Source organism: Periplaneta americana, chromosome 16, assembly GCF_040183065.1.
Source record: "Periplaneta americana isolate PAMFEO1 chromosome 16, P.americana_PAMFEO1_priV1, whole genome shotgun sequence".
Lineage (NCBI taxonomy): Eukaryota > Metazoa > Arthropoda > Insecta > Blattodea > Blattidae > Periplaneta > Periplaneta americana.
The window spans coordinates 4,309,627-4,380,000 of NC_091132.1; the positions used below are offsets into that span (position 1 = coordinate 4,309,627).

The 70,374-nt window shown below is 36.7% G+C and overlaps 2 protein-coding genes across 10 annotated transcripts in view; both read right to left on the bottom strand.

Annotated features, from left to right (window-relative positions):
* Positions 1 to 2,057: 2,057 nt before the first annotated feature.
* LOC138716412 (caspase-1-like) lies at positions 2,058 to 44,069 on the bottom strand. Of its 4 annotated transcripts, none has more exons than XM_069849480.1 (6): positions 43,760 to 44,069; positions 26,331 to 26,436; positions 25,329 to 25,561; positions 18,383 to 18,564; positions 13,795 to 13,939; positions 2,058 to 2,651 (listed from the first exon to the last, which is right to left on the bottom strand). In XM_069849480.1, the coding sequence occupies exons 2-6, from the start codon at positions 26,432 to 26,434 to the stop codon at positions 2,401 to 2,403; spliced, it is 915 nt and encodes a 304-aa protein (XP_069705581.1). In that variant the 5' UTR covers positions 26,435 to 26,436; positions 43,760 to 44,069; the 3' UTR covers positions 2,058 to 2,400. The 4 variants fall into 4 exon arrangements, with proteins under 4 accessions (XP_069705581.1, XP_069705580.1, XP_069705582.1 ...); XM_069849479.1 differs by lacking the exon at positions 43,760 to 44,069 and adding an exon at positions 38,142 to 38,163; XM_069849481.1 differs by lacking the exon at positions 43,760 to 44,069 and adding an exon at positions 28,956 to 29,082.
* A 17,641-nt stretch (positions 44,070 to 61,710) lies between these two features.
* Positions 61,711 to 70,374, bottom strand: part of CngB (Cyclic nucleotide-gated ion channel subunit B) — a 65,900-nt gene continuing 57,236 nt past the window's right edge. For 5 of the 6 annotated variants that reach the window (XM_069812936.1, XM_069812934.1, XM_069812935.1 and 2 more), the window contains exons 14-17: positions 70,313 to 70,374; positions 69,438 to 69,539; positions 66,518 to 66,699; positions 61,711 to 62,944 (exon numbers count right to left, since the gene is read on the bottom strand). The exon at positions 70,313 to 70,374 is cut by the window's right edge and continues 65 nt beyond it. In XM_069812936.1, coding sequence (XP_069669037.1) covers positions 66,526 to 66,699; positions 69,438 to 69,539; positions 70,313 to 70,374 — 338 coding nt within the window. In that variant the 3' untranslated portion in view covers positions 61,711 to 62,944; positions 66,518 to 66,525. Of the gene's footprint in view, positions 62,945 to 66,472; positions 66,700 to 69,437; positions 69,540 to 70,312 lie in introns of all 6 variants that reach the window. The other variant, XR_011329758.1, reaches the window with a different exon arrangement.

Here is a 70,374-nt window from a genome sequence, read left to right on the forward strand (position 1 = left end):
ATACTATTATTATTATTATTATTATTATTATTATTATGTATAATTTTAGATTAGTTCACTGTAATCTCTGCTATTCTCAATTTTTATAAATAATTTCTATCTATGAGTAGTTTACAGACGGTAGTTTTTGTTGTTTACAATTTCATTTATAATTTCAATCTATGTGGAATTCATTACAGGTATTTGTTATTCTTAATTATTTTGTATAATTTCAATCTTTCTTTCTTTCTTCCTTTCTCTCAGTTTAACCTCTCCCTTCTAGGTGCATTTACACGACCCACGCCACCCGGGCCTTACAGGGCTGCAACCTGTCGGGAGAGGAATTAAGCTATTGGATCACATACATACTTTTTTGACCACACAAGAACATGGAGGGCCTCCCCGGATGAGGGATCAGCTCAATGCCAGGGCCGCCTCCGATACAACACAAACATTTAAGACATTACACAGCATTCACTCACACATATGAAAGGATTAAGGGAAGGATCGCCGTCCATGGCCGGACTTTCAAGAGGTACAATCCCGGGATTTGCCTGGAAATAACTGAGGAAACCATGGAAAACCTCAGGATTGCCGACCCCTGAGATCGAACCCCGGACCTCCCGAATGCGAGGCCAGCCCTCTACCACGCCGCTAGCCCACTCGGTTAATTTCAATCTAATAATATTTAATTTAATTTTAAGATTTTGACAATGTCAGAAACTTGTACTATATACAAGCCTAGATCATATATATATATATATATGATCTAGGATACAAGTCTACTATTCTCCAACCAGGAGATCAACCGTGAAAGGAATGTGCTTACTATTGCGTCATCTATTGGAACGAAGTAGATAAATAATATTACCGTTATAACGTCAGTTTAAAAACCATGCGCTCTCCTGCATATGTTATTTCCTATATAGAGAGATTAAAAGACCAGGAGATTAACAGTGATCTAATTTTGTAACTAGGGTAGTATCAATATGTGTGTATCAATGTTATTGTTTGTGCTGTGAGAGCTAGCCAATAGAGATAAGAGTAGCCACGTGTGTGACCTTATGACATCTTATGACATCAACATTCATTCACAGCATTATCTCCCTTCGTCTCAGTCCCCAAAGACTTTCTCGTGGTTGGAGTACAGTACTGACTGCTAATAAATATCATCATTGTTGTTATTATGTTTTTCTATTTATGGTAGAAAGCAAACTATTACAAATGGGTCAACATACGATCATTGAAAACACAAGTTGGAAAGGATAAAATAAGAAGTGGGAAAGGCTAAAAAAATTAAACAAATTGAAAAAAAAAAGTGATGCAGTTATTCTGCACCGAAATCATGCAAACATCAACGTACGACATTGAACTCATATGGACTACATCACACAACGAATCTACATACACTAGAAAAAGTAAAAGGAAAGAACACTGGGAATATCAAAAACGACATCACCTTGACTGGCATATACATTAGCACAGGAAGACTTTCTTGTACAGGAACTGAGATACAGACTACTACTGCCATCTACACATCAAGCAGCAGAATTACTGAAGAGGAGAGTGGAGAAAAGAGAAGAAATATGGTCGGAGTTTTACAGGACTTTCATCATAAACTTTGCATGGAAGCATTTTATCACGATCCGAATGAAAAGTGAGTGTGCAAACTATGTAACAAGAAATGCAAAAGATACTGCAACTCTGTATGAGCATAGAGAACAAAGATGTAAATGAATACAGCAAGGATGATAGCACAAAACTTCATGCACGTTTGTGCGCATTTCTCCTATTATTATTATTAAAAATGGAGAAGAGAAGAAGCAGTAAGGAATGGTATGGCCACGTCATGCAACTGCAATATAGGAAGATTGTTAAGCAGGTTTAAAAATAGGCTTCAGCACAGGAGAAAACAAAGCACGATAGAATGGTCAACACATGGATAGGTGCAATAACAAAAGACAGTAACGATGTAGACTGAGTAAAAACCAAGAATACAAGGACAAATTCTAACCATAAATAAAATGAACCTCACACCTGAGCTGGAGTTAGAGATCTCTGGAATAATAATAATGTAATTTAATATCAATTGAATGCAAATATTTAATCTTACAAAAGCTTGACTGTCATTACATATTTCACATTGTGACTTTTCAAACAAAATCATTCAGAATACAAAGGCACTTGAAGAAAATCCAAATGTAAAACAATACATTTTTCCTGCAGTCAGTAACCAGTAATAATAAATTAGTCTGAACACAAATAAATTTAAATTTCCTCCGTTACTGACTGTATTGTTATCAAAAGAAAGCAAAATCTCGAAAGATAACACAGCATTACTCTCCAAGAAATGCCCATACCATCAACACTGACTTACCAAAAGTCTTCAGATCGCTTTTGAGATAGACACAGCAGCCTACATCACTGAGTTTGAGATTTGAACAAAGTGGGTGTGTCAAAACGAACAAATCTATTCAAGTAACACAGGAAGCTGGGCTGAACCTTGACCAACGTGTTCTTTTCTTGCAGTACGTAGGTAGATGTGGCAAGCCTGTGATGGACTCTGATCAGGATCTGGAGCAGGTCCAGGGTTGTACCGTTGTTATTCAGCTCATCACAAAGAGCCATAATGAACGGAGTTCCCCATGTCGGATCCCGCAGTGCTATGTACCCTGTAAACGTACACCAGTTAGGTAGCATCACATTGCAACAGCTGATGACTATCATTCAATGGAACAACCTGCTCAACAGCAATTTCTGATAGAATTTTCTTCCCCCATAATCAGTAGCGGCCTGTGATCAAAATCCTCGGTGAGGCCAGATGCAACTAGTTTAAGTGCCTCCGATAGGAAATGTTTGTTTATGATATTAATTATTACTGTTATTATATTATTAATATCATTATTACTGTATTATTATTACTGTATTATTATTATTATTATTATTATTATTACTATTATTAGTCTATTCTTATTACTATCAATGAAAAATAATAATTTCACTCACCAAATAAGCTGTATGCTGTGAGTTTCAGTGTGATGAAGCAACCCATATTATGTGTTGAAATTCCCCTTTCTTTCTTTCCTTTTTATTTTTTTCCTTTGACAGCAACAAACAAGGCCAAGAGAAGTTTATTTTGCACCACATTACTACTTAACCATTTATGTTGTCCATACCAGGATGCAATAGAAACTCGCGTTTTAAGATTATCTGTCAGAAAAATTATCAGCGATGTCGTAGGTATCTCGGTAGTCTCTCTCTTTATTTAAAACTTCCTTTCTTTCAGTATTATTTCTTCTCGAAAAAGGACACTCTAACAATGAATTAACTGCACCAGCATTATTTCTCTCATTTGTTTCTGTTTATATTTTCCCGAAATACATAACAACATTGGCCCAGATTCACTACTGTACTACGAAGTACAATAGTAGAACACCCTCGCTTATGTCATAAACTAAGACATAAGGGGAGAGAATCGAGTGGGTTTCTGCCTGCCAAAGAGCTGGAATTTTGTTATTTATGGCCTAGTTAGGAAGACAAGTCACCACTGCTATTACCACCCCACTCTACCCTTGAGGCCGGCCCATGGATGGGAGGAGTGAAACCTGACCAGGCCAGACGAATTGTGCCTCAGCTATAACGTTTTAAGCGTAAACGCAAAGCCCGCGAAAGGACATGTAATGCATTAAGCCAAACACGGCATGAACGATTCTGGCCTCAGGAACAAATTTTACTGCAAAACAGGTCTATATACATCACAAGCCAGACCCGGCACGAACGATTCTGGCCTCAGGAACAAATTTTACTGCAAAACAGGTCTATATACATCACAAGCCAGACCCGGCACGAGCGATCCCGGCCTCAGGAGCAAATTTTACTGCAAAACAGGTCTATATACATCACAAGCCAGACCCGGCACGAGCGATCCCGGCCTCAGGAGCAAATTTTACTGCAAAACAGGTCTATATACATCACAAGCCAGACGCGGCACGAACGATTCTGGCCTCAGGAACAAATTTTACTGCAAAACAGGTCTATATACTTCACAAGCCAGACCCGGCACGAACGATTCTGGCCTCAGGAACAAATTTTACTGCAAAACAGGTCTATATACTTCACAAGCCAGACCCGGCACGAACGATTCTGGCCTCAGGAACAAATTTTACTGCAAAACAGGTCTATATACATCACAAGCCAGACCCGGCACGAACGATTCTGGCCTCAGGAACAAATTTTACTGCAAAACAGGTCTATATACATCACAAGCCAGACCCGGCACGAACGATTCTGGCCTCAGGAACAAATTTTACTGCAAAACAGGTCTATATACTTCACAAGCCAGACCCGGCACGAACGATTCTGGCCTCAGGAACAAATTTTACTGCAAAACAGGTCTATATACATCACAAGCCAGACCCGGCACGAACGATTCTGGCCTCAGGAACAAATTTTACTGCAAAACAGGTCTATATACATCACAAGCCAGGCCCGGCACGAACGATTCTGGCCTCAGGAACAAATTTTACTGCAAAACAGGTCTATATACTTCACAAGCCAGACCCGGCACGAACGATTCTGGCCTCAGGAACAAATTTTACTGCAAAACAGGTCTATATACATCACAAGCCAGACCCGGCACGAACGATTCTGGCCTCAGGAACAAATTTTACTGCAAAACAGGTCTATATACATTACAAGCCAGACCCGGCACGAGCGATCCCGGCCTCAGGAGCAAATTTTACTGCAAAACAGGTCTATATACATCACAAGCCAGACCCGGCACGAGCGATCCCGGCCTCAGGAGCAAATTTTACTGCAAAACAGGTCTATATACATCACAAGCCAGACCCGGCACGAGCGATCCCGGCCTCAGGAGCAAATTTTACTGCAAAACAGGTCTATATAAATCACAAGCCAGACCCGGCACGAGCGATCCCGACCTCAGGAGCAAATTTTACTGCAAAACAGGTCTATATACATCACAAGCCAGACCCGGCACGAGCGATCCCGCCCTCAGGAGCAAATTTTACTGCAAAACAGGTCTATATACATCACAAGCCAGACCCGGCACGAGCGATCCCGGCCTCAGGAGCAAATTTTACTGCAAAACAGGTCTATATACATCACAAGCCAGACCCGGCACGAGCGATCCCGGCCTCAGGAGCAAATTTTACTGCAAAACAGGTCTATATACATCACAAGCCAGACCCGGCACGAGCGATCCCGGCCTCAGGAGCAAATTTTACTGCAAAACAGGTCTATATACATCACAAGCCAGACCCGGCACGAGCGATCCCGGCCTCAGGAGCAAATTTTACTGCAAAACAGGTCTATATACATCACAAGCCAGACCCGGCACGAGCGATCCCGGCCTCAGGAGCAAATTTTACTGCAAAACAGGTCTATATACATCACAAGCCAGACCCGGCACGAGTGATCCCGGCCTCAGGAGCAAATTTTACTGCAAAACAGGTCTATATACATCACAAGCCAGACCCGGCACGAGCGATCCCGGCCTCAGGAGCAAATTTTACTGCAAAACAGGTCTATATACATCACAAGCCAGACCCGGCACGAGCGATCCCGGCCTCAGGAGCAAATTTTACTGCAAAACAGGTCTATATAAATCACAAGCCAGACCCGGCACGAGCGATCCCGGCCTCAGGAGCAAATTTTACTGCAAAACAGGTCTATATACATCACAAGCCAGACCCGGCACGAGCGATCCCGGCCTCAGGAGCAAATTTTACTGCAAAACAGGTCTATATACATCACAAGCCAGACCCGGCACGAGCGATCCCGGCCTCAGGAGCAAATTTTACTGCAAAACAGGTCTATATACATCACAAGCCAGACCCGGCACGAGCGATCCCGGCCTCAGGAGCAAATTTTACTGCAAAACAGGTCTATATACATCACAAGCCAGACCCGGCACGAGCGATCCCGGCCTCAGGAGCAAATTTTACTGCAAAACAGGTCTATATAAATCACAAGCCAGACCCGGCACGAGCGATCCCGGCCTCAGGAGCAAATTTTACTGCAAAACAGGTCTATATACATCACAAGCCAGACCCGGCACGAGCGATCCCGGCCTCAGGAGCAAATTTTACTGCAAAACAGGTCTATATACATCACAAGCCAGACCCGGCACGAGCGATCCCGGCCTCAGGAGCAAATTTTACTGCAAAACAGGTCTATATAAATCACAAGCCAGACCCGGCACGAGCGATCCCGGCCTCAGGAGCAAATTTTACTGCAAAACAGGTCTATATACATCACAAGCCAGACCCGGCACGAGCGATCCCGGCCTCAGGAGCAAATTTTACTGCAAAACAGGTCTATATACATCACAAGCCAGACCCGGCACGAGCGATCCCGGCCTCAGGAGCAAATTTTACTGCAAAACAGGTCTATATACATCACAAGCCAGACCCGGCATGAGCGATCCCGGCCTCAGGAGCAAATTTTACTGCAAAACAGGTCTGTATACATCACAAGCCAGACCCGGCACGAGCGATCCCGGCCTCAGGAGCAAATTTTACTGCAAAACAGGTCTGTATACATCACAAGCCAGACGCGGCACGAACGATTCTGGCCTCAGGAACAAATTTTACTGCAAAACAGGTCTATATACATCACAAGCCAGACCCGGCATGAGCGATCCCGGCCTCAGGAGCAAATTTTACTGCAAAACAGGTCTGTATACATCACAAGCCAGACCCGGCACGAACGATTCTGGCCTCAGGAACAAATTTTACTGCAAAACAGGTCTATATACATCACAAGCCAGACCCGGCATGAGCGATCCCGGCCTCAGGAGCAAATTTTACTGCAAAACAGGTCTGTATACATCACAAGCCAGACCCGGCACGAACGATTCTGGCCTCAGGAACAAATTTTACTGCAAAACAGGTCTATATACTTCACAAGCCAGACCTGGCACGAACGATTCTGGCCTCAGGAACAAATTTTACTGCAAAACAGGTCTATATACATCACAAGCCAGACCCGGCACGAACGATTCTGGCCTCAGGAACAAATTTTACTGCAAAACAGGTCTATATACATCACAAGCCAGACCCGGCACGAGCGATCCCGGCCTCAGGAACAAATTTTACTGCAAAACAGGTCTATATACATAAAAGTTTTCAAATTCTTCTACAGCGATATATGCTTCATTCAAATAACTAATACATTATATAAAAACAGAAAATTTGATTTCAGTTAAGCCAAGTGACTGAGGCCCAGCCTCACTTCCCCCAGTCAATCAGCCACCACTGCCCATAATATGAAATAGGTCTACATCGAAGAAAATTTATGGGCTGGCAGACTAGAATGGTGGAAAAGAATGAAGTGAATAATTTGTAAACATAGGCTTCGGAAAAATGTGTAAACAACGATAATAGAAAATATAGAGGGTGTTGTGAAGAGGACACAAACTTTCTCATAATTTTTACATATTTAGCAACTATTCATGTTCTTTTATCATCCTCTAGTGCTATTCTCTTTAAGTTAATTTTCTTCACCTACTATAATATAGGCATTATGCCCGAAGAAACACACTGTACCGGTACTCTAGAATTTCTATTTTTGTCATCAATTCGTTAAAAAAAAAAAAAAACAGAAACAGATGTTTGTAGAAAGGCAACAATCGAACTATTTAAAGCCATATTACAGTTACAATTCGTTACGAAAAAAAACCTAGCGACCTATAAACATTATTTTGTCTCCTTAGATTATGAATTCTTCTTCTTTCTGTTAGGGACAGACTTGTTCAGACTTCACATCCATCTCTTTATTAGAAGTAATTATGACAGAAGCAATGGCAGTTAACGAAATGTTTCGTCTTCTAAATGTTCTCTTTCCTTTTCACTTTATTTTAATTTAATTCACATACCAGTGAGTACACTGGGCGTTCAGTTCAAAGTGTGTCATGGCTCGCTGCATGCAGTCATGTGGCTAGCCGATGAGCCTAGAGAATTCAATCTTCCTACACTTCCGCAGAGGCGTATTACCTAAATGCGAGAGAAGTTGCCTAGCAAGTACGGCGTTCATTCTGAAGTATGCAGAGTCCGTGGATACCCACGGACTCTGGAAGTACGTACCGATACGTGCGGTAACGCCGGTAGTGACAAGAATGTGAACTGTTTGGAAACATGTACTGAGGTGAGTTTTTTTCTTACTGTCGGGATATGGGGAGAGGGTTAAGACGATTACTTACGTATTTGTTGACATTAACTTCGACGGTCAACATGGACATGGAGCATTTGATTTGGGTTGTAGAATGTTGCGGTATGCAACAGATGATAACAAATACCCTGTGTACGACTTGCCCACGCAAAACACAGTTAGAAAGAGGTTATGGTAGCACACAGACTTTACAGACCGCCATCTGTTGCTACTACGTTCAAGTTATACCGTACACGTTCTCAAGTTCAGATTGAACGCCTTGATTAATAGGCAACTTCTCGGACATAAAAGCTGAAACTCGCTTCAAATCGCTGACTCACAACAGTGACGTCATGACACATTTTGAAATGAACACCCAGTACAGTGTTTAGTTTTTTTCTGTAACTGTTTAGATTACTGCTTTGAACAAAACTATTTATTAAAAGAAATGTCATCTCTGAACTCAATAGCACTGATTTAATTTAATGACGAACTATTAAATCTGTTACATTTCTTACAGAACTTCCAACAGAAAAGCTTGACAGATGCTGTAAAACTCAATAAATATTGAATATCGTGTTTGAATGGGACACCATGTTTACTTAACGACTGTGATATTGAAATTACCAGCAGATACATTCTTTCTTAGAGGCCCATGACAAGAACAATGGACTTACAGAATGCTGCGATTTGTACAGCAGCCGTGGCAAATTATACTGATATGAGAAGCAAGCTAGAAACCCATAAAGCTTCTATTGATTTTGTGAAAGCTTTTGATAAAGTCCGAAGAGACGTTTTATTCGACATATTACAAGATAAAAATATTCCAAATTTGCTATTACAAAATATAATAGAAATCTACACAGACAGCAAAATAAGTGTAAAAATAAATAACTGTATATCCGAAAGAAAAAAAAGTTAATAATGGAGTTCGACAAGGTTGTCCACTATCACCAACTTTATTTAATATTTATATAAATGAAATTATTTTAAAATGGAACAAAATCTACACAGAAGGAATCAAAATAATCAGTGCTCTAACATTAAATACCTTACTCCGACCAGCCTCATGGTCTAGTGGTCAGAGCTTCTGGCTATAGTTCATGAGGTCCCGGGTTCGATTCCCGGTTAGAGCACAGGAATTTTTCTTTAAAGGGGATTATTCCTGTGTTCGTCCATGGTCTGGAATTTAGGTCAAGTTTAGATTTAAGACTTCTCCTGGCACTACATCATCATAATCATCCTATCACATCATCAGGGTAATGTAACTCCTCCTTCCAGGCGCCCCAACCTCAGAAGTGGGTTACAATTAAGCCACGGCCAGGAGAGAAGACCAGAAATGTCGAAAAGACACCTGGTGGCATTGGGGAAAAAAAAAAAAATACCTTACTCTATGCCAATGATCAAGTCATAATTTCCAATTCAGAGGATAATTTACAAAGAGGATTATATACATTAAATAATTTCATCCTATCACATCATCGGGGTAATGTAACTCCGCCTTCCAGGTGCCCCAACCTCAGAAGTGGGTTACAACTAAGCCACAGCCAGGAGAGAAGACCAGAAATGTCGAAAAGACAACCTGGTGGCATTGGATTAAAAAAAAAATACATTAAATAAAATATTAAAAGATTTAGGGATGGAAATTTTAGCACAAAAATCAAAAGTAATGGCATTTTTAGGACAAGACCAAGTCAGAAGTAAGATAATACACAATAACCAATGCCTCGAACAAGTACAAAATTTCAATTATCTGGGTTGTGAAATATCTTATCAAAATGAAAAAGATGTGAACAAGAAAATTACGAAATTTACACAAAATTCTAGAAATAATAAACATACATTGAAAGCTAAATTAGTACAAAAATCTACAAGAATAAAAATAAACAATACACTAGAATTACCCTCCCTTTTATACGGAAGCGAGATTTGGACATTAAAGAAAAAAAGACATGAACAGAATCAAAGCAACGGAAATAAAATTTTTCAGGAGGACAGCAGGATATACTCTTTTAGACCCAAAAAGGAATGAAGAAATTTTAGAACAATTAGAAGTAGAGTCAGTAGAAGAAAAAATCAGCAGATACAAATTCAATTGGATAGATCATGTAAGAAGAATGGAAAATTCAAGAATCCCAAAAATTATGATGCAGTATAAACCTAGAGGACATCGTCGACCAGGAAGACCTTTTAGAAGACTGCTAGATGAGGCCTAATTCGTGAAGGATGATGATGATGATGATGATGACGATGATAACGATGATGATGATGATAACGATGATGGTGATGATGACGATGATGATGACGAGGATGATGATGATGATGACGATGAGGATGATGATGACGATGATGATGATGATGACGATGATGATGATGATGAAGATGATGATGAGGATGAGAAGCAAGCACATTGTGCGTTGCATTACGTGGAACTCTGGCAATAGCTGCTAGTCAGTGGAGAAGTAAAACGCAACGTAGTCAGCAGTAGGCAAGCACTGTGTGCATTCAGTGTAGTAACCAGGGGCGGCCCGTCCCTATGTGCTACAGCACTATGATAATTTTTGCTCAAGTACTGTATTTGTAATACCATAGTATTTGATCTGACATTTGGCATTTTCCCGTGGTTATGTTAATCACGCGTTATAGAGTGTTTAGTCTTCGCTCTTCGTTCTTTGGTGCCTCAGGGGGTTCGTTGTGCTACTCAAAACTCTACATGATAACAAAAATCACAGAGGACACCACAGCATCGATGATTATGTACGCAGACGACATGGCGATAGGCTCGTCCAACATAGAAGAACTACAACAGGTCCTAAATAAACTCGTGAGATGGGCCGAGGAAAACAGCCTACAGATAAACCACCAGAAAACAAAACAAATGAACTTCAGAAACGGCGGCAAACAAAGAAAAAAAGACACCCTGACACTGCAGAACGAGCCACTTGAGGTAGTGCAAAAATTTAAATATTTAGGAGTAACACTTCAAACAACACTAAAATCATACAGAATCCACATTCAAGAAAGAGCAGCCGCTGCAATTAAAGCTAAGTACAATATTAAGAATCTGCAACAACTAGAAACAAAAACGGCAACGATCTTATTTAGGTCAGCTATAGCACCAATAGCAACCTACGGACTAAATATCATATGGGGAAACTTAACAGTCAGCGACATGGGAAAAATTGAACGAGTCAAATCATCCTTCATGAAAAGAGTACTAGGAGTAGGAAGAACAACTCTCTCGAGACTAACATACGAACTAATGAAGGAACGCTTCTTCATCGAAGATATTAGAACACAACTCTGCATGCCGAACACCCCAGCATACGAGAAAGCCCTGGAAGTGCTCAGAGGAAAGAAGAACGCCATCTGGAGCGAGTTCTACAGCTCGACCAAGTTAAGTCTGCGAGCCGAGAGGGGAAGTTGTAGGCAGGTTTGTAGTGAAAGGAGGTGGTAACGAAATGAGACCCGTACAGTCACATACGACAGTAAAGTTTTCCTACTGCGCTTCAGTTCATAGAGCGGTAATGAAAACGTAACAACACTCCGAGAACAAGACATTTTGAAATAGACTGTACTTCTATATCTCCTTGACACACTTTCGACAGTGAGGTTTGGCGTTCCGATTGGCAAGCGTGGAAAGTTGCATGAGGAGGGGAGGTTAGGAGACAGCGTAACGGTTGTCAGAGCTTGCCTTTTTCTGAAGACAAGGACAACAACTGCGTAGTGTATTTCAAACGATGTACACACTTTGAAATCTGAGCCTCAAATGACCTATGTGGCAACTGTGTTTTGCCTCTACATTCCTCTACATTCCATCCCGGTATCCCCGCTCGCAGACTTGACTTGGGCAAGCTGTACATAACAGACGCCATGACAACCAGAGACTGGGCAAACACAAACTACGAACTGAGACACATAGTGACCCGTTATGCAGTACATGGTTTTCACCATAAGATCTGTACCACCAAGAGATACCACGAACCCAACGACGAATGTGTGTGTGAACTGTGTCAGAAGCCGTGTGGACGATATCACGTTGAAAACTGCTGAGAAAGGAAAACCTCGCTCACAAACTTCTGCAAAGACTAACCTACAAATCCTATGCACATTGTGCGCATTTCATTTCATTCAAACTCTACATGAGAATGTAGACAATTAATGCGCATGTGCGAAGCTGAAATCACTGCTCTGATTGGCTATTTTTACGCGGGAAAGTGCTGTAGTCAGCTTCAGCACGACACAACTTGGAGATTGTAAAAGTAAAGCGTAACGAAAGAATGCTTGTTTGTGGAAGAACTCTGAACTATTTACAATGTATTTGGTAATTCAAGTGTCCGACTACTGCTGCCATCTACCTGTTGAAGTTGCTGTCAACAGCCAGTCTATACTACACTGAACAAAAGTGTGTTACAGACGCAAGTTGGAGTTCTATACGGAAGACCCGACTTCCAAAATATAGATGGAGCTGTTCAATTTTTACAATACATAGTCTCCAACAATTTACAAGATCCATTCTGTGAAGTAACGAAGTTGTTAAATATTTTGATTACAACGCCAATGACCACTGCTGAGCCAGAAAGATGTTTTTCTTGTTTGAAACGCATAAAAATGTTTTTAAGGAACACTATGTCCCAGGATCGTCTCACTGCTCTTGCAGTACTGTCAATTGAAAAGAGCAGGGGCGTATTTTGCGGGCTACCGGGGCTACCGGCAGTAGCCCAAGGAAATTACAAACGAAAAAGTTTATAATATAACATAATGTAATAATTTTGTATTATTAGTTTTACCATAGTAATTAAAATTAAAGTAATTGTTAGATATATTTTGTGTAATAATAGGGTTAGCGGTAGCCCAAACCCTTTAACCAGTATACACCACTGGAAAAGAGTATGATGACCAAGATGGAGGAGTTTAACACCAGGGTTCTGCAGTACGAAGGACTCCATATTTCGTCATAAGGTGAGTCTCAAATTAAGATAAATACATATAAGTATATACAGTAGACCGATGCAGAGATTGTAGCACACTCATTATTTTGACCACCAGCCGCTACTGGTAGTAACACTACTTTTGTACAATTTCTGGCTCCAGGGACGGTAAATCTACGAATCTGATGTCAAATGGTCGACACAATTTTCTGCATGAGGGGAGGAACAATATATTGTGTCGTAAAAACACAGCATATGAAAAAAAATGGCAGGGGATAGGGTCACTTTGCATCAGACATCTATGTTCTCGGTTGAATGTTGCGAAATTTCCGTTTTTAACGAATTGGTTCTTATTTGTAAAGATTGCGAATATTAATATTTTATTGTATTAGAGTAGGAATGCTACTTTGTTACTTCTAATCTTTATATACTTTCTTCTAATCGTGTCATAATCAATTAAATCCCACTCGAATTTTGATTTTCTCCAGATAAATCAAAACCTCTAGTGAGATTACTGTTGATAAAAGAATTTAATGATGATAAATACAGAACGATGAGTAGTAAAACTGACAGTCAAAGACCACAAATAATCGAAGATCAACTGTATAAAAAATAATCTATTATAATTCTGCACGTAGACAAATATTTACGAAGTTCAACAGTAGTACCTACTGTAGCTACATTTAATTTCAACAGTAGCAAGCCGTGAACTTACCTTCAAGGGTAGCATATGATATCAGTATATCAGAGTCTGCAGGAATGCTGTACACGGTCTTTGAATTCCCTGCACCATTCATCTTTCCACTGTCTGCCATAGTCCTGAAGTTAATCTTACTTTGCAGCCTTATGCCTTTGCACGCCTGTAACGAAAAGAAGAATTTAAATAAGGACAGTATTAAAATTGTTACAATCTTTCCAGCCTCAATTTCTGAAAAGTAATGCATATCGATGGTGTTCAAGTAAAACGGCTTATCCCACAAAAGAAACATTTTTCAGAAACAGTTATAGTTAAATTTTAACACATTATTAGTTATTTTATATGAAGGAATGTAAACATAGTTGTCAAAAATCATATCTTCACATTTTACAATACACTCAGGGACAAAAAAAACCGGACACTTTAATATTTGCTGGTATTTTGCAAAACATTATCTTCTCATACAATATTATGGTAGCCATCTGTTGTTATGGAGACGTGTATACATTGTAGATCGTTTTTTGTTTTATAAAAAGCCATTACAGTATTCCAATTTTGCTTTCGGAGTCTCAGCTATAACAATTTTGTCTCAACCATTTTGTGCTTCATTATCGTTATCATTCGTTATTTCTTTATTTTTACATTTTCTGAGTTTAAGTGGGGTTGTAACATTTGTCTTAAAACAAGATGCGACCTGAAGATGTGGCTCGAGCTGTAGCCCTTTACGATGATGGACGCAGTGTACGTTACATTGCAAATGTTATGAATATGGCTAGAAGCACAACCCATGATGCCATAAAACGGTATAGAGAGACCCTAGAATATACCAGAAGACCAGGTTCGGGTCGTCCAAGAGCTACAAATCCAAATGAAGACAGGTATATGGTGTTGAGAGTTCTTAGGGAGCGCAACCTGCCAGCTACTAGTGTAGCCCAGCAATTTGTTAACATGCATGGACGCCCAGTTTCGGCCAAAACATTTAGAATGGGGTTGAAAGCAAGTGGACTGATATCAAGTAGACCTGCAACTGGTCCCAGACTTCTCAGGATGCATCGAGTTGAATGACTGCGTTTTGCAAATGATCACGGGGATTGGAGAAATGGACAGTGGAGCTGTGTTCTGTTCACCGATGAGTCCCGTTTCAATCTGTGCTCACCTGATGGACGTGAAAGAGTTTGGAGAAGGAGGGGAGAACGATTTTCACAGTGTTGCATTTCCGAAAATGTGCCGTATGGAGGTGGTGGAGTGATGGTTTGGGCAGGAGTGTGTACGGATGCTCGTACAGAGTTGGTTTTTGTTGAAAATGGAAGACTAACAGCTGATAGGTATATAAATGAATGTTTGGCTGATCATGTTGCGCCATTTGGCCAATTTGTAGGCGATAATTTTGTTTTAATGCATGATAATGCATGGCCACATATTGCCCATGTAGTCGGAGATTATCTCCAAGAAGTGGGAATCCATGTTCTTCCATGGCCAGCAAGGAGTCCAGACATGAACCCAATTGAACACGTGTGGAACATGCTGGGACAGCGTGTTAAGAATAGACGACCGAGACCAGAATCGCTACAAGAGTTGAGGCGAGCACTTGGTGAAGAATGGGAACTTATTCCTCAAGAAGACATTGCTAACCAAATTGAGAGCATGCCAAGACGTATGGATGCAGTTATTCAAGCCAGAGGGGGTAATACCCGTTACTAAAAAGAGTTTTTAATGTTTAAGGCACCATAAAATGAAAAAACAGACCAAACGATGCCATAGTTATACGCCCTTTGTAATTTTTTGTGAATTTTCTCATCACAGATTTTTTTTTTTTTCACATGTTGTCGTATAAGGTGCTAAATGAAACATTATTTTGTTTAAATGGGTTTTGTTTCATTTTGAAATAATTGGCAACAAAATACAAGCAAATATAGAAGTGTCCGGTTTTTTTTGTCCCTGAGTGTATTAAATTTTAACTCATTCCAGCAAAAAAAGTCACATTAAGAAAATTAGGGTTAACCCCTTCTACTTAAACACCATCGATATATTGTGAAAGAGATAAATCACATAGGATTACTCGGCTATTTCTGCCTGAGAAATGAATATGATAGGCCTACGGTACATGACTACCATATAGCAATGATACACATACTTTTAACCTTTAAAGCCAGTCTCCTAATTTGAATACGGTAATATTTATTTATTACTAATACTTTTCAGTGCATATAAAAACTGGACCCCTAAAAGAATTTCTTGAAGAAAAATATTGTTTATATAGCCTGCTGGAAAAAAATTAAAAAGTCGTCTCTTTCTGTAAACTGAAGTAAGTATTGGCATTTCTAAATTATAATATTGCTTATACATTGTGAACCGTAAGTAATGTCATCGACTTCAAAGGGGTTTTCTTTGAGATATTTCAAACAAAAAAGTTTAATATCATAATTTTGCTCGTTTTTGCATCCTTTTCAAGAGAAAAATTATTTTATATGAAACACTCCACAGCGTGTTTTGGGAAAGCTACTGAATTAATTCCCAATATGGTCAGTTAATTTAAGAGAGAATGTACTATAATAACAAATGATTGATAGAATTTCGGTTTTGTCCTTTAAATATGTAAAACATTTTATCCACACAAATGTAACTCTTCATTCTGAAAATAAATTTTACAATGTTATATTCGTTTGGATCAAATTTCTGCACATTTTAAGGACAAAACTGAAATTCCTTCAGTCATTTATTATCATAATACAGTGTAATATTATCATAATGAAATTGGCTGTCCATATTGGGAATTAAATTAACAACTTTTTCAAAATAAGCTGTATAATATTTATCTTCATCTTACGATGTTGGATGACGTATATACGTCCGTTGATGTGACATATTAATGAAATTAATTACTATTATAGTCACAATCATGCCATGGTATGAAAGAAAAATTTCACAACCTCGAGCAGGTTCGAATCCCACTCGAGGTTGTGAAATTTTTCTTTCATACCATGGCATTATTGTGACTATAATAGTATTTAATTTCATGTATAATATTTCACATTAGCAATTTTTTTCTCGAAAAGGAAGCAAAAATGAGCAAAATTGTATTAAACGTTTTTGTTTGAAATATCTCATTCGTTCATTTCGTTTAGTATTCTGCTCAAGGGCAGGTCTTTCACTGCAAACCCAGCTTTCTCCAATCTTTCCTATTTTCTGCTTTCCTCTTTGTCTCCTCATATGATCCACATATCTTAATCTCGTCTATCATCTGATATCTTCTTCTGCCACGAACTCTTCTCCCGTTCACCATTCCTTCCAGTGCATCCTTCAGTAGGCAGTTTCTTCTCAGCCAGTGACCCAACCAATTCCTTTTCCTCTTCCTGATCAGTTTCAGCATCATTCTTTCTTCACCCACTCTTTTCAACACAGCTTCATTAATTCTTATTCTGTCTGTCCACTTCACATGTTCCATTCTTCTCCATATCCACATCTCAAAGAATAACTCCTTGATATTCATGACATTACTTATGGTTGACTCCGTATATTATTAAATTGCATTTATTTCTCTTCCAAATTACACATAAATTGTGTAGTGCAGTATGTACCTTCATTTGTCTAAAATTACATTATTAGAATACCAGCAATTACATTCTCAGGTGCTTTTATATTCAATATGTTCCCTTTTAGACTCATCCATTATTACTCTTACTATTATGTTCGGCATTAAGGGAGTTTGGATTTCTTTTGACACTTCAATGTTTGAGATACACTCTCAATTTGTTGAATTCAATTTATAATTTTTTTTTTAAATTGATTTTAGCACAGTAGTAGTAGTAGTGGTAGTGGTAGTGGTATTGGAAGTGGTCGTGGTCGTGGTGATGATGATGATGATGATAAAAAACAGTCAAGGACTGACCTATCTGTCATGGCTTGTTCTCATTTTTGGGAGAACTTTAAACCAATCTTAAGACAATCACAAATAGTGGGACTCCTGGTCATGGAGTCAGCATGATACAAGGCCATACAAGTTAACAGATCAGGAACACTCGATTTCCATGAAATAGAAGATACTGATAAGTCGTCACTTTCATAAAGGAAGTAATACCACAGAATATTATTCAAGTGATTGATTTTAGCTGCTGGCTAAGATGCAAGGACTTCGTTGATGCTAGTGATTCATTTAAAGCTGTCGTTAAGACTTTTATCTCATCCTACGATCCACCTAACGACACAGTATCATCAGCACATGCTAAATTGTTTTACTTTCAAGTTTCATCCCACAATTTATTCCTCTAATTTGTGTCATTCTTTTGTACAAGTTTCTCTGGAATACCAGTACCAAAGTCCTTCGTGCAGTAAAATCCATGCAACAGATTCAGAGAAATCACTGCACAGAGAGAGAGAGAGAGAGACAGCATGTACAAACCTACATTTTAGACATCAGTGATGTTCCAATCATTATTTCCAAAAATAAAAAATGGACCCTTTGCACGAAAAAAAAAATGTTCCCTTTGTACTTTTGTAATGAGAAAATAAAAGGGCACCAATATATATATATATATATATATATATGAGCACAAAAAAAATGTATGTATGTAAATTCCATCACAGAAAAGAGAGGAGCAAAATTTACCTGAATGAAAAATAACTTGGGCTTATTTGCTAGCTGCAGGCAGTTCTTTCCTATAAATGGCTCTGTCAACAGCTTGATATAGTACGCTCTGTCCCTAGCGTACACAAACTCCTGTTCGTCTCCATGTGACAAGACAAAGACTGCAAAACAGTCGTGGTCCCTCAGTTCGTCTCTTTTGGATACTGTAAAACAATTTTCTCATTATACTATCAGTAGACCATGAAAATCATAATATTAACTATACATTAACTAAATATAAATCCAGCCAATTAATAGACTATGGCAGGTACATCGATATTAATCACTGACCATACACATATACACACAGAGCAAGTCAAATCTAAAGTCCTAAAGGACTGAAGCTCATGCCGTCTCTATTTCCTTAAATAAATAATTCACTAATTTCACTTGCCAGGCCATACAATCGGTCTCATTCCATTTGTAAAACGAGTGATAAAAGTGTCTGGGAAAATAAAAGAAAAAAAGAAACCCATAGTCTTTCAATGTTACTTTACGGTTTTAGAACGATTCCTAGAATGTAATTAACCAAAGTATGCAATATTTTAAAACCTGACCCAATCTAACCACATCCTGAGAAATAATAAAATATGCATTTATATGTCCAACTCTGGCTACTAGCAACAGGCATCTATAATGAACACCGATCAAAATACCTCTCATTTCTCGTGAAAAACAACAACTGAATAGACTACAGTGGACTATAGTGGACTTTATGTTGTCAGCAAACAGCTGGATACATTAAGAAGATTGATTATTGATTATTTCCAACTGCAACTGTCAATCTTCATTCTAAAAACATAGAGTGAGGAAAAGTATGGTATGGTATGGTATGGAATGTCATAAAAATTTAAGCCATACTTAAAATTTCGATGAAATGGGGTTAGTGGACAGAGATTCGAAAGTGTTGCTTCAGGTTGAGATAGAATATTGTAATCAGTTGTGAAATATTGCATACTTTTAACTACAAGATTGCAAGTTTTGTTATACTGAAAGTTGATAAAGCAATGAATTGTTCATTATCAAAAGATTGTATTTTAGATACATTTTGGAGTACGGTATAATGGAAATATAGTGCATACTTTCATCTACACTACTGAAAGTTTTGTTATATTGAAAGTTGATAAAGCAATGAATTGTTCATTATCAAAAGATTGTATTTTAGATACATTTTGGAGTACGGTATAATGGAAATATAGTGCATACTTTCATCTACACTACTGAAAGTTTTGTTATATTGAAAGTTGATAAAGCAATGAATTGTTCATTATCAAAAGATTGTATTTTAGATACATTTTGGAGTATAGTGGAAATACAGTGCATACTTTCATCTACACTACTGAAAGTTTTATTATATTGAAAGTTGATAAAGCAATGAATTGTTCATTATCAAAAGATTGTATTTTAGATACATTTTGGAGTATAGTGGAAATACAGTGCATACTTTCATCTACACTACTGAAAGTTTTATTATATTGAAAGTTGATAAAGCAATGAATTGTTCATTATCAAAAGATTGTATTTTAGATACATTTTGGAGTACGGTATAATGGAAATATAGTGCATACTTTCATCTACACTACTGAAAGTTTTGTTATATTGAAAAGTTGATAAAGCAATGAATTGTTATTTATCAAAAGATTGTATTTTAGGTACATTTTGAAGTTGGTGGCAAACTTGGGACTGCTGAGACCAGGGGCGTATTTTGCGGGCTACCGGGGCTACAGGCGGTAGCCCAAGGAAATTACAAAAGAAAAAGTTTATAATATAACATAATGTAATAATTTTGTGTTATTAGTTTTACCATAGTAATTAAAATTAAAGTAATTGTTAGATATATTTTGTGTAATAATAGGGTCAGCGGTAGCCCAAACCCTTTAACCAGTATACGCCACTGACTGAGACTACTGAATAAGAGAAATACGGAAATAAAAAGTAATTATAGGGCTATTTTTTACCTATTACTTGAATGAAATAAGGTGCATTAAATGTGGGGAATGAAATGCTGTGCAGGAGTGTTTTTCAGTATGCTGGGGGAAAAGTGACATGAAGATCTGAGAAAAGTGTGATCCATGTATTACTGTACCTACTAAAGCCATTAATGCGAATATCCAAATAATAATTAATATCAATACCAGTACGTCATACTTAGAATTCTTCGTCAAATAATTGCCTTATGTTCATATTATTTCATTTTGTTCTTTTCTGTTGCTCTCACTAAAGTTTATTACTGCTAAATCTTTTGTGTATTTTCAGTCTCTTTATCAACTTACTGTATAAAAATACACGTAAATATTTCAGCACACAAATTTGTCATTTTTAGTTGGAAGTCAGTTAGCATATTTTATTGTTGCCTTTCTTAAAATAAAAAGAGACATTAACATTCTTATATTTTATCAGATATTAACAGTTCCCTTTGCAAAAAAGTTTCTACCTCCAAAATGGCTGAAGATAATTTCATCCATTCGCCCCACAAGCAGAATAACGTTATGAAAGTGTCCATTTATGTTGCAGGTTACACTTCCCAAATAGCCAAGAAAATATGAGCCACAGATAGTGTCCAAGATAATAATTTCAAGTCTGAAGACATTGACAGCCCATTTCAAAAAGGGAAACAACTCAAAATTAAAAGTTTTGAGAAACTTGCTTTATGTTGCTGTGAAAAATCAAGGGATTGTCGAAATTACTCCAAATTCCGTTAATGATGTTTTATACATACTGTAATCAGTTATTCGTAGATTTCAAAAAGGCATATGACTCGGTTAAGAGGGAAGTATTATATGATATTCTTATTGAATTTGGTATTCCCAAGAAACTAATTCGATTAATTAAAATGTGTCTCAGTGAAACATACAGCAGAGTCCGTAATGGTCAGTTTCTATCTGATGCTTTTCCAATTCACTGCGGGCTAAAGCAGGGAGATGCATTGTCACCTCTACTTTTTAACTTCGCGCTAGAATATGCCATTAGGAAAGTTCAGGATAACAGGCAGGGTTTGGAATTGAACGGGTTACATCAGCTTCTTGTCTATGCGGATGACGTGAATATGTTAGGAGAAAATACACAAACGATTAGGGAAAACACGGAAATTTTACTTGAAGCAAGTAGAGCGATCGGTTTGGAAGTAAATCCCGAAAAGACAAAGTATATGATTATGTCTCGTGACCAGAATATTGTACGAAATGGAAATATAAAAATTGGAGATTTAACCTTCGAAGAGGTGGAAAAATTCAAATATCTTGGAGCAACAGTAACAAATATAAATGACACTCGGGAGGAAATTAAACGCAGAATAAATATGGGAAATGCCTGTTATTATTCGGTTGAGAAGCTTTTGTCATCCAGTCTGCTGTCCAAAAATCTGAAAGTTAGAATTTATAAAACAGTTACATTACCGGTTCTTCTGTATGGTTGTGAAACTTGGACTCTCACTTTGAGAGAGGAACATAGGTTAAGAGTGTTTGAGAATAAGGTGCTTAGGAAAATATTTGGGGCTAAGCGGGATGAAGTTACAGGAGTATGGAGAAAGTTACACAACACAGAACTGCACGCATTGTATTCTTCACCTGACATAATTAGGAACATTAAATCCAGACGTTTGAGATGGGCAGGGCATGTAGCACGTATGGGCGAATCCAGAAATGCATATAGAGTGTTAGTTGGGAGGCCAGCGGGAAAAAGACCTTTAGGGAGGCCGAGACGTAGATGGGAGGATAATATTAAAATGGATTTGAGGGAGGTGGGGTATGATGATAGAGACTGGATTAATCTTGCACAGGATAAGGACCGCTGGCGGGCTTATGTGAGGGCGGCAATGAACCTTCGGGTTCCTTAAAAGCCATTTGTAAGTAAGTAAGTAAGTTTCAAATAAGAGTATATATATATTTCCTCCCCCCCCCACATCAACATGAACCTTTAAAATTCAGGTTTCTCAAAACTTTACATTTTGAGTTGTTTCCCTTTTGAACTGGGAAGTCTGTATTTTCCCTCATAATCTGAAATTTTTAGCTGTATTTATGCTGCAGAATTAACCTATTAAATTTAAATGAATAAACTTAATTCTTGAAATACACGTTAAACACTAACTTAATTGCTTATTTAGAGTATTTCAATGAATGTTAATGGATATTATTTTAATAGTATCTGTTCTTGTATAAAGTTTGAGGTGTAACTGTCAGATATTAGTACTGGAATATCAGCCTGATAATCATGTTATCTGCGACTATGACTACATAACCAAATAGTTTATAAGTCAGGGCTGTAGCTGTAGCGTTATGACAGAAGCCGATATGTAAAATTCTGGCAAAAATATTTTGTTGTCTAGATATCTTGCAAATATTGCTTTTAATGTTAATGCAAAACACAGTAGCCTGTGCCTACTCCCATTAGTAGCCAACGCTGATATTAATAAAAAATTATTGCTTCTAATGTATCTCGGATTTTTCCTCGAAGAATTAACTTTGAAACTGCTCTTCTGTAAAATAAGGAAAGTGTGCATATCAGCTTATGCCATAACACCACAGGGAATGTCCGAAACAAACTCCCCATACTGATTTGTACATGAACTATACCCCAAGTCTTACGATATTCTTGCTGTTAAGATAATTTTCAGTTCAAGAATGAAATTAACTTCACATTTTGTGTAAGATTCATGACATGAATCCAAATATTATGGGAATTTTGATTACCGGTATATCAGTCAATTAGTTCACTGCGAAATGTACACTGTAAAAATGTCCATTATTAATGTCCAGTATCAATAATGTCCACAGCCATTAAATGATCAGTATCTTAAATGTCCAATATCAAAAATGTCCACAGTCATTAAATGATCAGTATCTTAAATGTCCAATATCAAAAATGTCCACAGCCATTAAATTATCAGTATCTTAAATGTGCAATATTAAAAATTTCTACAGTCATTAAATGGCCATTATAAAAAATATCCAGAGTTATAATATGTACGGTATCATAAATGCCCAGACTAATATTATTTAAATGTGAATGAATAATTTAACAATGAAATATAAGCTAAATTTATAATATTCTGTAACAAATTTTAGTTCCTAATTTTCTGCTGCATTGGGGTCAGCATGCAGCTTGAAATGATATGAAAATGCCTGCTAATATTGTTGTCCTTGGTGGAAATCTTAGTGGTGCAGCTCTCCGAAAAGAATGTCAAATAATCGTCGCAGTACATAGTATATAGGCCTACTGAACATTTTGATTTGTAGGCATTTCTATGTATTGGACATTTTGACTTGTAGATATTTCTATTTGTGCATAATTTTGATTTATGGATGTTTCTGCTTATCGGACATTTTGAGTAGGTAGTGCCTTACTTGATTGGGCATTTTGTAGTGGTCTTTCTGTATATCGGACATTGTGCTGTGGACGAATTGACTTGGAATGGAGAATCTTATAAGACAGATTTGTACATTAAATTAGTTTCCAATTAAAACAGAAAATCAATATCCCGAATTTAAAAGAAAACTTACAAATTAAACCAAACCCTTTAACTCTATTAAATATAGAATATAATTTAAATTTAACAGAAGAAATACTGAAATCAGAAGTAAACACTGAAATACTAAAACAATTGTCTTTAGAGTCAATTAATATTAGGTACCCTCCACAAAACTGGCTTCATTTATACACCGACGGATCCTTGATCTCCAGAGAACAAGTTGCCGGTGCAGGTGTTACGTGCTGTCTCTTCTCACTTTATAGATCTCTTGGACATGGAACAACAAGTTTTGATGGTGAAATCATTGCAATAAGTGAATGTCTCAGGAATCTTCTATGCCACATCAATAAATTTAGGAATGCAGTTATATTGTCAGACTCCAAAGCAGCTATTCTATCAATCATCTCTAAACACACACCTTCATCTCAAACAGCAGAAATAAATAAAATGCTCTCTCAATTAATATCACTCAATAAAAGTTATTGTATTCCAATGGATACCATCCCATTGTGGAATCCTGGGAAACGAGAATGCGGATGCTTTAGCAAAGAAGGGCAGCACTGCTACTTACAGACCTGTTACTAAATCTACGTATTACTCTGTGAAGAGATTTATTAAATCTACATACTTAGACTTCAACAAACAAAATTTGATAACACAATCCCAAGGGAAAAAATGGAACTCTCTGCATCAAAATTCACAGTTAATTCCCGATTTACCACGAAAATCGTCTGTAGCCGCATTTAGATTGGCAACAGGCCATGATTGTTTGGCCAAACACCTGCATAGAATTGGAATATATCAGTCCCCTAACTGTCCATTGTGCAACTCAAACCAAGAAATGGATTCGGAACACCTCAAAATCTGTGCTTCAGTGGCTGGCCATGATAATATCTTTGAAAAATATTGGAGTGCAAGAGGTCAAATGATTTTATTGTCAAACGCCTGGCATTAGAAAACAACAACAACATTAAATTAATCTAAGCTGCTACTTACTTAGTTACTTACTTACTGGCTTTTATGGAACCCGGAGGTTCATTGCCGCCCTCACATAAGCCCGCCATTGGTCCCTATCCTGAGCAAGATGAATCCAGTCTCTACCATCATATCCCACCTCCCTCAAATCCATTTTAATATTATCTTCCCATCTACGTCTCGGCCTCCCCAAAGGTATTTTCCCCTCTGGCCTCCCAACTAACACTCTATATGCACTTCTGGATTCGCCCATACGTGCTACATGCCCTGCCCATCTCAAATGTCTGGATTTAAGCTGTTATGAGAATTTTGTTGCATAATAATTTTCAGTTCAAGAATGAAACATAATTCACATTCTATGTAAGACAAACCTGCAAGAGTACCACCAGCCTGTAATGCTGTGAAAACTACGGTTAAGTCAACTTTTACAAGGATTTAAGATGGTACAGTAATATGCAACTGTCCATATGTTAGGTAGCTACTCACTTTGTCCAACATGTCCCAGTATTTCAGCACACGTCAAATTGTGCTGTACGTCAACAACAAAACCAAGATTGCTCAGAGTGATGTTCAGGTTTTCCACATCTGCATTAGTTCCATGTCGATTCTCAGGTTTCTCTCCGTCTATTTCGTCATAGAATTCATGATTAAATATTACAGCCAGTCCTCTCTCTGGTCTCTTCATGGAGTAGTACAAATCGTTGGGCTTCAACTCCGTCCTGTACAAACAGAATATACACTTGTAGTCTACCAACACTTGTGTAAAATGCATTTCTCTAATTTCTGTATAAAATATATTCTGATAGCTGGCAGCTCATCTTCTGCACTACCCAAGTATTAGTACCACTGAGGGTATTTTGTTCCATTTCTTTTATTTCATTTATTGCAGTCCATAGCAATGGCAAAGGTAGCTTTTAGCAAGCAAAGGAGCATCTTCTGAAGACCTCTGGAAAAACATTTCAGGAAGAGACTATTGAAGTGCTTTGTGTGGACTATGGCATATCGCAGCAGAAATATGAACATTACGACGAAGTGAAGAGAAGCGACTAGAAGCATTTGAAATGTGGATATGAAGAAAAATGGAGCGTGTGAAATGGACAGACAGATGAAGAAATGAAGCTGTGTTAGCAGGTCTTTCACTACAAACCCAGCAATCTCCAATCTTTCCTACTGTTTATATATTATTTTTATTTTTATTTTAGAGGGAACCCAAGAGTTGGAACTTAATCTGAGACGATTCTGTCCGGCACCGGGGTAGGTATCCAGTGTGGCTTAGTGGATAAAGCATCAGCACGTAGAGCTGAAAACCCGGGTTCAAATCCCGGCACCGGAGAGAATTTTTCTCCGTTCCATTATTCTTTCATCGTATTTCCTACTGTTTGCCTTACATTATCTATAGCTCTTTAGTGAACGCCCTAGATGTGCAACAACATAGCCAATGAAGTACATGCCGCCATAGTGCTCAATGTCAAAGGTTGCAGAACTTACGGTATGTCTGGCAACACATCCAAATGTTTCCTCTTCGCAATTGGATAGGCATCAGGCTGAGAGCTAAGCTGTGTGTCCTTCTGGGAATCTCCTTTGTGGTCCATGCCTGCAATAAAGCAAGCATTCCTGTCAGACGTCATCTTATGAAAATAATTTTGATCAAATGTCTTGTAAGTTGCTGGAATTTGTGTGACAAACTTCGACTATTTAAATGATGAAGCAAGAAATAAAATCGCAATGCTAGTCGACTCTTGAAGGGGGGCCAGTACACATACGAAATCTGGAAAACAATTCTGTATGGCACACCATTAATAAAACTACATGCAGTAAATATGAATAACTTTCTATTAGAGTAATTTTAAAAATATATTCTTTGCAGTTTTTATTTCAAATTTTTAAATAGGTTCTATGCTAACTTCTATTCTAGTTTCTAATTAACGATCTTACTTCACTTTTAAATGGATTCTTTTTAAGATAAAATGTGGATTGTTTCATGAAATACTTTTATCTAAAAAATATATACATTTTTTTAACGGTTCATTTTTCCAAGAAAGTAAGTAATATAGATTTTTTTTTAGTAGGCTGTTTTACGACGCGTTACCCAGCATTTGCTCATATTGGGTTGAGGGAAAACCCTGAAAAAAACCTCAACCAGGTAACTTGCCCCGACCGGGAATCGAACCCGGGCTACCTGGTTTCACGGCCAGACGCGCTGACCATTACTCCACAGATGTGGACTAGATTGTTTTCAAAGTACAATATTATACAGTAATTTATATCAACTATGGGCCTACAAAAGTTATGGCCTCTAAGTAATATGAAAATATTTTTAAATTACATAACATAGCAGAAATAATATTTAAAAAAAAATGGAGTACAATAACAAATATCTACTTACAAAATGAAATTCAATTCCATTTACTTAGTCATTATAATGATACTGGACATGTCTATAAAATATAATACAAGATGCAAAACAAACAAACACCGTCAGTATAAATAATACAAAAGAACATGTTTAATAATACCGGTATCAGCTATTAATGCTATAATAAAATTATTAGTGACACAATTAAATCAAAATAAAAATTGACACAAATTATCATAAATAAATAAATTAGCACCCTTTAAAAATAGATTACATTAAATATAGACTATAGTTTATCATAACACTCTTCTATTAATGAAAACAATGTTAATAGTGGCATCATTATTATTATTATTATTATTATTATTATTATTATTATTATTATTTCATACTCCTTTTCCCCTGGAGAAATGGTATATAATCATCACAGAAGGTTAATATGAAAATAATGGAGTAGTAGTTTATATACCGGTATTGTAGTTAATATTGCATGACTAGGAATAAAATGTATACATGTTTAAGTTTATTTTGATTCTTTTCTGCTTCAGAAGAACGTACAACATATTATACAGAAATATCACACTAGCTACAAATAAATAATATGTAATTACATCATTACTAGTGGCTTGTGCAGCAAATGCTGCAAACTAAGTTCATTAGACGTTCAAATAAACATTTTTTAGGGTTTATTTTCTATGAAGAATACCAGACATTTTGAAAGTTATTTGCTTCCATAATAATGAAAGATACTCTCTCTGGAGCCAATATTCAAGAGAACCACGCATATAAATATCTACACCACACCGCCATTAAATATATGAAAAATTCCCAACCCCACTTATTTAACAACTATAAAAATATTTGATTTTAATAATATTATTATCTTACGTAAGTTTTATAGCTTTCAGTAACATATACTATATAGCCGCCACTCAGTAAAATATAGAAATCAAAATCTAATTTATGTTATTCTCTACATTTACTTATATAACCCCAAAACGTTTCACTTTCATATCATCAATATAGCGTTAATATGTATAATTAATGAAAAATAATCACATCATGGCATTAACTACAGTAATATTTCATTTCTAATGGTAATAATGTCATCAAACCACCTCAAGCTTTGTAGTTTTTAATACCCAATACACAGCTGTACCCAGAAAATTACACACCACAGAATCGAACCTGTAAATTATTTTAAGTTAAGTTTTTAATAACCAATTTAATTTGAGCTCTAAATATGTCAGCATTCTTGCAGATCATGGCCTTCGTGTAATATTGTTTACTGTAGTGTGTGTTTTGTTTTATTCTGAAATGCAATTAACTAGTTCTCAAAACTGACGACAGATGGATTTTGGAAAATAGGAAAATTATGTTGAAAAATTGAAATTTCACTGAAAACTACTATTTTTCTGAAAAACTTTGAATTCCAAGCTTCAAAATGAGGGGTCATTTATTAAAATCCGTCCAGCCGTTTTCCCGTAATTTCCATTACCAGTTCAAATTATGTATATATAGATATTGTGAACAGCAAGTGAAAAATAAAGAAAAACGGCACTGGAATTTATAATTACCTACTAAATTTGTTTAATATTCGCCGCACAAATTGGTCCCTTATTATTCCATTTATTTCACTTCTACTCGTTATAATATATTAACGTTAATCGTATTAAAGAACAGTAACTATAACTGCTAATAAAACTATTGCACTACTCTGCTGCATTCATTATTTTTCGGTGTTGATAATTTTTTACCAAGTGCCTGCTTCGTCGGGGTTCTACAGCAAAGCAAGGGATCAATTTTCCTCTAAACAAACGCATCTCACATTGCTAAAACACTTTGCACTTCCTCTTCATGAAATGTTTGAGGATACAAGTGGCCTCCGTATGTTATCGATAGATAAGATAAATATGAAATGTGAACTGTTTTGATAATATAAGGAGAAACCATGCTTCAGTCAAGAGACAATAATTAATACTCTGCCAGTGGCAATGAAATCACAAATTTCGCTCTTTTTGCAATTCATTTTTCCGCATCAGAAACGTGTTGAATATTTCTTATAAATAATTCTCAGTTGACTAAATATAGGCTTGGATATACTAGCGCAGCTGAGGTCTTCCAAATAGTATTGTAATATGTTCTTACACTGCTGCAAATTTTCCCTCTACATTGAAGCAATGCGACACGAGAATTGAACAATGGTAAAATTATATATATATATATATATATATATATATATATATATATTGTGACGTTTTATTACTAACAACAATGAACTGTTAATCGTAACTAATATTTACAAAGCACTATTTACAAATCAGAACTGTCAGTTCTCAGTTCACAGTTCTTCTAGCTCAGTCACTAGAGTTCACAGTATCTCGAAACACAGACCTTCACAGACAGTCCACTGTACTCGAACTCAGGTCCCTCCAACTGCGGTCCACTGCACTCGAACTCAGGCCTTCGGATGCTGACACAGTTGCGGACGCACTCTCAAGTCGAACTCCGGTACGCAAGACTGGCTAGCTTGCTCTGTTCACTGGCTTACTCACTGAACTAATCATGAATCACACACACTGTCCGAGTTCCCTGGCGCTTCTTCTTTTATAACCACAGCGACGTAGCCTGGAAAGTTCGAATTCCCGATTTTTCCACTTCGACGGACTTCTCGAAGAGTCGGGAGGGTCCGTCCCCCCTTCACTCCGCACGCAGCAGTTGCGCGCGCACGCTCCCTCGCCGCGTAGGCCCTTTCCCCTCTCTTCTCTCCGCCCCGCGCCGTCCCTCAGTGCTCCGTGGAGCCAGCGCGATCTTCTCTCTTGCGGGACGCTGGTCGTGAGTTCGAATCTCACGTCGCTGTCACAATATATATATATATATATATATATATATATAATAAGTATTTTCCCTGGACCAAAAATGCAATATAAATGGAGTAGTAAGGGTCTTACACTGCTGAAAACTTTCCCTCTACATTGAAGCAACATGACACGAGAATTAAACAATGGTAGAACTAGATTAGCATGCATTTTGAAAACACAAACGGACTATTTCCCCTGGACCAAAAGTGCAATACAATTGGATTAAGGGTCTTACACTGCTGCAAACTCTCCCTGTACAGTGAAGCAACATTACACGATAATTACTGGTAAACAACGGTAGAATTAGATTACCATGTACAGTAGAACCCCGATTATCCGTCACCCTATTAACTGATTGGCGGATTATCCGACTGTCTTTCTCTCGCCTTTCTTTTTCTTCCCCCCCCCCCCCCCCGAGAAATATATAAAGCTCTGTACCCTATATTAGCACGTTATTTTTTCGAGAGAGGATTATTACAAGACTTCACTCTTACACAGTATGGTCTACTGTTCAAGTTGTCTGTATGAAATTTGTCCCACGTGTATCAAAAGAAATCGTGTTGTAGGCTAATAAGTATCAAAAAGGGCAAATAGAGTGGTTTGGGGAACGAGAAACTGGCTCATCTCAGAATACGGACTTGCAATCACAACTGTTTGCAATTTAATAAAAATCAAGGATAAAGTGTATAAAGTACAACATGAGACGTCCGCTGTTCCTATCTTTTCACAGACAGCCATTACAAAGAGTTTCCTTGCAACTAACAACCCGTTGTTAACAACCAGACTTAAATCAATGAACTTCTGATCCACTACCCAGCGTGTTCAATACAAGACTACATATTCACTAAATTTACGAAAATCTCTTATTACGGATTATCCGATTTTTTCGATTAACCGTTCAGCCCACTCCATTACCACGGATAATAGAGGTTCTACTGTAGTTGGTTATTTAACGACGCCGTATCAACTACTAGGTTATTTAGCGTCGATGAGATTGGTGATAACGAGATGATATTTGGCGAGATGAGGCCAAGGATTCGCCATAGATTACCTGGCATTCACATTACGGTTGGGGAAAATCTCGGAAAAAACCCAATCAGGTATTCAGCCCAAGCGGGGATCGAACCGCGCCCGAACGCAACTTCAGACCGACAGGCAAGCGCCTTAACCGACTGAGCCACGCCGGTGGCTATTAGCATGTATTTTGAATACTAAAAGGGAGTATTTTTTTCTGGACCTAAAATACAATACAAATAGAGAAAGTGTCTTACACTGCTACAAATTTTCCTAAATTGAAACAACATGACACGAGAATTAAATAATGGTATAATTAGAATGGTGTATATTTTTAAAACACAAAAGAGAGTATTTTCTCTGGACCAGAAATACTGTATATCTTAAAACTTGCCCTACAGATTTCAATGGAGGTCGGTCATAAAGGAAAGACAGACTGTGTCCACATTCTACGAGTTTAACTACATTTCAGCCCTTTCGTCTTGTTGCCAGTGATTTTTCAGTTTATATTTTATTTCCTTGAACTATCATTCAAAGAAATCATAAATCACTTGAGATGATAGCCTATCCTTTATTCTTTTGGATTGCAAACTAAAGTGTTGTACTTTATTAATAGATACCTGCCTTCACTAATTAATTTTACAGACGTTCTCGTAACAAAGCTGTTATTCGTATATTGTAATCACTTATATAGTAACACAGAGGATTTCTATAGTAACATGGACAGATTCAAACCTAAGGGGACGGCATTCCTGCAGTCTCAATGCACTACATTATAGCAAACAGAACGCCAGCTCTTGGATTTTGTCGTCTCAAAGCACTACTGGTAAGTGATCTTTCGTGTATTTATTTTATTTTATTTCATTTTATTTTATTTATTTCAGGGGGGCAGACTGTAATTCTGACCATTATTTGGTAATTGGAGAATTAAGAGAAAGACTATCAGTAGCTAAGCGAGTAGAGCAACAAGCTAATATTAGTAGATTCAATATTTTGAAATTAAAGGACGAGGAAACTAAGCAACGTTATCAGGTTGAAATTTCGAATAGGTTTGCTGCTTTAGCAACTTCCGACGAAGCTAAGGAAGAGTTAGATGTTAACAGCGTGTGGCACAATATCAGAGATATCAAAATTGCAGCTGAGCAGAGCATAGGTTATCATGAAACTAAGAAAAAGAAACCATGGTTTGATGAAGATTGTTCCATTGAAGTAGATAGAAGGAAACAGGCAAAATTGAAATTCTTACAGGATCCAATTGAGGAGAATAGAGATAATTATTTCAATGAAAGACGGGAAGCAAGTCGTACACTTAGGAATAAAAAGAGAGGTTACTTGAAGGAAAAACTGAATGAGGTAGAAACAAATAGTAAGAATAAAAACATTCGAGACTTATATAAGGGTATAAAGGAATTTAAAAATGGATATCAGGGAAGGGTAAACGTGATCAAGGATGAGAATGGTGACTTGCTTGCAGACTCTCATTCAATCCTTAACAGATGGAAAAATTATTTTGTGCAACTGCTAAATATACATAGGCCGAGTAGAAATGATCGGGACGAAATTGAAATACAAACTGCTGAGCCATTTATACCGGAACCCACGCTTTCTGAAGTCGAAATTGCAATAGAAAATCTGAAAAAGTACAAGTCTCCAGGTATTGATCAAATTCCAGCTGAATTAATACAAGAGGGTGGAAGCGCATTATCTAGCGAAATTTATAAACATTTACTTGCAATTTGGGAAAAGGAAATTATACCAGAACAATGGAAGAGTCCATAATCATACCTATTTCTAAGAAGGGGGACAAAACCAACTGTGGTAACTTTCGAGGAATATCACTTTTGTTGACGTCGTACAAAATTTTGTCGAATATCCTTTTGAGAAGATTAACTCCGTACATATGTAGATGAAATTATTGGGGATCATCAGTGTGGTTTTAGGCGTAATAGATCGACTATTGATCAGATTTTTTGTATTCGACAGATATTGGAGAAAAAAATGGGAGTATAAGGGTACAGTACATCAGTTATTCATAGATTTCAAAAAGGCGTATGACTCGGTTAAGAGAGAAGTTTTATATGATATTCTTATTGAATTTGGTATTCCCAAGAAAATAGTTCGATTAATTAAAATGTGTCTTAGTGAAACTTACAGCAGAGTCCGTATAGGCCAGTCTCTCTCTGATGCTTTTCCAATTCACTGCGGGCTAAAGCAGGGAGATGCATTGTCACCTCTACTTTTTAACTTTGCTCTAGAATATGCCATTAGGAAAGTTCAGGATAACACAGAGGTTTTGGAATTGAACGGGTTACATCAGTTCCTTGTCTATGCGGATGGCGTGAATATGTTAGGAGAAAATCCACAAACGATTAGGGAAAACACGGAAATTCTACTTGAAGCAAGTAAGCGATAGGGTTGGAAGTAAATCCTGAAAAGTCTAAGTATATGATTATGTCTCGTGACCAGAATATTGTACGAAATGGAAATATAAAAATTGGAAATTTATCCTTCGAAGAGGTGGAAAAATTCAAATATCTTGGAGCAACAGTAACAAATATAAATGACACTCAGGAGGAAATTAAACGCAGAATAAATATGGGAAATGCCTGTTATTATTGGTTGAGAAGCTTTTGTCATCTAGTCTGCTGTCAAAAAATCTGAAAGTTAGAATTTATAAAACAGTTATATTACCGGTTGTTCTATATGGTTGTGACGCTTGGACTCTCACTTTGAGAGAGAAACAGAGATTAAGGGTGTTTGAGAATAAGGTTCTTAGGAAAATATTTGAGGCTAAGAGGGATGAAGTTACAGGAGAATGGAGAAAGTTACACAACGCAGAGCTGCACGCATTGTATTCTTCACCTGACAATTAGGAACATTAAATCCAGACGCTTAAGACGGGCAGGGCATGTAGCACGTATGGGGGAATCCAGAAATGCATATAGAGTGTTAGTTGTGAGGCCGGCGGGAAAAATACCTTTGGGGAGGCCGAGACGTAGATGGGAGTGTAATGTTAAAATGGATTTGAGGGAGTTGGGATATGATGATAGAGACTGGATTAATCTTGCTCAGGATAGGGATCAATGGCGGGCTTATGTGAGGGCGGCAGTGAACCTCCGGGTTCCTTAAAAACCAATAAGTAAGTAAGTATTGGGTTATTTTACGACGCTTTACCAACATCTAGGTTATTTAGCGTCTGAATGAAATGAAGGTGATAATGCCGGTGAAATGAGTCCGGGGTCCAGCACCGAAAGTTACCCAGCATTTGCTCGTATTGGGTTGAAGGAAAACCCCGGAAAAAACCTCAACCAGGTAACTTGACCCGACCGGGATTCGAACCGGGCCACCTGGTTTCGCGGCCAGACGCGCTGACCGTTACTCCACACGTGTGGACTCTTTCGTGTAACTAGTGAATTATTTATTCAATGAAATGCAGAGAATCTTATCTGAATTTCGGAAAAATTACTCAAAATGCCCACCATTACGTTTTGTAGGCTATACATGTACTGATGTAAGAAGTTCTGGGAGACTTTATACACTTACCGCATGACTAGTGGTGATGAATTTTCTCAATCACAATAAATGCGAAATGTGTCCAAATGCTGTCAAAATAAGTAATGTTATGTTTAAAAAGATGTTAAGTATATTACTGTAGTTTTTTAATCCGCGATAAACCGCGAAATTGAGTACAAAATGAAAAATGTGTGCGTTCCTGTGAAATAAGAGCGAAGTTACATTTTATGAGACTTTGTGTTTTTGTAAAAAAAATATCATAATCTATCTAAAGACCAACCACACTGAGGTTCTCACAAACCGGTATCCAAAAAGTTTTGTCACCCCTTCACGTTACTTTTTCAGCATAAATATCATAGGAATGTGATCTACCCAGTGCTGCTCATCCGAGTGACTACAACCGCGGAGGAATCGGAGATTACGAATAAATCTCTCCACCGGTGATCTCCGATACTACCGTAGGTGGAACAGGGAACTACGGAGGAATGCGGTGGTTCGGAGCGAAGCGACAGTTAGCTCAAGGACGACCGGCGCGTACGGACTGACGGTAGTTGTGAGAGGAATAAAATGGCACCAAATCGGATATCCGTCGCATGGAAATTCTTTAATTTAGTTGAATGTAATAATAAAGTCGTGCTCTGTAAACTTTGTGGGCGAATTTACTCTAAGGGTGGTGGAACTTCGAATTTGTTAGACCATTTGAAGCGATCGCATAATCGCGAACTTGATGAAAACAATTACGCAAAACATTTGATACGATTTATTTTTAAACTGTTTTAGTGCTATTGTTCCCAAAGGCCCACAGTATAGGAAAAAGTCCAGAAATTTCTCTAAAACGTAACTTTCGAGGCAATGAAAAACATATGAAATATTTAAAAGACGACTTGAGTTATATTTTACTGTTTGGATTAAAATATTTCCGAATGAAACTAAAGAAACAAGTGGTAATAATATAATTACAATTATCCTTAAGTTGATATCCGCTTATATTTTTATTACAGAGAAAGAGTGGTGCGTTTTAGAAGAGGCAGTTCAAATACGGACACCCTTTAACACAATAATCACAATCCTGTCCGGTGAAGAATCTGAATAAATTATGTTGGACAGTAAACTTTATCCCATTGATAGCCCACGTTTCTTTTGTTCCATTCTGAAGCTCCCTTAATATATTTTACGTTAAACTAAACCGATTAGAATAATAATTGACAAACAATGTTTGCGATTAAACGGGAGTTTCTAGGAGAACTATAGTATAAATGTTTACATCAGCTACTGAATAGCTTTACTTCTGCGTTAGTTTTGCAGTTAGATTGAATGTTATTAATTTGATCAATGACATAAAACTAACACGCCTTTCCACATATACTATGAATTTCAAAACTAGAAAAAATCTGTCAGCTAACGTAGAACTTCAAGCAAAACAAGAAAAAAAAGCCGAAGAAAGAAAGAGAGATTAACATAAAAGAAAGAATAAACAACAAATTACAACTTATTTTAAAAGATACGCGGACGTCAGCGGACTCGAATCATTACCTGATCCGATTAAAGGAATGCTCAGCGGAAAGTGTATGTCTGCGCCACAGCACATATACAATCTGCACGGCATCAATCGGAGGTAATCCGGAGGTCTCCGATTGAAAGCGCGCAAACAACCGCTCCGGAGAAAACCTAATCATGAGCAGCACTAGATCTACCTGATACCCTCTTTGTTGTTATCTCTACCACTATCTCGAGTTTCCAACTAATCTGTTTGGTGGTGATGGTGGTGGTGGTATAGATCTCGCAAGCAGGGAATACCGACGGAAGGAATGCGAATGAAACAATGCGATAAGGAAGAGCGGGCGACAGGAAAAGTCACGAGATAGCTTAAATGATATTCAGGAGTACAGTCGGAAAAGAAAATAATGACATCGATAGAATCAGTCTTGCGTTGTGATAGTTAAATTCCGACTTTAGTTTGTTCCATTGCATGTGAATACGTGTCTTGTATCGCACGGTATTATTATTTCATTCGTAAACATTTGTTGCGCGTTTAATTAGCTTCGAATTTTTCTCTTGCTACGTTCTTTATTTCCATAGCGATGTCATTTGTTCATCTTCTTGGAAGAGATAGTACTTGCATCGGCCCGCATCTCTCGCCCCCTCGGCGTGCCTACATACACACGTCAAAACAAAAACAGACAGTAATGCCACCATTGCATGTGTGGAACAATAATAAGTGGCTACCATAAATATATACAACAACATTTCGCAACTAACAAGGAGAGGACACGCTCTGTATATCACCGAATTAAATTAGATTTTGTGAGATGAAAGTACAAGACGTGCTGTTTAAAGTCATACCTGGTATGGGTGGCCAATGACCCCTCGTTTTGGAAATACTGGCAATTGCTTGTGACATACTTCCGTTAGGGAAGCATTAGGCTACGTAACAGCGTATCTCATATGGTTGGATGCTGACTTGTCATCCAGGCAACCCCACTTCGAATCCTAATGTCTTCTCATTTTTTAAAACTTGATATTATTATTATTATTATTATTATTATTATTATTATTATTATTATTATTATAACCAAAAGGACAATTTGGCCCAAGAGTGCAGCGTCAAGTAGATGAACTCACTTCTAAATTGGGAAATACATATATGTGTAACCCGTTCTTCTTCAGGAAAGCTGACGTCTCAACTCCATAGGAAAACCTTCTTTCATTTGCTGTCCATGGTGCAGGAAATTTGTATGTTTTGTGTGTTTTTATGACATTTATCATAATGAATCATGCACAAAATGAAGTGGAATAGAAACAAAACAGACACCAGTGACCTGCATACGTGAGCAATATTTCCTTGTTTATCCTTTACAATACAATGTTAGTTAATTAGTGATTTGTTTAAAACATGATGAAGCGTTCAATACATTGAGAAATATGAAATATGTAAATAGAGTACTGTGATCACACTATTAATCATTATTAAAAGAAAAAAATATACGGCCAGTTAAGATTTGAACTCAAGTTTCCTGGAGTTATAAAAGTTATGGTTTATTTAACGACGCTCGCAACTGCAGAGGTTATATCAGCGTCGCCGGATGTGCCGGAATTTTGTCCCGCAGGAGTTCTTTTACATGCCAGTAAATCTACTGACATGAGCCTGTCGCATTTAAGCACACTTAAATGCCATCGACCTGGCCCGGGATCGAACCCGCAACCTTGGGCATAGAAGGCCAGCGCTATACCAACTCCCCAACCAGGTCGACGGTTTCCTGGATAACAACTCGGCACCCAACCATATGAACTACGCTTTTTACACAGTCTAATGCTTCCTTATTAGGCACCTAACGGAAGCATGTCATAAACAATAGCCAATATTTCCAAAACGAGGGGTCATTGGCCACCCATACCAGGTATGACTTTAAACAGTACTTCTTGTACTTTCATCTCACACAATCTTATTTAATTCGGTGATATACAGAGCGTGTCCTCCCCTTGGAAGATGCATAAAAAACATGTTGCATTACATAAACAGAGAACGTCTAACTTCAGTTCAGGCAGATACAGTACCTTTCATCCACAAAAATGTAGAATCTTCTATTCTGTGTATCATTCGAGATGAACAAGAAGTTCTAGTGGAGACCGAAATGTTAACCCACATGAAGGAAACACTAATACCTCCTCTTGGTTTAAATTTGCCCCCGTCACGTCATGCAACATAGAAGTTTTTCCCAATACAGATCATGTTTGAAGGAGAATAGAATATCTTTTTCATTTGAAAACTTCAAAATGTATATTGTAATTCGTTGTAATAAAGCATAAGCACTAATGCATAATATGGTCACAATCATTTGCTGTGCACATTGTTAATATTAATGCATATGTTCATACTACTGGAAAAGATATTTGGTTTGTATAATTTACGATTAAATATGCAATTTATTCTATGACGCTGTGTACGTCATTTCACTAGGTTAGCTAGGTTGCCCTTGACTTTGGTTGTACCTACGTATTACGTGAGCGACTGAAACCGAGTCAACCCTCTCCCTCATGTTTACGAGATACAGGTATGGCCGTGTGCACCATTCTCGATCATCTAGCCCGTTTATCAGCAATCACGGAAACATGGTTAATTCTTGACAACGATCAAGTTACAGATGCGGTGCACCGACATTTTCCCTCGATCAACTCAGTACCGTCAGCTGACGGTACGCTCGCTTGAGAAGAATCATCTGAGCGCTAGGTTACCGCGCATAAAACAGCGAACGAACGCACTCTGTCAATTGTCGCTTCGTTTTTGTTTGTCGGAGTGCTTTCAAACATCCTCGCAGTTTTCAAATAACAAGTTTCAATAATCATGGAAGAAAAAAAGAAAAGAGCACCGAACTTCTCACAGTTCGAAGTGGAAATTCCTTTAGAACTCGTCAGCAATTATGCATCCATATTACAGAATAAAAGTACTGACGGAAGTTCTCTAAGAGAAAAGCAGGCTACCTGGTTGGATTTAACCTCCCAATTCACATGAGTTATACGTGTTTACATAATTCCACATAATTTGTAACGTAATTTATACAGTGGTTATTTCATATTATTGATATTAATTTGGAAAATTTCAGTATACGGATACCGCACTGACAATTATCTTGAAATAGGCTACTAAAAAGAGCAGATTTGTATGTGTTTGTCGAATGCTCATCATCTTGCTTAGGAAAATACACATTTCAGTGCCAATAATTTATTTGGGAAAATTTCAGTATACGGATACCTCGCTAACAATTATTTAAAAGGACGTTTTTAGTGCCAATTTATTTTGTGTGCACAAGGTTGGAATTTTGGAGTAAGAGAGAAAGGAAAGTATCCTTGTTCTGAAATTTATCCATTTATTTTGTGTTCACAAGGTTGGAATTTTGGAGTCAGAGGGAAAGGAAGGTATCCGTGTAATTTCTCTTAATTCAAGCGTAAATAGCCTAATTGTCCAAAACGTCATGTAGGTCCTAATAGTTTCAAACGACAAATCTATAGCTAATAAGTGATAATCTCGCATTCTACAAAATGGTCATTTAGTTTTACTATATTATTACCGGCATAGAATAACTACTTTATTATTATGTTAACAAAATTGGACAATTAGGCCTATATAATATTTTGTCCTCAAGTAAAGTCCCGATCTTCCAAAGCAGAAACATATATAAAATATTAGTCTATTTTGAGAAAAAAAACATTTCTATTATTCATCTACAAACTTACTCTTTCTACAATAACACCAATTCTGTTATTTCCGCAGTGATTTGCGTGTTCAAGATGCATCATTTCATCTGCAATTCATCAAGTACGTCAAATCGTGCCGCCATTTTGGTTTTCTCGACTTGACCATGTTCAATTCAAGATAATCAGTGCCACACCCGTGATCAAATTTGATCATCATCAACTCGCTTGTTTAACTTTGATCGAGATTGATACTCCGCAAATTGGCGTTGAAGATGGTCAACTGCCGACTTAACTATGGTCAAATTTTAATCGAGAATGGTGCACACGGGCAGTAGTGTATAACCCCGTCACCACTAACCTGCTGTAATGTTTTTGTGGCTAAACCCCCGGGCCTTAATAATAATAATAATAATAATAATAATAATAATAATAATAATAATAATAATAATAATAATAGCTGTATTTTCACTGGCAGTCACCACGCCTTCTCCTACACTCAACCAGGATGGGAAGCACATACTCGTACAGGAAAATATCCATATACTCGTACAAGTATTGAAAAAAGGTACAAGATTATGGCACGTTTAAATAATTAGAAACGGGAGAAGAAACACGTGGATAATTTTTCTTGAATATCAGTTTGTAGAATCAACGTTCCCGAAGTAAAGTTTCTGAATCTGAATTACTATTCACTTTCCCCATTGTAATCCCCAAAAATACACAACACAGATATTTGTTGACAATGACCGCTTGTTGCCAGGAGACATACAAGAAACTTATTTTGTAATTAAGTAAATTATCAATAAAATAACAGATTATTATGTTGTAAATTAAGAAGTTATCGGGAACATGACGGATCAAGCTACATTATAACCTTTGGACGTAGAGGAAAGGAGTTCGTGTTGGATGGTAAGTCTATTTGAAGAGTAGAATGGGGCAGGAAATACAATCTACTGGAATTATAATAAAGTAAGACACTAATTGGATATACCCATAACTTGATTTCATAAGATGAGGATACAATTCAAATTCAATTCTATTTCAATAAAAATGTTTGATGGTATACTGTGCGATTCGGGAAAACGAAAATTGGAGATATCGGTAAAACGTCAAAAGTGAATGCGGATTCAGGAACACTGATTTCGGAAAATAATTAAATTGTTCGGGAAAATGTACTTACTGTGTATTCGGAAATACGCATTCGGGGAAGATTTACGGAAACCACGTAATCCATTCACAATGAAAATTAAACATAGGCCTAACCGTAACATATACACAGAAGTTTGCGGCCAGGTTACCAAATGGGATCATGCACAATGATTCACATAAACATTAACATAACCGTTAGACGTTAACATGAAAGTTTGCGAACTCCAAACTTTCATGCTTATGCTTACGTGATTTGCAAACAGAACACAATCGTGGAGCGCTGAAGTATACGACAAAATATGAGGAAATGGCGTCGTTGTTATGTTTCCATGGTTACCAAGTATCTTTGCGGTTATGTTTATGTTCCCATCGTGAATGATGGTATGACTTCTTGATTTTACCGTAACGTTTACATTTTTAAGTGAATGCTTACGTTATGTTTAATTTTCATTGTGAATGAGCCTTCACAAATTTCTTGAAAGGAAATGTGCAATTGTTTTTTTTTTTACAAAAAATACTGTTGTTTCGGAAGCAAGGTACAAAAAAATTATGGCTCTTCAGATCTGTCACGCAGAAATGAGAGAATTGTACTGTAGGTACTGCTGTAGATACATTTACGTTTCGGCTTTGTAAATTATTCACTATAAACACGCCAACAGAAAGACGTCCATATCTGTGCTTTCTTTTCTAAGAGTTGCTGTATTTCCCAGATCGAAAGAACCGGAGACCTACTGTTATTATGTTATTAATAGAAGTCCTGGGCTAACTTGCAATTTTTTATACCATGCAAGGCCGGTTCCACAAGCACAAATGGTGCAACGCTTCTGACATCTTGCAACGTTGTTTGCCGGTAACTGTTGCACGTGGCTCTCCCTGAGACTCAGTTATGAATAGTAATTCACGCTCTATGCAATGTTTTTCATGCTTGTTTAATGTTCAGGTCGTAATAGCCCACATTATTAGTTATTACCTTCCAACACACTTAACATTACTGTAAATATAAGACACCACTGCAAAATAAAATGTTTAAAACTCAAAACAAAACTCAGAATAAGAGGTATTACTGAAATACAGAATAATACAAATCGCGAACACACAAATAGGTACGTACGGTACGTAATTATATTGTATGTGGATTTTCTCGATTCTAGGTTATGTTATTTAAGCCTAGTTTTCTTTGATTACCACGTAAATATACCGCATTCATAATTTCCACACAACACTTTTATTGTAACGATTTTGAATATTTGAGGGGGTTAGAAGCAGAGGGGTATAAGTGCACTTCAATTATTTGTGAGAAAATGTGATTGAAAGATTCAGTAAATTCCGTGAATTTTTTTATTTCAAATTTAGTGTGTGATGTGGTTAAAAGTTGTATCCCTTTGCGACTAAAATTGTTAATGTTTTAGCTTGCCCTAGATGCACTTAACTATTGTTCTTAGAAATGTCACTTGTACCCCTTTGCTTCTCACCCCCTCATTTATGAACACGCAAATTCTCATTCCATGTTTACGGATTAATATTAACATAAAAATTCTATGCCTCCATTTCAGCATCTCAGAAATCACTCATTTTGGTAATAACAATTATATTATTATATAATTAGAGACGCAACTACGTATTCCAGACCAAACCTTTTGATATTTCAGAGCAGTTTCCCCTTATGACTGATATACTAGGTGCTACAGACTGTACGAACGTAGTAAGGGCACATTTTCAATTTATGAACTATCCAAACGATTATATAATTATCCAAATGAAACTGCACACAACACGTGTTCTCTTCTTATTGCACTATTCACTTCTTAATTCGAACTATTACTTAAAACTATAGCAACAAGTTCTGCACACTAGTAGACCTACTCAAAACTGTTGGAATGTTTTTACCGGTATCACAAATCGCTATGAAATTCGGTTATATTATCATGAAAGGTTACAAAAGCACTAAATTCTGGGTACGAGTTAATATCGGGCCGTGTCTCAAAGCTACATTTTTAGCTGAAGTGAACTAGATTGTTGACTAAATACCACGATGTGACATCAGAAGTTATGATCCAAATACGTAGTGAATAGCAATCAAGTCCGTAGTAGCTAGTGAATGAAAATGCTTGCTTCATTGTTGACTTGTATACTAAACAAACATGGATACCTCATTAACAATTGGGGGTTATGAAATCTGATGATGCTTTGGAAATAAAATGTGAGTTCAATGTAGAATGACATGTTAACTTGGAACATTGACATTGTTGGTATCTGCGGTACATTTTTTTTTTAATATTGTAATACTTTAGGCCCTTACCTTTTCCATATTAATTTCGATTGTTGATAGCGAAACGTAATTTTCATAGATATATTCTGAACATCTTTTACAATTCTACATCTTTCTATATTTCTTTTCTAGTGTCTCAGGAGATTGCCATTCAGTTCATAAACCTGAAAATTAAGTTTCTTGAACTGTTTGCTGGAAAACTGTTTATAAACAAAGAATTCGAATTTCCATAAAATAACAGCTGATAACTTGTAATTAAACTGCATTAGGACACTGCCTTCTTAATTTAGTGCTATACCGTAATTTCAAGGCTTTGAGAAAAACAGTCTATGAAGAAGGCTATGATTCCAGCATACATGTTCAAAGCTCTCTAATGTGTAGTTTACAAGTCAGCTAGTTATTAGCATGTAGTATAGATTTGAGCTTTGAGGCGTGGCCTCGTATACTCGCTATATTATGATTAGTCCTACCATGCGATGCTAGTAATCGTAAACGTTCATAACACTGCTTAAATCTATCCTAAACTGCCGTGCTTGAATTATATTATACACAATGAACTCACGGATATTATGAAGGAACAAAACGAAGATCAGAATGTTCTGGAAGAGATCAAGACTTCCGTCGCAGAACTCAGGAGTGTCCGTCCAGCGAAATACGTGCGAAAAGCTCGAACGTTGATTACGAACTGGTCCTCGTATCTTCCGCTCTCGCGACCGCGGCGTCTCAGGACTGTGTTGTACAAGGTCAAGTCGGCTGTCGCTAGCAAATGTTTTCCTTTCTTTTTTTCAAAAGTTGCTTGCGTAAAAACGGTTCAATGAACGACCTTACTCGGTGTTAATACGTTACGTCAAATTGTCCTTCTACCGTCTGAATGAAATATAAGCACAGAAATGTGTAACTCTGCACTATGTCACTATAAGATTAATCCAAGGATGTTAAGGTACGGTTTGTTTATGGCGATCATCGTCGGACGCACATCGCCGGCGATTATAAACGCTGGCGATGATCGCCGAGAAGTGGTTTCTTTATTGACGCACATCGCTGTAGATTCTCATTTGTTTATTCCTTCATCTACTACATATGGTCAAGTAAATTAATGTAGGCCACGGACATAACCTTAAAATTATAATGAATAAATCCAAGATAATGAAGTTGCTATTTATTCTAGAAGAGGGAGATGACGATATCAAAATCTCGCATGCGAATTATAAAAGGAACAAGCTACGAACTAATGAAATATTCAGGAATAGGTTTACAGAATTCTGTTTTAACACATTGATAATGAGACATCTTTATAAAAACGCTACAAAATTTAAGGAATATTTCAGACTCTCACCTGACCAGTTTGATTATGTTTTGAGTTTAATTGAAAATGACAATGTTAAATTACCTACAAATTTTCGGGCGTGATAAAAATGTAATATGTAATGTAAGGGGTTTATTGTTTATTTATTAATTCACAAGCTTATATTAAAAAGATCATTATGTTGTGACACATATTCAATAATAATTTCGTCTTCAGACCGCGAAAAATTACAAAACGTCTTGATTTGTTTTGCAGCCAAAACGTACAGACGTGGTTAACGTGTACAGATGAGATATTCGATATTACAACATGACCTTGTCTAAATATCGATTATTGAACACGAATGCGGCGATGTGCCTCCTGAATTTGCTTCAGAAGCAACCTCCAGCGATCTGCGTCGCGTCCAACGAACTGCGCTGGCGATCTTCGCTGTAAAGAAACCGTGCCCATTCATTTCAACTGCTAGCAACTCCGGCGATGATCGCCGTAAACAAACCGTACCTTTACTTCCTTGTTTATGACCTTAACCGGCAAGTAATATAGGGGAAGAAGTGAAATAAACTTCCAGGTTTCAAGTACAGTCACGTCTGACTATTAGTAATGCATTCTGTGTGGAAAATGAAAGTGCTTATTTAGTTGCACGAAAGATTATCAAAAAACACATGGGATTCCCATTCATCCTGACATTTAAGAAAACAGTGGTCAATAATTTCATTGCTATTGTTTCGGCCTTAATATTAAGAATAATTAATTTCAAAGGTTATGAGTGAATATGTACATTAATTTATTGACGTTTAGGCCGGTATTAGACTAAAAAATACAGGCATTCACAAGGCCCTTCTTTCATTTCTATAAATAAATATTAATGAGAAAGCTATGGACAATCCTACAAGTGAAAGGTATACCACAAGATTTAATAAGATCAATACAAAGCCTGTATATAAATACAGAAATTAGTGTGAGAATAAAAAATAAAACCTCCAAAAATTCAAGGAAAACAACACAAGGAGTGAAACAAGGCTGTCCACTATCCCCACTATTATATAATTTATATGTAGATGAGTTGACCAGGGAATTTTTTTTTTATTTTATTGGGTTATTTTACGACGCTGTATCAACATCTAGGTTATTTAACGTCTGAATGATATGAAGGTGGTAATGCCGGTGAAATGAGTCCGGGGTCCAGCACCGAAAGTTACCCAGCATTTGCTCGTATTGGGTTGAGGGAAAACCCCGGAAAAACCTCAACCAGGTAACTTGCCCCGACCGGGATTCGAACCCAGGCCACCTGGTTTCGCAGCCAGACGCGCTGATCGTTACTCCACAGGTGTGGACACCAGGAATGGAAAGAACAATTGAACACACATTATTTGCTAAATGATACAACCTTAGACACATTACTGTTGCAGATGACCAAATCGTAGTTGCCGACTCGGAAGATAATATGTAAAGAGCAATATACAAATTAGAAAAACTTTCGAAAACATAGAATTTGAAAATTTTAACAAAAAAAAAAACAAGATTTTAGCATTCTCTGGGTCAAATTCCATCAGATCAAAAATAGTTGTAGATAATCATATATTAGAACAAGCTAACTCTCTTGATTATTTAGGTTGCAACCTCTCTCACATTTCCCCTAAGGATTTTGACAATAAAATGGCTAAATATCAGCAACTCATAAGCACTACTAAAAGAACACTGTTGAAGAAGGTTAGAACTGAGACTGTTTTCAAATTTTACAAAACACTAATCGTACCAACACTATTATATGGTTCTGAAACATGGACACTCACCTCACAGCAGATCAGAAGACTAGCTGCGACTCCTCAGCCACTAGCAGGTTATACACTTCTTGATCACCAAAGAAACGAGGACATTCACAACATATTAAAATTACAAAACATAACTACAATTCTAGATACATACAGAAGAAGTTGCTACGACCATGTGATCAGAATGCCCCCAGAAAGAATACCACAAAATATCCTAAACTACACACCAAGAGGAAGGAGAAACATCGGCAGACCGGAGAAGCGTTGGAGGGACCAGCTGAACCCAGGAGACGGGACAGGCCCAACGGCCTAATCCGAAGAGCATTTGATGATGATGATGATGATTATGATGATAAATTATTCTGTGCAATACATAGATGCTATCTGTTTTTTGCTTCCCTACGAGTCCCCGTAAAAAAACAGTCAGAAATTCCATAATATTTAAATGACCCTCTACGTACATGGTAGATGATTTCACCGATTTATTTTGAAATAGATTGTAAACTACTTACTATACTAATAGAAATATCACTGGTAACACGCTACAGAAACGAATTTTGCAGAACGCACGAAATAAAATGTGCGTCATCTTTATGACATAGATTATTAATTACTAGAGAGAGAGAGAATTTGGGGGTTTGTAAACCGTAAGGTTAACTGCAACATCGACTATACATAGGTACGACCATGGGTAGCACGTACGACAGTGCAGTGTACTGTCCAAATTTCAAGAGAGGATCCCTGCGAGGGGAGTACGGTCCTTGCGGGGTAAGAGGAGAGGGTAAGCCAGTAACTCGGCGTTCTTGAAGGAGTACGTGGATAGGGGTGGTGTCATTGGCCGGCTGGGACAAACAGGACTCTCGCGTATGTGGTACCTAAGAGGTTACGTCCATTTTCGGTTTTCCCTTTCAAAATTTTCTAAAGCTCCTTCAGTGGAACAGCGTAACCCGGAGTGAGACTAGTGGCCAACAGGCTTGGAGCTCACATATTTAGTTTCTTACAGCCCCGAAACCCTTGCAAGGACGCGTTTTGCGTACCTTTTAAATTTCTCCTCCCAATTCTCCTCTTTAAATTCAAACAAGACTCATTCAATGGCCAGACGATTCCGTGTAGGGGATAGATTATAAGAGTTGGGGGAAAAACTCTCACTCCTTGCTCGGATCTTCTCGTGAAATGCGGACTGTACAATATTGTCTTCCTCTTCAGTCATAACTCTAAACTTGGTGATACAGTCGTTTGAGTTACATATTTCTAGTATTCCGTGAATGAACTTTAAAATATTAAACGACCTATTGCTTACATTTCACATTAAGTTACTATGTTTATTTACAATATGTACAATTAAGTGTGTTACAGCATTATACTACACATATTACAATGAATTTATTTTAGTAGGTTATTTTACGAAGCTTTATTAACATCTTAGGTTATTTAGCGTCTGAATAAGATCAAGGTGATAATGCCGGTGAAATGAATCTGGGGTCAAACATCGAAAGTTACCCAGCATTTGCTCATGTTGGGTTGAGGGAAAACCCCGGATAAAACCTCAACCAGGTAACTTGCCCCGACCGGGAATCGAACTCGGGCCATCTGGTTTCGCGGCCAGACGCGCTAACCGTTACTTCACAGGTGTGGACCATATTACAATGAATCCATACGTTAAGCACATATAGAAAATTTACATTATCTTACTTTGCACTACTTTCAACTCCTTCATGGCTGCATTTGTTGCAATGGACAACAATATACTGTATTTAATCAGAGATTGAGAAGTGAACCTGTTACGATATTAGGTTATGCAACGTTTATAATGCGAAAAACTTATCTATACAACGCATAAATGTGGCAGGAGTAAATTTAAAATATGATACCTACCGGTATATCATCATCTTAGTCAATTTCCCAACGCAAAATTACGGAACAAAAAAATCATAAAAATAAGGGAAGTTATCAATATCATCATTGCTATCTCTGTTTTCTTTCTTTTTGTTGTATTAGCTCGATAAGATCTCTATAATGTACAGGGACATCATTTTATTTTTACTTCAATTTTTATTAATTTTAATTTTAATTTTATTTAATTTTAATTTTAATTTTATTTAAATTCAAATATACAGAATAAAGAAATGTAATTACAAAAACAAACAAAGAGAAATACAAATAAAGTAATACAAGCAATATAAAAAGAAGATACAGTAGTATTAACAAAATTTGAGACCGAATGAGCAGCGCTCGTGCTCGGTCGCAGTTCAGATATAATATTAAAATAAAAAAAAATAAAATAAAATAATAATAATACTAATAATATAAATAAATAAGTAAAATAAAATAGGAACTAAAATATAATTACAGCGGCAATGGAATTAAGTATATAATATAATATTAACACTAGAGAAGAATAATATCGCACGTGAAAAGTAGGACTAATATATATTTCAAAATTATAGAATACAAATATAATATAGGTTGATTAATTCATACACATAGGCTATAAATTTATTTAATCAAATTGAAGATATTAACACGTTTCTAATTTTCTTGTTATATGTTAGTGGGTTACATGTTAGAAGTTCTGGGTGTAATTTAGTTAAAGCATTGTACAACCGAGGGCCAAAATTTATGCTATGCTTTAGACCAGCAGATGTGAGACATTTAGGTTCTGCTAATGTTGAATTAATATTTCGTCTTGTGTCATAATTGTGTGTCTGTAATACAAACTTATTACGATTTTTATGATAAAATTTTAACAGCGTATACTTATAAATTTGTTCAATATTAAATACATTAAATTCAGAATAAATTAATTTAGTTGGATAATCGAAACGTTTCTTCAAACAAATTTTAATTATTCGTTTCTGTAGTAAATTTAACGGACTAAGATTAATTTTTGTACTTCCACCCCAAACAATTATACCATATTGAATGATAGACTGAATAATGGCCAAATAAACATTTCGTAGAACTCTAATAGGTAAGTAGCATCGAAGATTAACGAATTTATAAATTGTTTTACGAAGCCTCTTACAAAGATAAGTAATGTGATGAGGCCATTTTAAATTCTGATCAATAATGTACCTGCGTTTCTAAATGTACTTGACTCCCACCCCTTTCACTAATGTCCTTGCTAACGTCAGTCACACAAACTTACGGCCGCTGTTGCTAGCAGTGAAATAAACAGTACAGAGTACAGTGTGTTTCAGAAATATGTTGCATTTTCTATAGAAGAAAAAGGTTATATTATTGAAGTTTATTTTCACACAAGTATGGTGTGTAGCATAACTGAGTTTATCTGTGTGGACTGAGCACAAGTGAAGATTAGAGTTGCCGAAAGTACGGTACCCTATAATATGGTACAATACTTAACAGCATTATTTAAACAAGAGTTTTGTTTTACTGTTTGTAGGTATGAAGGACGATGATGGAAACTGGAATTACATATAACCGAATGTGAACAAAATTTTTTTTCACAATTTCCTGATTATATCATTACGGAATATTTTCGTAGAAATGTCATTAATCTGGTAGATAAATTTAGAGCAACAGTGTGTAAGGAAAGGAAGAAAAGTGTAAGATGGGCAACAAAGGTGGCAGAAGATGCTGTAGAAGATGCTAGAGAAAGGATGCAGCGAGGTCCTAATAAGTCGGTCAAGAAGTTAGCTGTAGAAATTGGGGTTTCTTACGGAAGTGCTCACAAAATTCTCAGGAATAAATTAGGTTAGTAATATGCTGAATAAAGTAGACATTACATAATGTATATAACCGCCTGAAGACTTGAGTTTGTGAAAAAAAAAATGTTACTATTCTACTGTTTTTTGATAAAATATGGTAAAGTAATGACGAAACTGAAAATCGTAATACTATATTTCCCTGTAACATAAATGGATACACTACTTTTCTCTCCTCCTATAGTTAGTAAAATGATTTGTTTACATATTGCACTAGAACTCCAAAGTCCTGTAATGGAAGGGGGATAACAGTGTTTCCGAGTATAGCCAGGTTAATGTTAAAAATGTTGGTAAAAATAAAGTGATGTCCCTGTACTTTTGACTCTGTTGACCTCTATAGGCCTTTAACTTAATTTCTATCATTTTCATCAGTGTTTATATTTCTTTTTTTGTATTTATATGTGCTATCTGGTAGGATGGAAGAGAAGGCCTTATGGCCTTAATCCTGTCAGATTAAATAAATTATTATAAGGAAGTAGACTTACGGGTATAACAAAAGTATTGTCCTCTCGCTAAAACTGTCCTTAGACAAGTGTTGAAGTCCGAACTCTTCAACAAATAACTGCAGCTTCAAATGCCGAGATTTATTTGCTTTCAGCATATCTCACCGACATTTGATATAAAATTAGATAAATGCTAAGAAATTAAGTAAAGAAGTACCGAAGGATGAGAAGAATTACGGTTGGAATTAAAGAAATGCTGTACGTAGTGCAGAACAAGACTTAAACGAGAAGAAAAGGACTTATAGGACCGTTGTCGAATATGAAGTCCACAAAACGTGGAAGGTATACTGCATCGTGTCTAATGCCTAAAAGTCATAAGCAGGCTTCGAGACTTTGGACCCGACACAATAAGTCTACTGTGCATGCACTATAGGTTGTTGACTCGCTACAGGTAGATAGAGATGTGTTGAGGTAACAACGTTGCTATTTAGAGTAGAGTACGGTAGTATGGGGAAACACCCATATGTACATTCTGAAAGTAAATATACATTACACGATGATAATGTCAAAAGAATGTGAAAGCATTTATTCTCCTGTCTTTTATAAGCATTTGTGTTTAATTATACACAGTGTTAATGGTGGAAATAAGCAAGTAGCAATTTTATTTTTTTTCATTTATCCTATTGGTCGTCTTTAGGAAGTGCAGTTACAGTACCGAATTGCAATGTACTACAAGATACATTCTCAGTGTCTCAAACGTAAATCTTTTTCGGTTATCTGCCAAAGTTTGTACAGTGGAAAGCTGCGCTCTACGTCGCATGACGTGATAGGAGCAAAACGAAAAAACCTAATATCATTGCAGTCTCTAAGAGACAGTCCTTTATTCTCGGGTGACTCTACGTCCACTAATTTGCTCTTTATGTTACAAAATGTTCCATATCCGTTATTTTTTTTACATAAAATTGATTTCCACTTCTGTTTTACACGTTCAGTAACCGGTGTACTTGATGTCTCATTAATTCTCTGCATCATTTTCTAAATTAATTTGAGGGCTTCCGGCATCTCTTGCTTTGACTTCTCTAACCGTGTAATAGTTTGACACAGTTTGTATGAAAACCAAATTATTCGTCAGAACCTTCAAATCCTGAGCGTTTTCCTTTGCGCATTTGTTGCATTCACTCTACAGTACCCCAACCCACTGTATGCGTTACCACTATACCACAGTCTACTATATAAAGTTGCGAAGCTTGAGGTGATTTTTTGCAAATCTCGTGATAAAGCGCTCCAAGCGGTTAGCAACTAGAAACAATAGACTGTCCACGGTCGACTTTGGAATGTGTCGTATTTTCATCGAGTGCTAGCTCGTTGCGTATTTCACATTGATGCTTGTGAAATGTTCGTTATTGGTTGTAATGAAAATGTTAATGGCTAAAATACAATAATTGGAATAATAATATTTTACTAGAGACGTAGAAAAATTAAGTTTGCTTTAATGAAATTTGTTGATCACGTTTTATTTTCAATTCTGGTGGGATTATTATTGCTTAGGCATACTTTTTTTTTTTCAAAGGATATGTTTTTAATTATAGCTGTTAATTTTGTTGTTATTTTTATTTGTTACTTTACTAGAGACGTAGAAAAAGTCTGCTACAATAAAATTTATTGATCACGTTTTATTTCCAATTCTGGTGTGATTATTATTGCTTAACCTCATCCCACTTTGTTAACTACGTAAGCCTACACTACAAGTACCGGTACACGTAAGTTACTCCTTTAATTCATATTTCCATCATTATTGTTGCAAAGGGAAATGCAAATTAATATTTATTGGTTTCATAGTTAATTATCGCTATAATCTTGAATGAGTGAAGCGATTATAATAAATTTCAGCTCGTTTTGCACAAACAAAAATAATATTAACCTATTTCTTGCAGGTATCTTCGAGTTTATGGTGGAATTTAATATACTTCATTAAAATAATAAATTAACTTTATTCATTTAATATTTCAATAATGGAAGGAAGGAAGGTGTTAATTTTTCCCAAAAGAACAAGACAACGAAAGTGTAACATATTTTGTCATCTGTTAGGAGAGAGAGCTGCGATGATGAAGCGATAGTAGCGATCCTAGTGGTGGGCAACTACCCATGTTTGCATTTTTACTACATATTGACCTTCGCGACTGTATATAGTAGACTGTGACTATACTCAGTACGCCGTTATGAGGATTGCCCACTGAACTGCTCTATTGGGTCCGAAGTCTCGAAGCCTGGTCATTAGTAAGCTTAAACATTTTGATTTCATTTTCACATTAATTTTGTATTCTTTACATTAGTTATGAAATACCTTCCTGTAATACTATTTAAATAATACTGAGTTGAAAATAGCTGTTAAACCGTTGAGGTGTTAATCGTGCTCTGTAAGGATCTTCAAGAGTAGGGACTCTACAATCATAGGCTACCTACGGTCGCAGCATAGACGATAAGGAAAGGTAACATGAATAATAATGAAATACAGTAGAACATGCTCGTAGATCTGGTTTGTACGTAATATTCAGAAGTCCAGGAAAAATTACATTTAATTACTATATAAATTAATTCGGTACAGCGCATGCATTTTGTCCAGACACTCCCCCACTCTTCCTACAGAACTGCGCACGACATCGGATGAGTCTACTTACGAATTATAGGGGAATGGGTTAGCCTTTGCCTTGAGGGGAGTTGGTCATTATCGCATGCAAAATAATGGTAAAAATAGCCTATCTTCTAGCAGTCATAAATATAATAGTCTACTATTTATCAGTGGCCTTTCATTTTTGTTAGCTATGTGTCTATACATATTAAACTTTAAAATGAAAAAGAATGGTGACTCTAGAGTAAATCTGTATCCTTAAATTATTTTTTTTTAATTAAGCACAATTTTTTTTATAAATTCACTACATGTCTGTGATTAGGTACACTCTATTCACTTATTATAACACATATTGAATTGAAAATTTGACCACTTACTGCTAATAGATACTAAAACATACACTACTAAAATTATTCATATATCTGTAATATTATGGGCATAGGGCTTATAGTAATCATCACCGTCAATAAATTTAAAAAAAAATTGAAGATTAGTATAAGCCCTATGCCCATAATATTACAGATATTTTAATAATTTTAGTAGGGTATGTTTTAGTATATGTTAGCAGTAAGTGGCCAAAATTTTAATTCAATGAGTGCTATGATAAGTGAATAAAGTGTACCTAATCACAGGTATGTAGTGAATTTATATAAAACATATGTTTAAATTCAAAAATTAATTTAAGGGTAAGATTTACACTAGATTAACCATTCTTTTTTCATTTTAAAGTTTAATGTGTATACATACATCACTAAAAAAATGAAATAGCTGTGATAAATAGTATTACATTTATGACTGCTTGAAGATAGGCTATTTTTACCATTACTTTGCATGCGATAACGTCCAATTCCCCTTGAACTCGGTAGACACACGCCCGACCTTCCCTTCTACTCCTACCCCCTCCACAGAAACGATGTTCCCGTACTGCACATCGCGAGTGTCTTGATAAAACTCGTGAACTGTAATTCTGGGAATAAAGTCCAGAGAGAGAGACTCCTATATCGTATCCTACATAAATGGTAATGTAGACACCGTACTGAAAGATATTAAATAATGATTAAACACGAACACTTTGCTGAAATATTTAACATTTAGAAGTGTAGTTTTTCTGGCATTTATTAGGCAGCAACACAGATTGGGATTTCACTAATATTTCTTTGCCACTAAAATTTCATATGCTTCAGCTTACCCTGGATGAATTTCACTCATTTGTTTTAAGAAATCTCACTTGTACCCCTTTGTACCCGACTTCCTCAATTGTAATATACAGGGACATCATTTTATTTTTACTAACATTTTTAATATTAACTTGCCTATACCTCTGGATCAACGCCGTTTGCTACCCCCTTCCACGACTGGAGTTCGACGATACTGGCGTAATATACAAACAAATCACTTTACTAGGTATAGGAGGGAAGAAAAGTAGTTCATCCATTTACGTAAACTAGGAAATATTGCGCTTTTGAGTTTGATCATTTTCATTATTTTTTGTTTAAATCAAAATACAGTACAGTATTAACAATGAGTGTTTTTACTCACGAACTGAGTTATCCATGTGGACGTATTCATTATGCAGTGTATATTATACTGTCTACAGCACATTAGCGTACGATATAGAGAATGAAGTTAAATTGAAAAATAATCATAATATGGATATTTAAACACATTTTTCAAAATGGTGGCCGTTCATTTCGATACAGGCTTCAGTTCTAACATGTATATTATAGACTATTGTACCTAATCCCAATTACCATTTTCGTTCTTCGTACTAGTAACTCATGTTGAAATAATTCTGTACCTACTCTATAAAAGAGTACCTTACGTACTGTAAATTCAATCTTCACTTCTGCCCGATTCGAAAAGATAAAATTACTCAGACATACTATCTACTCTCCGTCCAAGTGGTTATGTCGTAGGGTCGTAGAAATGGGAGGAAATCACGTGACAGTTAATTACTTAACAAGGCCCTTTTATTTAAGTTATTTTAAACAGTTGTATAATATTACGTACAGTAGATGTCCAATTCCTAACAGAAATTAATGTTTTCAGAAAAGAGCTAAGACAGCCCAGCCACTAGATGGCGAATAAAAGCTGGTGGGGGAAACCGGGATACGACGTAGGCAAATGGACGACAGTACGTGTGCGAAAATGATTCAATATTGGAAGCTCTTTCGTCACTGGAAAACACGAACATATTTTTGGAACGTACTGTTTGCTATGACTGTATATGCGGTCTTGGATCTATGTGGAGGACGGTTGAACTTCATTAGTAGAAGGGGTGGGAGTGAAGTACATTCAAAAGCTCAGGTACAATAAAAATTGAAGTAAAAATAAAATGATATCCCTGTACTTATTTTTGCTTGCTTAGATATATAATAAAATTCTATTTTAACTTCACATAGTTTGTCTCATAACTTTGAATACATTTTATTCACAATCCTGAAGGTCAGCTGCGGGACACGGGGAACATGCAAGTCACGTGTCAATGAAGACTGCTGCCTGTTCGCGTCAGTGATCTCAAGGTTATGATAAGACAGTAAACTCACACATGCTGAACAGGCATGCTACAGGCTGCCGTATCTTATATCTTACGGGTCTTGTTCCGAACATTTGAAAACAGTTGCAGGTTACTCATATTACTATCTGTCTAGCAATCATGTGCGAAAGGAAGAGCTACTGGCTAGAAGACGATAGATTTTAATAACAAGTTGAGCAAATCCCAACAAAACAAAAATTGTAATTGCAAGAGTTTTGTAATAAACATGCATAATACAAAAAAGTTTATAATTACCGGTGAGATATCTTAGTTTTGAGTTCATGTTCGAAGAACAAGTTCATAATAAAGGTATGTAGTGCATTCATTAAAATGCTAGTCAATTTGTTTTGATTTAAACACGTTTGAACAAGATAAAAGAATCCTTATGTGCTCCCTGCTATGTTCCGTTAAACTGACGCCTAGTCATGCAAAATTCTCATACAGTATAAGTATACGTACATGTGCTCAGGGCTTATACGTATAACACAGTACTTCGTGTAGTCCACTGCTCAGCGGACCCGGGTTCAAATCCTGGTTGGGGTTTTTCCGGGGTTTTCCCTTCAACCAATTGAAGCAGAATCTAACTTTCGGCGTTGGATCTCGGACTCGTTTCACCATAATTAATTCACATCATCATCATCATCATCATCATCATCCATACCATACCATATCCCGGATTCAGTTCACGGTGCAGCGTGCTATGCTTGTATAAGAGTCCGGCCGTTCGGCTACCCAATCATTCACAAAATAGGAGTGTAAGCACAATAAACCTCAGGCTGCAGTACAAGTCTTCGGGTCCCTCCTCCGTACAAGAGGGAAAAAAATAGGTACTTCGTGTAACAATGATGAAGACAAACTTTTCGTACTATGCTACAAGTAATCACTTCGAACTGTGTTGTATTTCTCGTGTAGACAAGAAAAAGATTGCATTAAAAAATAACATCGACGGGTATAATTTTTTTTTAGTTAATTAACCATAGGGTAATACGTACAGCATCATCATCATCATCATCATCATCGTCATAATCCGAACAGCTCAAGAATATAATTAGATCGCTAAAGATGATTCTTGGTTTTTTCTTCCCAAGTAAACAATTTAGAAGGCCATGGTGGCCATACTGCTATTAATTTAACACTAACAAACGTAAGAATACAATCGTTTGAAATAAATTCCCAGAACTGTATGTCGAAAGAAATTACAGAATACATTAAATATGAAATAATGAAAAAAAAAAAAAAAAACTGGGTAATTGTGAATTACAGGAACGCCACTTCTTACCTTTTTCAAAATCGCTGAAGTAAACTATAAAACGAAAATATTTAAAAAAAATCGTGTTAGAAGATTGAATTTGTGTATTTTTGGTCCAGGGAGCATTCGCTTTTTGGTGCAAAGATAATTCGTTTGGCGTGTTTCTTAATTGAAATTATGAAATGGCGTTCCTGTGCTTCACATTGTTATAACCTCAAATATTTGTGTATAATTTTGATGTTTAATTAATCATTTCTACAGCTATTGTCAAATGTTTATCGATGACTTTCAAATTGCAGGCCAAGGTCGTCAGTGAAATGTAATTAATGTTATAGTAAATTAAAGTATCTTATTATTTATTGTTGAATAATAATAATAATAATAATAATAATAATAATGTTATTTTTGTTAATTATTATTCTATTCGCTAAACATTCGTTTTAAATAGGCCTACCACACGACGATTAAATTTCCTTTGGATAAACTACAAAACGAAATCTCTTACAATATTACGTATATGATAATCACTTACTGTTTTCACGTTGTTTCTTCAGCAGCAGAAAGCAGTTAGAAGGTGAGATTTGCAAGATTTCTTTTACAGAGTGCCTCGGCTTGTGGTACGCCTATACACAGAATCGCGCCATTACGAAATATCGAGAATATTAATGTGCGTGGCAGCCGTCATTTTTTTTAATATGACAATTTTCTCTTCCAAAACTCTTATTTGGTCACGTACTCCTAAACATTCTATTGCCCTGGTAATTACTGATGCGCCTCGCGACCGTCATTTATTACGAGAATACGCCTGATGTTCAGCATTTGTTCTTCATGAGAATATTGTCTTCCAGAATTATCACTGTCCCAAGGAATTACACCTGATACCTCTTCGCACGTTCTACTACATTGGTCTCTAGAAAAATTTTAACCAAGTAATATGACTGCCATTAGAGCAATCAGTTCTAATAGAGCACCTGTAGATCGACTGTTAACACAAACTTTATTATAGTTTCGTTCACGTGTAGCTTCCGATTGCAATATCCAGCAAAATAAGAGCATTTAGAGATATTTAGTTGCTGCTGTGGCTGGGTGATCTAGACTTTTTAACCTGTCACGGAGGCAGTCTGGGTTCGAGTCCCGGTCAGAACTTGATGATTTTTCATTCCTCGATCATCGACTGACGACACGCAGCTGGTCTAGGGACGAGCGTGGATTGCCTAGCGAGCTTTAATGTAGTCAGCTGATGTATGTTGCGAATGCACGTAGCTAGAGGGTGGTTCGATTCCAGGGGTCGGTTATTCTGACAGGTTTTTCATGGTTTCCCCAAGTCTCTCCAGGCGAATGCTGGAATAGTACCAATTTAAAGGACCGTGACTTGGCTATTTCCTTATTCTTACCAACCCTTCTCATACATGACCATGTATACCATGATAGGATTGCCACCTCTCCGTGGAAGTACCATCCTAGGCAAAACATTCATAGCCTACACTCTGTCGACTTGGCAGAGAACAGCAGCATTGTGGAGTAAAAAAAAAAACTAATAAAGGACTAGCAGCATGCGTGAAGATTAGTGAAGCCATCTCTGCAACAATAATGTATAGGCATCCTTTGGCCCATTGTGTGCCCTATATACGCAATGACTGTCAAAGTCCGTCCCTGGGCTGGATGATTCTGATGCTAACAGGTGGACCATCCGCAGTCCGTGATAAGTCAGGTCCCTTCCGCAGACGACAAGCCCAAGCTCTTCCTTCATCAACATCAAAGTCACCGGCGTAGCTCAATCGGCAGGGGCGTTTGCTTGCTGATCTGGAGTTGCGCTCAGGCGTGGGTTGATTCCTGATTAGGCTGATTTTTCCCAGATTTTCCCCAACTATAAGACGAATGTCAAAATACGGGCATTTTACTGGAAGCAAGTAAAGAGATAGGTTTGGAAGTAAATCCCGAAAAGACAAAGTATATGATTATGTCTCGTGACCAGAATATAGTACGAAATGGAAATATAAAAATTGGAGATTTATCCTTTGAAGAGGTGAAAAAATTCAAATATCTTGGAGCAACAGTAACAAATATAAATGATACTCGGGAGGAAATTAAACGAAGAATAAATATGGGAAATGCGTGTTATTATTCGGTTGAGAAGCTTTTGTCATCTAGTCTGCTGTCAAAAAATCTGAAGTTAGAATTTATAAAACAGTTATATTACCGGTTGTTCTTTATGGTTGTGAAACTTGGACTCTCACTTTGAGAGAGGAACATAGGTTAAGGGTGTTTGAGAATAAGGTGTTTAGGAAAATATTTGGGGCTAAGAGGGATGAAATTACAGCAAAATGGAGAAAGTTACACAACGCAGAACTGCACGCATTGTATTCTTCACCTGACATAATCAGGAACATTAAATCCAGACGTTTGAGATGGGCAGGGCATGTAGCACGTATGGGCGAATCCAGAAATGCAGTTGGGAGGCCGGAGGGAAAAAGACCTTTGGGGAGGCCGAGACGTAGATGGGAAGATAATATTAAAATGGATTTGAGGGAGGTGGGATATGATGGTAGAGACTAGATTAATCTTGCTCAGGATAGGGACCAATGGCGGGCTTATGTGAGGGCGGCAATGAACCTCCGGGTTCCTTAAAAGCCAGAAAGTAAGAAAGTAAGTAAATAAGTAAGTATAAGACGAATGTCAGGTAATCTACGAGGAATCCTCGGTCTCACCTCATTTCTGATTTGTTTCACATCTTAAAGCTTCAGTGCTTGATGTCTGATCTGTGGAATACAATGAAATGAAAAATTATCTTGCTTGTGGGACTTTTATTTCCTCTCTGTAGGGCTGGAACCACACCTGCACACTGCATCATACTACAGAAACTACAGTATGTTTTATTTTATCCACGTAGTTCTAGCACATGCACTCCTCGTGCCAGCTCTGAAATTTGGCAGGAGGAATTGATACTTTTTTATACACGATATCGCATTAGTGGTAGGATGTGCCAACGTTTCGCAGTTACTGCTCCAAACTATGATAACTCTGGAAACTGGCGATTTTATCATTGTGTGAATTGTGTTCTGCTGATACTTGGATTATTTTACGAATGTTGCCGAGTTATTCCGAATACAACTGAACTATAAGGAGTGAACCTAAGTAATCTCATTAATTTCATGGGGTTATTCTTCAAAATATTTCCAACCAAAAAAGTTTAATATACTTTTGCTCGTTTTTGCTTCCTTTTCGAGATAAAATTGTTCTCTAGGCCCTATAAAAATATTTCACAGCGTGTTTTGGGAAAGAGATTGATTTAATTCCCAATATGCTCAGTCAATTTACGAGAGCAATGTATTATGATAGCAAATGATTGAAACAGTTTCAGTTTTGTCTTTTAAACGAGCATAAATTTGATCCGAACCAATGTAACTTTCGTTCTGCAAAGGAATTTTACAATGTTACATTTGTTCGGTTCAAATTTCTGCATATTTAAAGGAAAAAACTAAAATTCTTTCGATCATTTATTATCATAATACACTGCCCTCTTAAACTGACTGAGCTTATTGAGAATTAAATCAATTGCTTTCTCAAAACAAGCTATGAAAATAATGAAATAATGTTCATATAAAACAATTTTATCTCGAAGAGGAAGCAAAAAAAAACGACCAAATTGCATTAAACGTTTTGTTTTAAATATTTTGAAGAATAACCCCCTGAAATTGATGACAATATTTAAGGTTCATCCCGTATGATGACACGCAGTTTCCCACCATTAGATGACATGTTTGTTTATCGCTCTTCAGCGAATTGTCATACCTCTGATACGAATATTATGTCAACAATAGAATGTTATGTAATCAACGCATGTGAATGTGCTGAGAGCCAAGACCCAACGAATAAAAATAAACAACACATGTATATCTTAGTTATTGTTGTTTCTTATGAGAAGAGTGAAATTAATAATGTGACCTTAATGATTGTGGGTATTGATTATAATACAGGTCACTCAGATGATCATCCCAGTAAATTTCTTTGATACCAATTATTATTTTGTAGCGGACTAGCCCATAATTATTGTTCAATTTCTCCATGAATACGATATAATATGTAATATGGCCCATTATACCTTTGCGGGCCTAAAAAATTGTTACAGGTCCTAGGATCAAAAACATATGTCGTTTGTTTACTTATATTTAATTGGCAACAACTTACCTTCAGCTTGTTTAGCTTTAACAACAACTCCAGAAGGAATTTCGGTTTCAAAGATCCCGACATCATTTCCAACATAACAGAACATTGTTTATTAAATTCAGAGACTGGTAACTTAGCAACAAAGAAATAACAGCATCATGCATGGCCTCCCTCAACGAATAATTTTTATTCTACGTATTCTTTTTTTTCTTCTAGTATACACAGTCCCTAGATACCAAAACAAAACACGCTAAACAAGATATACAAACACAAAGCGAATTTCTAAGTTAAGAATCTTAACAAAAAGTTTTAATTTATTCTATTACGGATTAGTGTGCCACAAAATACACACAGAGACAAAATCACAGACCTTCAAGTCGCACTCCACCACAAAATTCGCTACCGTAGTTCATGTTTCATTCATTTCATGAAACAGGCAGTAATGAAGATGAAACGAAAACGGAAACACATACAATTTTAATCAGGTAACAGTTCTGACAGAGACTCAAAGAATACAAACTTTTTTCATGTTTTTTATTTCATATAAACTGCCATTTTTATTCATATATTTACAATTTTCTAAAAAGTAGTAGTACTAATTGTTTATATATATATATATATATATATATATATATACATATATAAACAAACAATTTTATGACTGTACTATGTGGACAACAGGAATCAAATATGTCAGAAAATATATTTATACAAATAACATGCTTCAATTAAATTAAAAAGAAACACTGCAGGACAAGCAGAATATCCTATACTGAATGGCTACATAAGAAGCTTATTCATAAGTGAACTTAAAGATAAATAGAAATTGTCTTTCTGCGTTACAAGTCTTTAATTACTACATGTTTGAGATGTTTAGATGTATATGTCCAGCTATAAATTATTTTGTGCGAGATCGTGCGTATTTGCTTGTTTTCCGCACAGAACCAATACGCGGTAAGTGTGAAATACCACATTCAGTATTCCCAACCTAACACACATAACAATTTCCCTCTTCTTACCGCTTAAGCGCGACATCCATTTTACTGCTTTAGGCTTTTAACATATTATTTTTAGAGACGGTTAACATAGTAATAATTATAAATTGCAAACTTACCACTGCAATTTCACCTAAATTGCAATGTTAATTATTGTTTTTAAATATCTGCAAAAATTAAGTAAAGTCTACTGCTCCACGAAATTATTGCATTCCTGATACAAGTAACATTAAGGAAGCCGTGAAAAAATCAACAAGATTCCAGATGCAGATGTTATTATTGCAATATGTTATATAAATAATATTGTTAAAATATTGAAATGAAAAATAAATCATTACATAACCTTACCGTTTGTTTTAAGTTCGCATTTATAGACCGGGGGAAAAAGAAGACAGACGTATATCACGGCCTGCTGGAGTACAGTAAACACAGAAAACATTTTATAGCAACAATGTTGAAGAAAGATATTTTGGTTTTCCGAAGTTGCCGTCATTGAACAGAAACCAACATGGAGATTTCATTGCAACTAATTAGAAATTCGTCTTTCAGGTATGTAATAAACGATCTTCGCACAAAATAATGTACGATACACGAGCGGTATGTTTGTTTTCATGTTCTCGGAAATTAAAAAAGCTCAACTACGTATCGCTTTTTCAATCTTTTCCTCGACCATGAAAACGTCAACATACCGCTCTTGTAACGTATATTACTATTGTATACAGTATATCACTCAAAATTCCTCTGGTGTAACATAGGGTGTCTGTCGCTTAGGTTGGTCGGTTAGTGCGTGATTCTTACATCATAAAATCTAAATTCATTTGACAGAAAATGTCTGAGGACTAAAAAACAAGTCTTACTTTAGTATTCTCCACTGAACAGTCGGCGATCTTGGCTTACAAGTGCGAAGAAGGGGAACAGTTGTAATCTGAAAGAAGTAAAAAAGATCACAGTGCTTACAGCAAGATATTATGAAACCATTTAAAGTCATAAAAGAGTTTTAAATTATACTAGAATAAAATGTACCTTACTTACTTATTTACTGGCTTTTAAGGAACCCGGAGGTTCATTGCCGCCCTCACATAAGCCTGCCATTGGTCCCTATCCTGAGCAAGACTAAACCAGTCTCTACCATCATATCCCACCTCCCTCAAATCCATTTTAATATTATCCTCCCATCTACGTCTCGGCTTCCCCAAAGGTCTTTTTCCTTCCGGTCTCCCAACTAACACTCTATATGCATTTCTGGATTCGCCCATACGTGCTACATGCCCTGCCCATCTCAAACGTCTGGATTTAATGTTCCTAATTATGTCAGGTGAAGAATACAATGCGTGCAGTTCTGCGTTGTGTAACTTTCTCCATTCTCCTGTAACTTCATCCCTCTTAGCTCCAAATATTTTCCTAAGCACCTTATTCTCAAACACCCTTAACCTATGTTCCTCTCTCAAAGTGAGAGTCCAAAGAATAAAATGTACTTACCACCAAAAATACGTAAGTTTCATCGTAATTGAAGTGTGATCACTAAGGTCCTAACTTCATGTGCACTATATGCATTATTTTTTTGAGAAGCGAAGTGTGCCCACGTCGTCTGTGTACTTCAAGGGGAGATGGGTAAAATTTCAACCATTTCTGGTTAAAAATTACTCTTCAATTTTATTGTAAAAAATAAATCTACAGACCATAATGTAAGAGTATATGCTGCAAAATTTTTAGACCCCCATCATAGTTGGAACTGTCTGTAATGATGTCATATTTAAATTTAAATCGTTGTAGATTTTGAAAGTGATTTTTCGAAACTTTCACTTTTAGCACATTTGTACATACTCAAAATCTAATGGGTTCTACAAGTTTGAAGCTATGAAGCTGATTTTTTTCTGAATGCTGTGTAAAATATTGTTAATTAAATAATAAAGTAGGTAAGATTTTTCTTTTCATATTTTAGTTACTTTTTTAAATAAAATATATCGATATAATATTGCGTACAAAAGTAGCCAAAAAATTGTCTTCAACAAATATTTTCCTTCTTTTTTCTCAGGATCAGGATACATTATATTATTTTTAAAACATGGCTATCTGTGTTTCTTCTAAATATATCATTTCTATTCCACTGATCTCACTCACGTTAACATTGAAGCTTTAAGATGCGGACCAAGCCAAGAGTTACAACATTTCTTGGTTAGTTGAAGTTTTTGTTATGCCTCTTCTCTTCAAAATATGTGACTGGTTCTCAGTCAAATTAGTATTAAATTGTGACAAAACTAACATATTTCAATTTAAATCCTGTCCAAATTCAACCTCGCAAATTTCTAGCGAAATAATTAACAATAGATCCCTATTAGAAACAACAACAACCAAATTTCTTGCCTTAAAAATCGATAATGTGTTAAATTGGAAAAATCATATTAAAGAAATTACCCCCAAACTAAATTCAGCTTGTTTTGCTATTAGATCTATGCAAAAGATAGTCAATATCAATACCTTAAAAACAATAAATTTTGCATACTTCCACTCGGTAATGAGTTTTGGAATAATTTTCTGGGGAAATTGCACAGATAGTAACAGTATATTTCTATTACAAAAAAGAGTAATTAGAATAATAGTAGGTGCCAAATCTAGGGAATCGTGTAGGACTATTTTCAAAAAACTACAAATAATGCCCATGGCTTGTCAGTATATCTTTTCATTAATAATCTTCCTCGTATATAATCGTGAAAACTTTGTAACTAATTCAACAGTTCAGAGCATAAATACGCGTCAAAAAATGACTTTCATACTCCATCGGCAAGTCTATTGTGCTATCAAAAAGGAGTGCGTTATATGGCAGTAAAAGTTTTTAATAGCCCCCCTATCGATATAAAAAATCAAACTCAAAACATAAGATTATTTAGGGCCAAATTAAAGAAGTACCTAATTTCTCACGTCTTCTATTCTGTAGGTGAATTCATGACATTCAATAACGCTTCCTGAAATTGATACTAAAACTTTGTGTTGTACTAGTAGACTTTATTGTAAATCTCGTCTGTATATATTTCATCTAGACTGTGACTATGAATTAAGACTTTATAATAGTATTAAGTTTTTTGACTTGTTCCATATTCTAGCTGTAAGCAATGTATGAATACCACGGAATGTTAATAAATGCAATACAATACGTTTTTTGGTAGTCATACGAAAAACCTGAACAAACCAAAGTTAACCTGTCACTGATGGTGTCCGCCATATCCACCAACATTTCTACCGAATTACCCCTACTTTTAAAGGACGTCAGTAAGACAGTATTAATTGAGGCATAAGTAATAAAAATATATTTTGTGCGAGATCGTGCGTATTTGCTTGTTTTCCGCACAGAACCAATACGCGGTAAGTGTGAAATACTACATTCAGTATTCCCAACGTAACACACATAACAATTTCCCTCTTCTTACCGCTTAAGCGCGACATTCATTTTACTGCTTTAGGCTTTTAACATATTATTTTTAGAGACGTTTAACATAGTAATAATTATAAATTGGAAACTTACCACTGCAATTTCACCTAAAATGCAATGTTAATTATTGTTTTTAAATATTTGCAAAAATTAAGTAAAGTCTACTACTCCACGAAGCTTATTGCATTCCTGATACAAGTAACATTAAGGAAGCCGTGAAAAAATCAACAAGATTCCAGATGCAGATGTTATTATTGCAATATGTTATATAAATAATATTGTTAAAATATTGAAATGAAAAATAAATCATTACATAACCTTACCGTTTGTTTTAAGTTCGCATTTATAGACCGGGGGAAAAAGAAGACAGACGTATATCACGGCCTGCTGGAGTACAGTAAACACAGAAAACATTTTATAGCAACAATGTTGAAGAAAGATATTTTGGTTTTCCGAAGTTGCCGTCATTGAACAGAAACCAACATGGAGATTTCATTGCAACTAATTAGAAATTCGTCTTTCAGTTATGTAATAAACGATCTTCGCACAAAATAATGTACGATACACGAGCGGTATTTTTGTTTTCATGTTCTCGGAAATTAAAAAAGCTCAACTACATTTCGCTTTTTGAATCTTTTCCTCGACCATGAAAAGTCAACATACCGCTCTTGTAACGCATATTACTATTTTTTCAAATGCCACCGGTTGTCATTCGACATTTCTTAGTCTCAAGGCGGAGTTACGCTGCCCCAGTGATATTATGATACGTTGACTATGAATGTATGGCGCCAGGAGAAATCTTAAACCTAAACTTAACCTAATTTCCAGACCATGGACGAACACAGGAACAATTCCTTTGTAACGAAAAATCCTGTGTTCTAACTGGGAATCGAACGCGAGACCTCATGAACTGTAGCCAGAATCTCTAATCACAAGACATGAGGCTGGTCAAGTAATAAAAATGTTATTTTAATTATTGTGAATTTTTTTGTCTCATTGCCCGAAAAATGCTGTTTTCTACATTACCGCCCAGAATTCCAGAGCTCATAAGTTGCAGACACTGGTTCGCACCTCAGGCACTACTGGCTCATCTCCCTGTGCACGGTCACGGTGCACTGGAACGTGTTGTCCTCGTGCGGCGTGGCGTTCATTATCTTCACCTGCGTGTGGTCGGAGTCGTGACAAGCGTGGTTGCAATGCTTCGTCGTCTCGACCGGAGTCACTTTGGAAGCGGCACTTTGGTGATCGGGAACCTGCAACAGTCAGGTGAAATACAACGTACACCACATGATCTCTGGTCACGTGGAAACATTCTTCCAGGCATATACAAATTATTGTAAAAATAAGTAGAACAAAAAAATATACTAGATTTTCTAATTAAATACTAGCGTACTAAAACAACGGTGGCCGGGTAGCTCAGTTGGTAGAGCAGCTGACTACGGACTGGAAGGTCCGGGGTTCGATCCCAGGTGGTGACAGGATTTTTTCTCGTTGCCAAACTTTCAGAACGGCCCCGAGGTTCACTCAGCCTCCTATAAAATTGAGTACCGGGTCTTTCCCGGGGGTAAAAGGCGGTCAGAGCGTGGTGCCAACCACACCACCTCATTCTAGTGCCGAGGTCATGGAAAGCATGGGGCTCTACCTCCATGCCCCCCAAGTGCCTTCATGGCATGTTACGGGGATACCTTTACCTTTTACCTTTTTACTAAAACAACAATACGAAGACCATGGTCATAGGAAGAAAAGTAAAGAAAGTAAACTTGCGAATACTAAATGAGGCACTAGATCAAGCGGACAGCTTCAAATACTTGGGGTGTACTATAAGCAGTAACATGAGCTGCTGCCAGGATGTCAAAAGGAGGATAGCAATGAAAAAGGAAGCTTTTAATAGAAAAAGGAGCATCTTATGCAGACCTCTGGTAAAAGAACTAAGGAAGATACTAGTGAAGTGCTTTGTGTGGAGTGTGGCATTGTGTGGTACATAAACATGGACATTACGACAAAGTGAAGAGAAACGACTAGAAGCATTTGAAATGTGGATATGGAGAAGAATGGAACGTGTGAAATGGACAGACAGAATAAGAAACGAAGCTGTGTTGAAAAGAGTGGGTGAAGAAAGAATGATGCTGAAACTGATCAGGAAGAGGAAAAGGAATTGGCTGGGTCACTGGCTGAGAAGAAACTGCCTACTGAAGGATGCATTGGAAGGAATGGTGAACGGGAGAAGAGTTCGGGGCAGAAGAAGATATCAGATGATAGACGACATTAAGATATATGGATCATATGAGGAGACAAAGAGGAAGGCAGAAAATAGGAGAGACTGGAGAATGCTGGGTTTATAGTGGGCAGAACACTATGAATGAATGATGTACTAAAAAAAAATTAAGGAACACTAAAGGCCCATTCACAATGAAAATTAAACATAACCGTAACATAAACACAGAAGTTTGCGCCCAGGCTACCAAATGGGATCATTCACAATGATTCACATATTTATTTATTTATTTATTCTGGTGTAGTTAAGGCTATCAGGCCCTCTCTTCCACAACACCAGGAATACAAATAAAATAATAGAAATAAACAGAGAAAAAAAATACATACAAAGTAAAGCTACACAAGAAATAAACACAAGTTGCAGTCACACAAACTTTAAATGAGTGATTAAGTATCATAATTGTATCCTAACTAATTAACTAACATAAACAAGAAACTTGCAATTTTAATCTAGATTACTTATTTACTTACTGGCTTTTAAGGCACCCGGAGGTTCATTGCCGCCCTCACATAAGCCCGCCATTGGTCCCTATCCTGTGCAAGATTAATCCAGTCTCTATCATCATATCCCACCTCCCTCAAATCCATTTTAATATTATCTTCCCATCTACGTCTCGGCCTCCCCAAAGGTCTTTTCCCCTCTCGCCTCCCAACTAACACTCTATATGCATTTCTGGATTCGCCCATACGTGCTACATGCCCTGCCCATCTCAAACGTCTGGATTTAATGTGCCTAATTATGTCACGTGAAGAATACAATGCGTGCAGTTCTGTGTTGTGTAACTTTCTCCATTCTCCTGTAACTTCATCCCGCTTAGCCCCAAATATTTTCATAAGCACCTTATTCTCAAACACCCTTAACCTATGTTCCTCTCTCAGAGTGAGAGTCCAAGTTTCACAACCATAAAGAACAACCGGTAATATAACTGTTTTATAAATTCTAACTTTCAGATTTTTTCACAGCAGGCTAGATGACAAAAGCTTCTCAACCGAATAATAACAGGCATTTCCCATATTTATTCTGCGTTTAATTTCCTCCCGAGTGTCATTTATATTTGTTTTAATCTATATTAAAAAAGAAAAAGAAAAAAAAAAGACAAATCAATAATTCTAGCAATACCTAAAAACATTAACTAAGACAAAATTTTCCAATTTAATTTTGAATTGTGATAAAGTCCGGCAGTTCCTGACGTCATTAGGTAACGAATTCCAGAGGCGAGGTATTTCTACAGTATAGGTAGATGAGTATAAAGACGTTCATAAGCATTGACATAAACATTACCGTAGGACGTTGACATGAAAGTTTGCAAACTCCAAACTTTCATGCTTATGCTTACGTGATTTGCAAACAGAACACAATCGTGGAGCGCTGAAGTATACGACAGAATATGAGGAAATGGCGTCGTTGTTATGTTTCCATGGTTACCAAGTGTGTTTGCTGCTATGTTTATGTTCCCATCGTGAATGATGGTATGACTTCTTGATTTTACCGTAACGTTTATATTCTTAAGTTAACGCTTACGTTATGTTTAATTTTCATTGTGAACGAGCTTTAAGGGTGGAGACCTGCCTGGAAGCTGGGAATATTTCTCTATAGCAGTGTTTATTAATGCTCTAATCATGTGTGCACTTACTGGCCATTAATATAATGTGAGTAGCAATGAAAACAGAAGCCAATCATTTCACTTATAGTGTAAACCTGATAAAGCTGTCGTACCTGATTATCCTGGACGTTGTTGTGCTTGGCGCTGTTGACCCGCTTGACGCGGCGGGAGCCGTACTTGAGGAGATGAGCCGTCGGGGAGTTGGCGGGGACCACCTGCACATATGTCAAAGTTTCTTCATTTGACACAGACAGAGACAACCGCCACAGCAATATCAGGAGTTCGAGACCGGGCATCTTTACAAATAGTACTGTATAAAAAGCAACCTGGAGCTCTGCTTTCGTATTCCGAAGGGTCCAAGTAGAACTTTCGGTGGACTAAGGGCGGAATTCATAGTCGGCACTTATAAAATGAGAGAACCCTTAAGTAATAAGGGATTGCTTATAAATAAGATTATACATTTCCAAAGGATTCTCCATGTCTCTAATATACTTTTTTGGGACACATATGCCTTCCTCATTTCGTTCATTATGTGAATGAGGGACAACTATGAATTAGAAATGAGCATAAGTAACCACTTAAGGGTTCACTCATTTATAAGTGACGACTATGAATTCCACCCTAATAGTCTGGGGAAATACTTTCCTGGTGTACTCTCTTTCCCTCCTGTAATTCCACCACATCTCCACAATTCACAACCGCCCTTACCAGACAGGAACGGAAACTACTGCACCAAAGTAAATACAATAAAACTTATTTTATACGTTACGCACTTAAGCATTTTTTCACACTCCTTCGTGTTTTTAATCATACAAATATCAAATTTATTTCAGTACTTTTATATGGCAAGCCTATACAGTTTTTATTCTATCCTGAAAACCTTAATTCGATGGACGATGGACTTGGGATGTTTGTCAGTTCAGGTCTTCAGTCGTGTTTATTGTGTACGTAATGTTCTCAACACATAGCCTACTCGCTGCACGCATACCTGCATCACTGCATGGACGAGGCGCGGCGTTTCCGGTGCTTCCACTCTGTTCCCTATTATCA

What these genes read in the sequence shown, in the direction of transcription:
- LOC138716412 (XM_069849479.1), bottom strand. An exon ending in GATGTGTTGCCAGACATACC is followed by an intron (nt 25,562 to 26,330) that starts GTAAGTTCTGCA and finishes CTGTTTGTACAG; the next exon opens with GACGGAGTTGAAGCCCAACG. An exon ending in CCAAGTTATTTTTCATTCAG is followed by an intron (nt 13,940 to 18,382) that starts GTAAATTTTGCT and finishes TTTTCGTTACAG; the next exon opens with GCGTGCAAAGGCATAAGGCT.